At 32.6% G+C, this 69,894-nt stretch overlaps 4 protein-coding genes across 4 annotated transcripts; 3 read left to right on the forward strand and 1 right to left on the reverse strand.

Moving 5' to 3' along the window:
- The first annotated feature begins 2,722 nt into the window (after window positions 1-2,722).
- Window positions 2,723-15,137, forward strand: LOC145311909 (ileal sodium/bile acid cotransporter-like). The gene is made up of 20 exons (XM_080150948.1): window positions 2,723-2,875; window positions 3,751-3,832; window positions 4,284-4,372; window positions 5,093-5,199; window positions 5,676-5,700; window positions 6,531-6,602; window positions 6,752-6,835; window positions 7,336-7,378; window positions 8,232-8,320; window positions 8,734-8,822; window positions 9,944-10,014; window positions 10,208-10,270; window positions 10,866-10,909; window positions 11,536-11,566; window positions 12,218-12,307; window positions 12,588-12,655; window positions 13,038-13,127; window positions 13,759-13,810; window positions 14,384-14,442; window positions 14,748-15,137. Exons 1-20 carry the CDS (start codon window positions 2,827-2,829, stop codon window positions 14,807-14,809), a joined length of 1,359 nt encoding a protein of 452 aa, XP_080007074.1. The 5' UTR covers window positions 2,723-2,826; the 3' UTR covers window positions 14,810-15,137.
- A 283-nt stretch (window positions 15,138-15,420) lies between these two features.
- LOC145311910 (uncharacterized) lies at window positions 15,421-19,113 on the reverse strand. Its single transcript, XM_080150949.1, has 3 exons — window positions 19,021-19,113; window positions 18,477-18,576; window positions 15,421-16,605 (listed from the first exon to the last, which is right to left on the reverse strand). Exons 2-3 carry the CDS (start codon window positions 18,565-18,567, stop codon window positions 15,458-15,460), a joined length of 1,239 nt encoding a protein of 412 aa, XP_080007075.1. The 5' UTR covers window positions 18,568-18,576; window positions 19,021-19,113; the 3' UTR covers window positions 15,421-15,457.
- Window positions 19,114-22,453: 3,340 nt separating this feature from the next.
- On the forward strand, window positions 22,454-38,052 carry LOC145311912 (uncharacterized). Its single transcript, XM_080150951.1, has 11 exons — window positions 22,454-22,585; window positions 23,050-23,177; window positions 23,499-23,622; window positions 32,792-32,869; window positions 33,156-33,245; window positions 34,151-34,251; window positions 34,992-35,100; window positions 35,657-35,737; window positions 36,163-36,225; window positions 36,730-36,936; window positions 37,679-38,052. Exons 1-11 carry the CDS (start codon window positions 22,514-22,516, stop codon window positions 37,799-37,801), a joined length of 1,176 nt encoding a protein of 391 aa, XP_080007077.1. The 5' UTR covers window positions 22,454-22,513; the 3' UTR covers window positions 37,802-38,052.
- Window positions 38,053-39,967: 1,915 nt separating this feature from the next.
- On the forward strand, window positions 39,968-49,700 carry LOC145311911 (dipeptidase 1-like). Its single transcript, XM_080150950.1, has 14 exons — window positions 39,968-40,113; window positions 40,535-40,635; window positions 41,805-41,866; window positions 42,457-42,536; window positions 43,092-43,184; window positions 43,516-43,631; window positions 44,181-44,274; window positions 44,565-44,703; window positions 45,075-45,185; window positions 47,091-47,157; window positions 47,677-47,734; window positions 48,291-48,350; window positions 48,830-48,913; window positions 49,194-49,700. The coding sequence occupies exons 1-14, from the start codon at window positions 40,015-40,017 to the stop codon at window positions 49,395-49,397; spliced, it is 1,368 nt and encodes a 455-aa protein (XP_080007076.1). The 5' UTR covers window positions 39,968-40,014; the 3' UTR covers window positions 49,398-49,700.
- The last annotated feature ends 20,194 nt before the right edge of the window (window positions 49,701-69,894 follow it).

The following is a 69,894-nucleotide window of genomic DNA, read 5'->3' on the forward strand; positions in this document are numbered from 1 at the left end:
CGCTATTAAAACTCCAGCTGTTTTGTCGGGATACCTAAAGTTAAATATTTATCAAAAAGCCATAGAACTCTATGATATGTTTCAGTCGAAATTTATCCGCCCTACAGCAAACACATCAAAAAAGGGTCCGTGTTAGTGTAACAGCATCAGATATGTCCGACGTATGACAATCACTTTCAGTTGTAAGTTGTGTGGTTATAATACATGTCCAGTAAGATCTTGTGAACATCAGGACCGATCGTCCCACAATTGACAGATAAGTTTAGTATTTGTTCATAGCAGTTAGGCCTTTCAGATAAGGGTAGTTAATTAAAAGGATTGATTGAATAGAATACAATTCAAAGAGGTAGAGGAGATTGGGCTATAAGTTGTGACTCGTTCTCTCACTCGTGGGTTTCAAACCTTTTTCAAAATCTTGATTGGTTGGTACAAATTGTCTCTAACTTGTTGAGTTTCACTTTTATAATGTCATCCTTATGAGATTTTTTTTAAATTTAGATTTTTAAAATTTTTAAAAATATTTGGGGTGAAGGGATGCTGCCCCCTGGGCCCTCCCCCTTCCACATTTTTCATTTCATTTTTCAATTTTTTTTTGGTGGGGGGGTTTCTTGGAAGTGTGGTGGTACCCTCCCCCAAAATAGTTATAAATCTTCCTGGGACCTATGAGAAGCTACCCTGTTAAGGAGAACCCGATCGGTTCAGCAGTTATCGAGGTCCTTTGGTACAAACAAACAAATAGACAGACAGACATCATTCTACTTTGTATTATAGAAGTAGTGAAGCTTTTTTGATGAACTTTAAGATCTCGCCAACCGATTGAGCTCTAAATTTTAGAGAAGCTTTACATAAGACCAGAATGATTTAAGCCAAATTAATTAAAGTATTGGGATGGTTTTAGGCTATTTTACTGCTCCTTTAATAGACATTAGATTTTAGGTTACTTATGGAAACCACTAGATAGGCTGTTAACATAGATTGAGTGAATCAAAATTTGAACTGTAGTGTGTCAACACCATGCTTTTAGTTTCACAGGGAAGTACATCGTTTTAGAGTTATAATTCCATTCAAATGCGGATCAATAATTTTTGATGGATTTTTCCAGTACTATTTTATATTCAAATAATTACTATTCTGGAAGGTGGCACATAATTTAAAAAAAATCCTTTTTAGCTTAAATTAAAATTAATGTTACCGCCATTACACTGTTAAAAACAACGATACCGATGGAAAACATTGAGTGTAAAATAAATTTTTTTTCTTCTTTGTCCTAACTTATAAATTTTGTACTTTTTCTAAAGCATGAAGGCTTAGTTTTTCTATCTATCTTAGAAAATACGCAATAGACCTAATAGCATTTAATTTTATTTATTTATTCAAGTGTATGAAAAAAAGTTAAAAAATAAGAAATTGCATATCAGACTTTATCTTAGCTATATTAATTTATGGCATTTACTCAAACTGTGAACATGCACATTTGTTGCTGGGAAGGTTATACATTCAAGTCTTAGATCACTAATTGTTTATTTAATTCATGACTAAAATATTATGTTAATGAAAATGTAATGACCCAAAAACATTTATCCAATCATAAAAATATGTATACAACCTTTCAAAAGAATAAATTGCCACTTATAAGCATCCAAATAGCAAGGTAGTAAGGTCATTGTTAAGAGTTGATTTGATGCTAATAGTGTATTATACAAAAAATGTTAAAAACTATGCATACTTCATTGCTACTTCACTTCTAAAGATCTGTTTTGATAATACAGAAGAAAAGCATTGGCCATAAAACAGTTAAATAATCATTAAAATTAAGTTTTGTTTATAACCCAATTTTACCAAAAAATTGTGTTTATCAAAAACTAGCAATATCAAAATAATTTCTTTGATAATTCTGTGTAAACGTGCTCTGTTTTGGCAATTTTTTACTAACCTACGTACAAATGGACAGATAAACAACTTACTTATATTCTACTCAAACTATGGACTATTGTAATAGGTCAGTTGTATTTTCCCCTTCAAAGCATTCGGATTATATATGCCTGAACTGACATTGGCTTACACAACCTAAACTTTTTTATAAATAAATTACGTGGTAGTTTCTCAAGAAAGCTTGTATTTTGTATGTACTATTATAGTACAATATTAGGTTTAAATACTTAATATTTCAATTAATTTTGTAAGTTTTGGGGCTTTTTGAACCCTCAGACTAGTAAAACCACTTTTGGGATTAGATACCGCGCGTACAACCATCACATGCGCTAGCACACACACCAACACGCAACCACACACAAAATTTGTACACCTACAAAAAGATTTCTTTTGGTTTTAGTTACTTTTTAGCCCGAGAAGGTTCTACCGTGCAAAATTTTGTCTGGCAATTTCTTCCTTTATATTGTTTAGATAAATCTAAAATTTCTTCAAGTTATATATAGAAAAAGGGTAAGGGTTTCAATGGTCTACAGGCACTTTAAGTGAAAGCACCTGTGTATTAGCTTATAGTACCACTGGTATACATATAACGTTATATCCGTGAGACGTATAATTTTTCTTCTTATTTATAAACGGATTTAAAATTGATATTACATTAATTGGTTCATAGCAGAATAGATTCCAACTTTACTGGATAAAATGTTTAAACGTTTTTTAATTTATTGACAAAAACTACTTTTAAACATTGAAAATAAGAACTTGGGTAATAGATAAGAGCTATGCCTCGAACATTTTATTTTGTGATTAGTTTTTAGTATACAATTAGTTATTCAGTTATTGTTTATAGGTTTAAATATTTTTTAGATGGTTTGACAGATTAAATTTCTTAAAAAAATGTTTTCAAAAATATTTACATTTTTGTATCTTGCTCAACAATTTTCAGGTTATTTTTTTTTTAAAGATTTGTGTTGCATAGCAACTCTATAACGAAATCTTTGCAGCTTTGTTTACTGTTTATTTTTCTAGGAAAATAGGGATAGCTGTCACAGCTTTTGGCCTACCTATTCTATTGACGTCATAGTAGAGGAAAGAGAAAGGGAAGTGGGAAAGAAAACCCCTGGAAAAGAGATGGGATATAGGGTATTTCCTGACGTCAAAAGAAAAGCAAAAAGCAGTCACATCTATCCCCATCTTGCTAGGGCACCATAGACAGCTACAATTACAAATATGTCTTTCTTTACGTATATTAAATTGGAGGAAGCTCTTTATAGTGCCTATAATCAAACATCCCAAATGTCACTATGGACTATTCTAATGTGACGGCATTCCGGATACTACGTCCAAAAGGTTTTGAATTCATCCCGCTTTTTTAGGCACTATAAAGAGCTTCTTTAAATTGCGTTATGCTACTTGTAAATTATAAAATTTATTTTCTGGAAATATAATTTCACTCCATATTTTTTTTGTATTGCTGTGCAATTTTTCGTTATATTGTTCTTGTTATAAATAGGAAACCTACTCTAGAACTAGTGTATGTCAGATCTACCTCCTTACTGCAAACTTCTGTTTAACTTTAATAACTATATCTTTCTTGCTTTTTTGATGTACTTAATAGATGCATTTCTTAATATTTAAACTATTTTAAATCGATAATTTTTCTATCATGTCTGTCAAAAAGTTATACAATGGTCACAAAACAAATGTCAATTATTATGTAATTTTTCCTGATTTATGTCTATACTCTACTGTTCTTTCAACTCTATTTTTGCTGGATATTGCTGCGCTACTTATGGCCATAATTGTTCTTATCAATTTTAGTATTAAACGGCTGTGGACTGGTTAAATTTTCAAATGATTCCTACTTTTTCCATATTCAGGAAAATTTTACTATCTCATTAAGGTATGTATCCTTCTATATTACTTTTAACTGTCTGTTCCAGTAAGATCTTTCAAACAGCTAGGACGAAAGTTTAACTAGTTTTCAATAAGTTGGTTATTGGTTTAGGTTAGATTTATAAAATAACCTCCCTACCCTTAAAAAAAGATTTGTCTTCTTTAGGGGCATTCCCACGCCACCTTTTCGTTTATTTCATAATACCTGATTGTAATAGGAATCAAAAGTCTTTCATAAGTCATAAGTTATTTTTAAATAATTTTAGTAACAAATAATCTTAAAATCCACACTCGTGTAATTGTTATAAAAAATAAATAAGTAAGGGGACATTCTAATAGTCAATAATTTTAAAAAAAACTTTAGTTTTTTTCCGTTGAATGGACGGATTTGCACGCCAAAATTGTGAAAATACTTCGCTTTTTGGAGCGTAGCTAGTATTTGATTAAACTATTTTCAGTGTAACAAATATAAGTTCTCCCTTCATCCTGGAACTACGTCCGTCTTGGGATCAAGTTCAGTTTTCACAAAATAACATTCAAATCACAGGTTTGCAGATAGATAGATAGGTAGATAAACACTAGAAAGATAGATAAATATACTTATAGAATGTTTATTTTTAAAGACAGTTTTTAAAAGTATTAAAAGCTTTGGAAAAAGAGTATTTTAAGGTATTATTTGTTAAAAACCATATAATATTTTAGGCATATAGTATTATATAAACAGATCATAGAGAAAAAAATAAAAGAGAGGAATCGAAGCAACTAGAAGACGAAAATAAACAGTGTGCCTAGAGGCCTACTCAGCGCTGTTGCCGCGCTAAAATTTATTGCTATTCCACTACTTTTCAAATAGGAGGATTAAAAATAATCAAAAAAAATATTCTTATACTTTTTACTATTTCCATATTTAGGGCAAGACTATTAGATTAGATATTTTCATTTTAATGTTTTAATTAAAAATTACATAGAATTTTATTTTTATTTTAAAAAATTTGTGCATGAAAGATGAATCCTTCCATTTCTAAAAAGGGGGAAATCTTTTTCATAATGAACATTTAGCTGATTCTGACCGCCCACGGCTATTTGCTAAATATCGCTTTTCTTTTTATTCACATTATTATTTATGATTGACATACAAAAAGCCCTGGGCGGCTTTTGATTTTCGTCTGCTAAATTTTCTTTACAAATTTAGGGATGTGGAAGTAGTATTTTACCATGAAAAGGGGGTGAGTATTCATCCTCTTATCCTTTTTTCTTATGTACTTAGATGATCGAGAGATAGACATAGAGATTACAGTAGATATCCAATACATCTACCAACTTGAAGCTTTATGTTTGGATGGTTCAAAAGAGGAAACAGTATTAGCTACCACAAGGAATAATTCTAAGCTGTATTTGCTTGCAATAAAAAGTTTAAGTTTAAAAGCGAAGCTTTTCTGGGAATAGGTGTTGTCCGTCAGATGATGCTGTGAGTATTGGTGCAAAAAAATATGACGTAACAAAAAAATTAACCAATGAGAGGCCACTATAAATTTTACCATTGGTCAATAACTGCCTCTCATTGGCTAATTTTTTTTGTTACGTCATATTTTTTGCACCAATACTCACAGCATCCCGTCAGATTATTTATTATCGTTAATTTAGTTTTGATTATTTTTTAAACTAATGCCTTTGTTTCATCTTCAAATATTATTATTATATGTCGAAAATTTAATCAAAAAGAAACTTTTAGAAATAGTTTTTAAGTTGTTATTTGCCCTTTTATACTTTTAAACTTGATTAGATACTCAGACTACTTTTTGCGTTTAAAAAATCAGAGACAAAAATAACTTATGAATTATCAAATTTTTAGTTTGATAGTAGCAAGACCCGACAAGGAACAGTTTTTTAAAATAAATTATTCAAAATTACGGGTATAGTACTTTTCGTAGCAACGCTCCTTAAGGGGCGATTCTACTTTTTTTCACAGAGCTTTTCTCCTATTTTTAGCCACTGCGGGGGGCTCTAACCCTGCGGGGCTAGTTGCCTAACCCTGTGGGGGCAATCATCTAACCCAATGTAACCTAACCTAACCTAAAATAACCTCTCAAAAGTAATTTTAAAACTACGACGAATCGCCCCTTAAGGGGCGTTGCCACGAAAGGGACTATTCCCAAAATTACAGTAGTATATGGTATCCCTTTTTACCTAATAATTTTAAAAGTCCAGGTTTTTATTGACAAAGCCTATTATGTTTTTTTAGACCAAGCTGAAGTAGAAACGTCGGGCATTAAACCAAAGACGTCAAATACTTTTTATGGAGGGGGGGTGGGGTGAAGGTATAAAACCTTATTTGGAGGGAGGTGTTGCATTTATTGCTGAGAAGGTGATTTGCACAAGAATTGCGTCTAGGTTCTGGGGTTAAAAAGTGGCCTTTGTAAGCCTATCATAAATTGTGATTTAAGTTTGTAATATAATAGTTTTAGTAAAGTTAAAACAACCTAAGAAATATACATGGATTTTGGATGGCTCCTGTGGCCACTAAAATAGTGTAATCCATAAAAATAATCCATTTCATAAAGAATATAGATATTAAGAATACAAAACAATTCGTTACAGAATAGCATGCATACAGACGTGCACATGCACATGGATATAATTTAATATTACTTTGCACGTTAAATATAAAAAAGAAGGAATAAAAATTACAAAAAAACTGACTGTATAGGAACAATCACTACAAATAAAATTTGGATATTTTATGAATGTTTTCTTGGTATTTGTTATGTTCTGCTTAGGTTAGTATCATCCTTGTTTAAAATACAGCTTTAGATTTAAATAGATTTTTTTATCTTAAAAATTTAGTTTCAAATTAAGTATTATTATGACTTCGTAATTTTTCATAGATTTTTATTGACTAGATTTATGTAATTTTATATGATTTTAGGAACAAATTTGGATCACAAAATAATCTTCAGTTACATGAAAAGGCCCATAGGTCCTGTTATAGGAATATTGTCTCAGTTTATAGGTAATCATTGTATAATAGGAGGTCTATGAGTCTATCTGTCTGATAGATATAATAATAAGAAGATAGTTAGATTACAAATAGATCAATAGTTCTACTAAGAATTATTGGGTATAGTACCTTTCGTGGCAACGCACCTTGAGGGGCGATTCTTCGTATTTTTACAGTAGCTTTTTTCCTATTTCTAGCCCCTGCGGGGGACTATAACCCTGTGGGGCAATCACCTAAACCAATATAACCTAACCTAACCTAAAATAACCTATAAAAAGCCATTTTAAAAATACGACGAATCGCTCCTTAATTATTTCCTAAGTTATTGTTAAGGGTGATAAAAGGGAGCTAGGCTAGAGAGACACACAGATAGAACTATGTACATAAAGATGAATTGATAGACCAACAGTTTAATAGATTCATTCAATTTGATATTTATTAAAAATGCATTATAAATAAATCATCAATTAAATTCCTAATATTTATAATGTTAATTCTTATAATTTTTTTAGGCATGCCCTTGGCCTCTTATCTAATTGGTTATATATTTCTAAGGTTATTCATTTTATATCTTTAATATCTATGTCTGACTGTCTGTCCGTCCATCTGTATATTCTCCAGTCAAAAGCGGGAATATTGACTTCTCGGAAACATTATAATTCTATAGGGGAAATGAAATCTACTCAGTAATTGACGAGTCATTTCTTCCATAATATTTTGCTGACCATTGAGTCAGAGAGATTGTGGACAATGGGCTGTTTATTACACTAGTCATCAAAGTTTTTATAACACCATTTCTATTCGTTGGCTTAACAACTTTAGTGAATTTTAATTGGTTGATTCATAAAGTTGAGGGTTCAAACGTTTCAACAACCAATTTTGAACTAAAGAAGTAGTAATTTTGTGTATCATCATTGGAAATGTACCTCAATTTCTCGTCAATTGTCTTATCCCTTTCGACCCCTGCCATTGAGTACATAGTAAATAACAAATGTCGTTTGTTTGTCGATCTGTGATTGAATATCAACTTTGTATACATGGAATTTGTTTCTTTCTCCTCTATAATATTTATGTCGTCATCCTTGTTCAAATCAAAATACTAGTACTTAATGTCTTAATGTGTCATAATGCAGACATAAAACAACACGTGAACTAAGAAATATGTCAGAGATTCATAAGATTGTCTTTAAGTAGTAATCTTATCAACCATGAATACTTTAATCTACTGTTATATAGTCGATATAAAACAAGTATCATGCTGTAATGTTATGCTAATATTATGTCCGCTGTAAAGCCGAGATAAACATTATTAAGATAATGCTACCAGTTTTGACCAGTTTCCTAAAAAAAAATTTTTTTCTTTTTGGTGCTGTGCTAGGTACTTATTGATAAACTTGTGCTTGTGTAGGGATCAAGAGTACGCCAGGTTTGGTCTGCTGCTGGTAGGCTGCAGTCCTGGTGGCACTGCCTCCAACTTCTGGACAATTTTCTTTCAAGGTATAACAGGTTACATGAATAGGCGCTTTCCCTCAAGGTGCCTAGCGATCATAGATATTCCCTCCATTCCTAATTTCCCTACACATGCGGTGCCCTTGCCTTGTGGGGCTACACTATACCCAATATAACAAAACCTGAGGTAAAACAATCCAACATTAAAAACTACTTCAACCCCCCTTATCCACCCTATTTTCAATTTATCTTAAAATAAGGAGGGCTTCTGTTTTAACTAGGCACTTTCTTTCTTCCCCAAATAATTATGTTATAAAATAGAGACTTTTAAATTAAATCTATTTTGTGAAGATAATTGATCTTTTGCCCAATTATAACAGAGATCTTAGGAATTTCACAAAACCTGCGTGACACACATTCAACTAATTAAAAACTTAAATTTGATATGTGATGTGATTAAGGTGATCTAAATCTGTCTGTGACAATGACTTTCTGTAGCTCTGTGGCCAGTCTGGGGCTTTCTACACTATGGATCTGGGCCTTGGGATCTGTGAGTAGATAGATAGATAGATAGATAGAAAGACTGATAGTTATGTGGCAAGTCTGGGCCTTTCTACATTATGGATCTGGGTCTTGGGATCTGTGAGTAGATAGATAGATAGAGAGATAGACTGATAGTTATGTGGCAAGTATGGATCTTTCTACACTATGGATCTGGGCCTTGGGATCTGTGAGTAGATAGATAGATAGATAGATAGATAGAAAGACTGATAGCTCTATGGCCAGTCTGGGGCTTTCTACACTATGGATCTGGGCCTTGGGATCTGTGAGTAAATAGATAGATAGAAAGACTGATAGTTATGTGGCAAGTATGGGTCTTTCTAAACTATAAATCTGGTCTTTTGGATTTGTGAGTAGATAGATAGATAGATAGATAGATAGACTGATAGTTATGTGGCAAGTCTGGGGCTTTCTACACTATGGGGGCCTTGGGATCTGTGAGTAGATAGATAGATAGAGAGATAGACTGATAGTTATGTGGCAAGTATGGGTCTTTCTACACTATGGATCTTGGCCTTGGGATCTGTGAGTAGATAGATAGATAGAGAGATAGACTGATAGTTATGTGGCAAGTATGGATCTTTCTACACTATGGATCTGGGCCTTGGGATCTGTGAGGAGATAGATAGATAGATAGAAAGAAAGACTGGTAGTTATGTGGCAAGTCTGGGGCTTTCTACACTATGGATCTGGGCCTTGGGATCTGTGAATAGATAGATAGATAGTTATGTGGCAAGTCTGGGGCTTTCTACACTATAAATCTGGTCTTTTGGATTTGTGAATAGATTGATAGATAGTTATGTGGCAAGTATGGGTCGTTCTACTCTATGGATCAGGGCAATGGGATCTGTTAGTAGATAGAGAAAGCTAGGTAAATATTTATTTATGATATAAATTTATGCAGATAAATAATGATTATTAGATTCTAATGATATATTAGTGTACTTATTTAATATTTACATCGAAAGTTATTAGTTAATTATTCTATAGCCTAGCGATTACTATGGATAAATGTATATTGATTGGGTAATTATCTATCTATCAAGATATATCTATCAATCCATTGAATTATCTTTATACGTATAATTAATTATGTTCATATGTTTTCAGCAATTTTTGAACAATAATTCCAGCATCGCAAATCACATTCCATACTCAAAAATATTTATCTCAATCCTAAGGTAATTTTTTGAAAGCGAAGTTTTTCATTTATCAGTAAGAGCCTGTCCGTAGCAGATTTTGTTTGACTTTGCTTTTATGGAAGTTGACATCCTTGTTTTAGGAGATTTACATAAATATGTTTTTCAATAGCAAAGCTTAAGATAAAATATTTTTTACAATCTTAAAATTTATTGAAAATTTTATTTTATTTAGTTTGGTTTTTCCTGTAAGCCTGGGAATGTTATTCAAATACAAGAAACCTGAAATAGCAACAAAGTAAGTAATAACTAAGTTCACTAGATACAGAGTAGCTTCGCTTTTAGTTACTATGGACCTTGTCCCAACTTCTAGCGTATTAGTATCAAAAAAGGTATTTTTTAAAAAGAGGATTGTCTTATATGAATTTTTCTTAAAAGAGTTCACCTGCCCTTATTCAAAAAATGCTAAAAATCTCTTTTATACGTACTAGTTGCTCCTCCCCTTGAATCTAGGGGAGGACAGGGGAGGACAGGGGAGGTCAGGAAAATAGCCTCAAACAGTCAATAGACATTTATAAGGGTTCCCTGAAAAATAAAACCAATTCGAACCTGAATTTTGCGAAATCTTTAGCTTCAGATGAAAAAATATAGTTATTGTATATCAAAAGTTAATAGCAAATGCTCCCGAGTCTTAAGAGCATCATCTTACAGTTTAAAATAAAAATAGCTAAAACCTTCCAAGGAAAAAAAACTTCCCAGAAATGAAATACTAAATCGATTCGAACGTTAACCAGTTCTTAACGGATAATAGAAAAAAGCTTCACTACTTTTTATTACAGGATTAAAGTTTTTAGTAAAGTCAAAATGTAAGCCTTATTTTTTTCCTATTTTAGGTTGTGGAAATATGGACGACCTGTTTGCCTTGTTTTCGTTCTAGGCAAATCATCTTATTTAAGACTGTAGGAGCGAATCTACTCCTTACACTGAGTCTGTCTGTACATCCTTTAAATATGTCTTACTATCAGTAACGCTCTATTAGAAGCACCTTTAAATGAATTTGGATAAGCCTGACACACAAAAAAATTTATTTATTTCAGAGGAGATATTTCTTGGAAAATGTAAAATTTCTTGAGTGTGTGGGGACACCCTACAATCTACAAGCCCATGAATTTTAAATCTTGTTGTAAGCTTATTACATACACAATTAACCTTGTTAATCCAGAGCTGGACCTTTAAATGTGTAGCGGTTGCCGTTGCCGCTGCCAGAGGTAAAGTCACTAACCTAATAGCGATCTTCAAATCAAATTGGCTAAGCGTGGCCACGGCAATATATGCGATCTTTAAATCACAACCACGTAAACACTTCAAACATTTAAAAATCCATGTTTTATTGGCAGCACTGGCAGTGGCAACGGCTTCGGAAACGACTACGGCTACGGTAACGGCAACGGCTACACATTTAAAGATCCAGCTCTAAATTTACTGGCTTGTTGTGACTGTGCATTGCAACATTTGGGCATAATTATCTCTGTTGAAAAAAAATAAGATAATATTATTTTTCAGTTTCACTATCATTTGGAATATATATAAACAGGTAAATTAAAAAAAAAACATTTTAAATATTTGCCCTGTTAACTCTTTTTAAAAAAGAACAAATCAAAAAGACTCATATTAAACCCTGAGAAGAAGAGCCCAATCAATTTAGCAGATAACCAGATCTTAAGCTTCTGACGGACGGACAGACAGACATCGTTGTAAATTGTACTTTGAATTAAAGACTAGCGGCTACGCCCCTAGAAGCATCTAGGGGACCTTAAAGGGGGGGGGGAGGAAGAAGTCTACCCGCCCCTTTTTTCAATTTAAGTTCTAAGGGAAAAGTAAAATAAATTTTGGTCTAGGGCTGATTTCTCTTAATAAGGTTGGTGAAAACCTCCCCAAAAATAATTATAAACATTCCCTGTACCTATAAGAAGTTTCACTGTAAAGGAGAACCATATCGGTTCAGTTGTTGGGAAGATCCTTTACTACAGACAAAAAAAGCTTTCTATTTTTTATAATAGGATAATCAGCAAAGACGATATTGTCTAAAAAAGCACAGTAAAAATTACCTTGCAAAATCTTTTTTTTACAGTTTTGTTGACGATGATGGTCAGACAGCCAGTTGATATTTTAGAAAACTGACATAGAATATTCATTAGATATTGATTAGCATTCATTAAAATAACAAACTTATATATTCATTCAGATCTTTCTTTTCTTTGGTCGAGTATACTCATGTGATTTCTGCCATTATGCTTTCCCTGGCAGGGTTTGCTGTAGGAGCACTTAGTGCTTTGTAAGTATTATTATTCATGTGATATATTCCATATTATTTTCTTTAATAGGATTCACTTTAGTAATTTGTAAGTGTTTTATAAGAACCACCAGGAAATATAAATGTTATGTCTGATTTTATCTCTTCTATTTATGTAAATATAAGTCTGTTTGTTTTTTGAAGATTCTCTTTTAAGTAACTTATGATATGCGTCTGTCTATATGTTATTGTTATCATTTTAGTAATATGCTTTCTGTAAGCTTCGCTGTTTATGGATAATGTAATTCTTGTTTTATTTTAGTATAGGAAGATTGAACAAAGCTCAAATAATTGCTGTTTCAATAGAGACTGCTATTCAAAATCCTTCAGGTTAAAACTAATATTAAAAAAAAACTTACAAGACGTACTGCATCACACTAGAGACAGTAAAAATATTCATTATGCTATATTGCATCAATTTAATAGTAAAATAAGGGGTTATGCCTTTACCCATCAATAGTTTAAACCCAACTTAATTACATTAATTTGAGGAAAATATTTTTTTTACCCGAGTTTATAATGCATTGATCAGTTTGTATCATATAATTTTTGCACTGCAGAAAAATATTTTGCAAGTATCATTTTTGACATATTTGCACAACAGTTTGGTTAACATTCAAAATACTTTTTCTATTGATTGGACAATTTATTTTTCATGACTGACTGTTTTGTTGTCACTATACTCCTGAACTAAAATATTATTTTTATTTAGCTGCCTTTCTGATTATGCAGACAACCATAGGCTCTCCCTACAGCGATATTGGCAGTCTACCTGTTATTTCATATATAGCCTGCGCTAAAGGTAACATAGAGAGAGAAAGTGTGAAGATAAATATATAGACAGAGAAAGAGAGAGAGATAGAGAGAGTGGGAGAGAGTGAGTGAGAGAGATAAAGAATTAAAGAGAGATAGTGAGAGAGTGATTGTAGATAAAAAAAGAAAGATAGAATAAGAAAGACAAGAAAGCTAAATAGAAATCTAATTTGGGTTAAATTCAGACTAACAGACTGCTATATGTACTACTAGCGGATTCGCCCCTAGCCTCTAGGGGCTCTGCCCCAAGAAGTTTGATCAACCCATTTTTTTGGTATTTTAGATTTAAAAGAAAATTTAAAAAAAAATTTGGGGTGGAGGAGGATTTTTTTTTTTTTTGGGGGGGGGGTTAGTCGACCCCACTATTTTAATTTTAGTTTTAAGAAGAAAGTTTTTTTTTGGGGGGGTATTTTTAATTTTTTTTGGGGGGTTAGGGGTGTCCCACCCCCCAAGGAAATAGTTATAAACCTTCCCGGGACCTATGAGAAGCTACCCTGTAAAGGAGAACCCGATCGGTTCAGCGGTTAGCGAGATCCTTCACTACAAACAAACAGACACACAGACATCATTCTACTTTGTATAGATTCGTCAATATAACAATTTTCAAAATTATATTACAGGTCCACCTATGTTGCTTGCATTAATAATATTTAAAACAGTCCAATATATCAGGTAAAATATATTATAAATAATTTTTAAATGCAAATCTTTTAAATCATTTTTTTCCAATTTGAAACAAGAACAACCATTTCCACTTGGCTTGGATAGAAAAATATAGTAGGGGAGTAATGGTTTCACAGAATATATACTGTAGTGATTAGGCATCTTTAAAGAAGCATGCAATAAATACTCCGCTCTAGCTGCTGAAAGACTGCTGAAATAAGACCCAATACCTCAAGTTTGAAGCCTTCAACTTCAAAAACAAAAAGTTTCTATTTTGAGTGCTGAAAAATTTTCAAAACTTTTTTCACCTAAAATGTCATTTTAAAATGCCTAAACTTTTTGTTATTGAAGGCTTCAAATTTGAGATATTGGGACTACTTGTGGCAGTATTTCAGCAGTTAAAGCTATGTATTTTTGCATGTTTCCTTTAGGGGATGAGACAAATAAATGAGATGATGAGACGATAAATTGTATACTAACCAACTTATGATAACTAAAGTTATCCCTTTTGTGGATTATAATTATTGGTTGAAAAGTCTGTTACCTATAATTCGGAAAAACCTTTATTATTTTATATTCCAGGAGACGACGAAAGGAGACTAAAGGTACAAACGATACCTCCTTGGTTGAATCAAATCCAGGCAGGAATTTGAGATAGTAACCATGAACCAGACCTATTCTTGCTGTTGAGCTGCCTCACTAAAATCTCGGTGGGGTCTAACTTAAGGTCCGATTTCGTACAGTGCATATTTAGTTCATTGGTTATTTTCGAGTTTTATAAATATTATGTAGTTGTCTGAACAAACAAATATTGCCTAAATTTCTTAAACACTTGACTTAATAATAAGAGCTATTCTCTAGGACGGACGTAGGGACAGGCCGACCCTAAGTGTAGAATTGCTTCGATATAAAAAATACTTGTTCTCATATTCCTTACTGCACCTAGGTGACACTGTAACAAAACAAATTCAAAATGGAGGCAGAGAAAATATTGGTTATCAAAATTAAACAAGCTCAAAGATTAATAAATATAATGTTACATATTGCCAAATATCCCATGTACTAAAGTAACATGATTTAAGTCTAATCTGTATGTTTATGATTTTTAAATCTTTTTTTTGTGCTAAAATACATCCCTATACGGGGATGGGGCATTACCATCTCCCTTTAAGGCTCAAAGAGGCTTGGGACGGAGCCACTATTTTGTTTTAAGAATTATTTAAATTTTGAATCATTCTTTCTTTTGTTTAATTGTAAATTTATTTTTGGATTACAAAAAAAAATAGATTTAATCATGAAAAAAAGTCAAAACTGAAATAAAGAACATTTTAGACTACTCTTAAAACATGTAAGAAAAAAATATGTAAATCATATAAATGTGTTAAACATTAAATATATATAACTGTGATGTTTCAAAGTAAAAATAAATAAATAATGAAAATGTCTTATAGACATTCAGAATTTATAAAAGTAGCGTAGCGCAACAAGTTTTCATTGTAAAAATATTACAGAAAGAATGACAGACAGACAAGAACACTTATTTAGTAGATTTGTTATAATAAAAATAATTGTCGTATAATAATTTTAAATACATCAAGATAATGAGATTACACAATATATAGTTTGTTACATAAGTAATGCCATAAAAATATTTATTTACTTATGATTCAAATATTGATATTCATTGACAATACGTTTGTTGATATAACTATTGCACGCAGCTCTGAGATTTATGATCATATTCATAATGCTGGCTTTTCCCAATTGACCCAGCTTCAGTTGATTCCCAGCTGATGATTGGTTCAAAGAGTTGATAAGTTTTGTCAGCTTAACCTTGTGATCCCCCAGTGGTACAAGCTTTGTCCTAAGTTGAAGAGAAGTACCGGAGAAGTCACGGATGAGAAACTTAAAGGAGTGCATTGCTGTTTGAATGGAAACTTGTTGGCGCTCAAACATTGTCATCTGGATTTTGTGCTGCTGAACCGCAAACTCATTTTTTATTTTGAACAATTCATTCATCTTCTGTTTGTGCTGCTCATCTAATTCTTCTGCTTTTAATTTGAACTGTTTAAATTCATTGTCAATTTCTTCCATCTTGGCTTTTGCTTTTTCCATTGTTTTTGCAATATCATCCAGATTTGAATAGCCTGATGCAAGAAAGTTTGCACCAAAGGCAATACCAGTGGTAGCTCCTATGATTGCCAGAATACCTCCAATCATTGAGATGGGATCTAGTCGCTTTCTTCGTATGTGTCCATATTCAGCTTTCTTCAACTCCCACTCTTTCTGAACTTTTGAACTTTGATTCTCCAGCACAGTTTCAAGGCTTTGCAGGTGATTGCTAACTGCTTTAAGAAGATCATTTATCTGCGCCATGTTTTTCTCTGCTTTGGGAAGAACATCATTGGTATCCTTTACAATGGTAAGCATTAATTTGGCTGCTACTTGAAAACCATAAGTTCCTTTGTCAGGTAGTTCACCTATGACGTTTACGGTTTTTTCAAGACTACCAATACGGTTGATTGTACCAAAGACATAAGACCTGAGTAACAATTGTGTTGCAATTAGCTGTTTTCTTATTGTTGACAACTTTTCTACCATCAGAGGATAAGAAGGAGCATCCTTGGTGTCAAGTCCTGCAGCTTCAATATTTAGTGCCCGTATTCTCTGGTTTAGATCATTTACTTTGGGGAGGACATCAATATTCTTAAGGCTTTGGAAAATTTTGTGCACATCTTTGCCAGCATTTACCAGAGCATCAATGACATCTTGAGCTTTGCCTGTATAGCCGCTACTGGTACCATCTAGAATATTGCCCATAATATAAATACTGTAAAATGAAGCAGCTCATAGTGTCTAATAAAAATGATGTTATACAATACTATTGACCTATATTTATATACATTTATATTGAAGAATGGTAAAATGTATTCTGGCCTATCATTGGTCATTTGTATTGTAGACGTCATTTTTAAATAGGAACTATAAGCTGTTTCTTGTAAAATGAGGGAAAAAAATTGTGTCAATAACCAGCACCAACTAGTGGAGAGAAACAGTGACATCCAAGGGGGGGATAAAGTTGTGATACCCAACCCCCATCCTTCCAAAACGAGCGTTCTCCAAAGTTTTTAGTAGCGAAGCTACTCTATAATTTGAAATGTCCGTCTGTCCGTCTGTCCGTATGTCCGTCTGTCCGTCTGTCCGTATGTCCGTCTGTCCGTCTGTCCGTATGTCCGTCTTAGTTTGGGGGAAACGTGATTTTCTCGGCTCCTATGAAAGATAAAAGGCTGAAATTTTTTGACAACATTCCCATTATCAAGGAGCACAATTAACTATAAAACATCAATGTCGATAGGACCGCTTTTTAGCAGGTTTTAGGCTATTTTTGTATTTTTCACATTTTTCTCCATATCTTTGGTGTTTATGGTCCGATTTCCAAAATTTTTTCAGTTATAGAATCAAAATTAAATTTCCTGTCGTTTCAAGAAAACAACTATGACGGTCAGACTGCCTTTAAGCAGGTTTTAGGCTATTTTTATTTTTAACATTTTTCTCCATATGGCCCAATTTCCAAAGTTTTTCAGTTATAGATATCAAGATTAAATTTCCTTTCGTTTCAAGAACACATCAATGGCGGTCAGACTGCCTTTTTGCAGGTTTTTGGCTATTTTTATATTTTTCACATTTTTCTTCATATCTTTGGTGTTTATGGTCCTTTTTTTTAAATTTTTGTAGTTATAAATATCAAAATTAAATTTCCCGTTGTTTTGAGCATCCAGTATGTAATTTACTTTGACCGTCAGTCTGTTAGTCATAGTACTGAAATATAAATAAATATTAAGAAAATAACAAATGTTGAAAAGGTTTCGTGATTTTTTCCTAATATGCATGCTTTTGTCAACTAATATCTAAATTCTTATTTAATTGTTTATGCTTCGCTACTTATGGATGTTGTCATCCTTGTTTTTTAATATTTAAGATATTTTACTTCCCCTCCCCACACACAAACTTGGATGACCCCTTTCATTCAAATTTTAAAACACCTTCAAATTAAAATTGGACGTGCTTTATTTTTAGAAGCAAAGCTTTTCTATAATTAGTGTCCATACGTCCGTCCGTCTTTAACGGGTAACTTTTTTCCGTTAATTTAGGCATGCCCTATCAATTTCAAACTTTGCATGGTGATTCCTGTAGTAGTTAGGTACAATTTAGAAAGTGTAGCAACTCTTTAATAGTTAACAGCGAGAAAATTTTAAACTTTATTTAACAACAGATTTTAATGTGATATAATTATCCGATTGATCTAAATTTTTGGAATACTGACTCTTAGGACAATAAAGTACAATGTTTTGAGCGAAACATCTCTATAATCATGTCCTAAAAATGTAAGTATGTCATTAAACCTGTATTTAGCAGTTTTGCAACAAATTTATTTAAAATTATGTTCATATTCTGATTATTCAGTTTTGACACTCTATAAGTGTTAATGTTAGTTTGTCCTTACGTTTCAGAGCTTCGCTTTTATGGGTGTTGTCATCCTTGTTCAATAGCAAATACACAGACATATTAACCTTATTCTTACAACGGTATTAGCATGCTTAAGTTGACAAAATTAGCTATCCGTTAAAAGACATACTGACGAACTGTTAAAAAAATCTTACTAAAACACACCAACCTTGAGAGTTTTGTCCTAATGTAAGATTGGAGGGCAGTACAAAGAGTAACAGAAAAATCATCAGAGGTCCACACCCTATTCTTGAATCCATATTCAATACCTAAAAATCAATAATTGTTATTTCTACGGAGGGAAAAAACAATGCATTTTGAATTACACTTCTCGCCATAGTTGGAGACTGTTGATTGCTAAATCTTGATTTGATTGTAAAATCTTTTCTACCGATAGTTTTAATATAGCAAGGGGTAATTTCTTAACTATAATTGAAGGTAATGCAATTTATATTGTCCCTTAAGTGTTTAAAGGACTTAAAGGAAAGCTAATGCTTTGAATAATAATAAGGACGAACTGGACGCATAGGTCCAACATTATCTAAACTCTCTAAAAAAATATGAAGTAAACTTTTACATACACCAAGAAATTTTTTTTGCAAAGACAGACAACCCGTAGTACAAAAATTAACAGACATCAACCAACCTTTGGGCACCATTTTTTTAGAAATAACTTCATATATAAATCAACAAAATCGAAATTTTCGAATTACCTATGATACAAATATTGTGTATCTGTTTGAATCTTGTATCTAGTTTAACTGTTTACAGTGAACTAGTATTATATATTTATTTTTTATTTTTTTAAAAACATTTATCCTATCAATTACGTTTAAAATAACACTATTAATAATAAAAAAAAATCGCGGCTGTTGCACATGATCCATATTTTTTTGGTGGGTGGTGCTATCCTCTCCAAAGAAAGTTATATCCGCAAAGGTCCTAAAAGCTTCACTGTATTGAAAGTTTTATATTGATCCAGCGGGTGGCGAGATCTTTAGGTACATGCAGATACTTACAAGCACACACATTCTACATCGTTTATATAAGGATTTTTTAAAATTGCGAATATAGCAACAGTGAAAGTGATAACTCGCTTTAATATAAATGCATATGTTTAATATTAGTACAGAATGCCTTAGCAAAATCAAGACAATTTGGAATTGGCGGTTTCCCTTAAAGTGTCTAGTCGAGCATAATACTCCACTAACCCTTAATTTAGCCAAAAAAAGAGGAAATAATTTGGGATGATGGGCGTTTATCATCAGAGGCGTACACAAGTGGGGTAATCCAACCCCCTTGCATTATTAAGGGGGGTTGAATACATCCTACACTTTTATACACCCCCTTAAAACAGAAAAAAAGTTGGGGGGAGGTTGGGAGGGGGGGGGGGGGATAAAAAAGACACAACCCCTATTAATTTAAGGTGGTGTTAAAATCCCAGGAACATTTTTTTTACTTTTAAGTGTGTTGGTGGAATTCTAGGGTCTCCCTAGCACTAAAAATACACCCTACTTGTTGTACGTAATACACCCTTTAAAGCTCACATCCCCTTGAATTTGGTTTTCCCGAGGGTGTCAAAATTTTCGGGTGGGCACCTTTGGCAAATCCCTCGTCATGTCACAGCTTTAGGTCATGGTTAGGACACCGTAGATGTAGAACCTGCATGAGTAGAACCTCTAACAGGGATAAGATATAGGGAAAAACTAAACCCCATCATCTTCAATTTATTTAAAAATGGGGTAGGGGTTCTCTATACTATGTGTTAATATATCATAAAATTTATCATCAAACTAGAAAATTCTAAGAAGCGCTTAAAAAATAATTGTGAAATAAAGCATTTTTATCATATTGTCAACATTAAGCTAAATAATAATAATGGCAAGAAAATCAATTTCCCATGTAATTCATAAAAAAACGTTGATCTTTTCTATGATACAAAGTAGAACCATGTTGGTCTGTTTGTTTGAATTGTAATATCTCGCTAACAGTTCAACCGATTGGGTTGTACTTTTCATTTGAAAATTGGATTCTAGATTAAGCGCGTGCACTCGAGTTTTGTTTAAGAAGGTTTAAGGATTTAGTTATTAGTTTTCAAACACTCCCCTCTTTTTTTCAGAGACATTTTTCCAACGAGGGGGATAACCATTTAATGATAATATGCTCCTTTACTAACATTTCTTGGCTTAAATGCAGGATACAGTAAAGGAAATAGTTTTATTACTAGGCTTTGATTATAGAGATGCCTCGCTTATATTATACAAAATTTGGTGTAAAAAGTAAAAAAATAGCATGTTTTAAATGGACAAATGGACCCTCTGGTAACGATTAAAAAGTTGCTAAAGAGTCGTACCTAATTGTTACAGGATCATCATGCAAAATTTGAAATCGATAGGATAATTCTAACATATCTAAATTACGAAAAGAGCTAACAGTTACGGATGTATGGACCAATCCTAATAATAGAAAAGCTTTGCTTTTATAATTATAGAAGATTTACTTTAAACAGTAAAAAACAGCTTCAAATGAACGTGAGGACTTTCTGGAAAAGAGTTCTCTACGTTAAACACATTTGTATCAGGAACCCCGAATAAAATTTAAACCAATAGGACAGTTCTAACATGCAACAATGAACAATTGGAGCTAACCGTTAGAGAAGTACCCTGAATTTGAAGAAAACTTCGCTTTTTATAAAAATGCTTTCTCAATAGGGGTATGTTTTGGAAAAATGTTGAATGTTATGAAATTGATTTTAAGTTCATTGTAAATGTATACTATAGCATAATTTTCAATACTAGTTATGAGAAGCATAGCTTTTCTGCATATACTTTGCGTCTTTGTGTATGTAAGTATTTAAAAATAACATTAAAAGTAAGCAAGTCACTTTTCATCCTATTATAATTTTTTCACGTTTGATTTAAGTACAATCTATAAAGCGCAGCAACTATATAATAAATACTACAAAGTCTGTACGTCATTTGTAATAAAATTGAAATTATTGGCAAAAAAATTAATGCAATTATGCAATATAGCCGGAATAAATTGTTGAAATTACGCGGCAACATAATTCAATCAGTTTTGTCAGGATGATTTGTTTAGCTTTTCAATTATGGGTGTTGACATTCTTGTTTTAACATATGTCTTAATATTTTTATCAAAACTATATATCTAAATCAGTTTATATCTTTTACTTAAACAAAAAGGTAAATTGTTTCTACCAGATATCATTAAAAGCTAAGCTATTCTATATGTAGAGTTGTTACATCTGTTCGTCTATTTTAAACATTCAGATTCTTTTTAAAATTATATAACTATCTTATCATAATTCAATTTTAATGATAATTCCTAGTACAATGTAGAAAATTTATAAACTCAAGTCTTGGAAATGTAAGGAGCTTCCTGTGTTCAAAGAATTTTCTGTATTCAGATCTACCTAAAGTTTAGTTTAGTAAAGTGGTGACATTTTGTTTGTGTAATCTGTTTGTCGTGTTAGTGGAGCTTCGCTTTTATTTGTCCGTCCATTATATTATAATGACTTTTCATAGGGGGGGGGGGGGGGCTGGGGGTGACCCCTCCCTAATGTCCCATGATCCTCTGTCCGTTAACGGTAAATAAAAAAAAGAAAATAAAGAGAAAATTAATTATCAAGATTCGACAGCCAAGAGTCAGCCTCAGGGAAATCAACTTTTTATAGTGTTAAAAATTAATTTGTAGTCTAAACCAAATAATACAATCCATCTTTTCGAAATATGATGCTTAGCCTTATTACAATAAAATGTACCTTCACACTTCCTTCGTTCAAAATCATAATTTATCATTTACTAATATTTATTGCTATTGTGTCTTTTGTTCGAATGTGATTCGAACTTAATCAAACTTTTGGTAGCGAACCTAGTCTATAATCAATTTCTGTGTACTACAGTGCGTCCATCAGTGAGTCTGAAATTTGACTTTCATGAATGGTGAAATTTAAGGTGAAGGTATCCTGTACTAATGAGTATTAAGTTTATAATGTTCTTAATACGTCGGCCATGGTAAAATACGTGCATTTATGTAGGGTTTCGTGATTTTCTATATATTTATCTTTCTCTCATCCTTTTACTTCCTTTTTATAGATCACTGAACATCTGCTATCTAATTTACTTTGTCCGCTTGTCATTTCATGAATTATTTGTTGTCATACTTATTTTGTTTTTAAGGAAGGAAATGAATAAAATGTATGGATTGTTACTTTCTTGTTGGTTGTTGTTTTTACATATACCCTCGTATCACTGTCAGGTAAGTTTCAGGGTGAAAAGGGACATTAGACTATAAATTAAACTGATTTAAAAGGTTTTACAATCACATTATTTTATTCGTTGGCTCAATAAATGTATTTTGATTAGTTTGTTCCATACTAATTTTGTTCAATCAATAATTTTAATCTACAGAAGGGATAATTGGGAAACAATTTTAGAAATCCAATAAAATATGAGCTTTTATCTTCAATAAGCTGAGATAAACAAACACCTTTTCCTTTTTTGATATCCTTCTGAGTTTTATAGATAAACAAATTCAGCTTTTTATTTGTAATAGTTTCTGAGATAAACTCACTTCTTCTTAAAATTAAACATCAAATTGCATTACATTGTTTCTGACAAATCAAATGAATATTATATTAGTTGCTAATTGTTTAGAAGAATCTACAAAAAGAAACCTGCCGTTTATCTCTAATCGTTGCTAATTATATTTCTAATTACTAGCCGACTGCTTCTCTGGACGCTAATACCGTTGTAGCGGCCATAGTAGAATCTGGACTGGCACTCAACAAAGCTGTCAATAATTTCACAAATGCTGAAATAACTCCGGCCATCAATGATCTAAATCAAAGGTAAAATATTAAATATTTATAATATCAATATCAGTAAGCCTCATAATCTCATTATAGTACCGTTTGAAGGGTGGGGGGGGGGGGAAGCACACCCAAAAGTTTTTTTTTAATAAAGGGGGGAGGATAAACCCCCTAAACTTTTTAAAACTCTTCCATAAACGTAAGGTATGTCCTTATGTCTGGAAATCACAATATAAAAAAACCTTTTATCTAAAAAGGTTTCGTGTTTTTATCTATTTTTAAGTATATTTTAATTTTTTCTTCCTTTTTTAAAAATAATAGTATACTGTTCTTTTTTCTTTTAAGTTATTTCTATTTCAGAATAAGAGCTATGAACCTGGAAAAGGCTGGCATTGCCCAGGAGAAAATTCCAGAATATCAAAAAAGTCTTGAGGACTTTTCAAACATCAGAAAGGAACTTTTATCAATGAGAATTATTCTCAAGGTACTGTTTGATATACCAAGTTTTATACATTTATTGAAGGTCTGTCCGTTCATAATGGATAGTTCTGAGCGTTATTTGAAAATATTAGAATAATCCTATCGATTTCAATCTTTACCTAATGATTTTATTAACAATTAGGTACAATTCAAAAGCGTAACAACTCTTTTATTAAAACCAGGATGTGCGTTGGTACTCATAAAACATGTCTTTATTTATAAAACTTTCTGATCTTAAACACTATAATTCTGTCCTTATGGAAAACAGTAATAGTGTCTGACTATGACGTCAGAAAAAATTAACAATTAACCAATGAGAGGCCGCTATATGTTTTACCATTGTGAATACTGGTTCTCATTGGTTAATTGTTAATTTTTTCTGACGTTATAGTCAGACACTTTTACTGTTTTCGTCCTAATGGTATCATAATATCGTTTTGTAAGCAATGACCACATTGTTGACATGTATAATTATCAGGGTTCGGAAGCCGCGCTATCAGCCGCGCGGCTGCGGCTGCGGCTGAATCCTAATTTGCGGCTGCGGCTGATGTGGCTGAGGCTTATAGTTATGGAAGTGGCTGAGGCTGAGAGTGGCTGAGGCTGAGAGTGGCTGAGGCTTAGTGCGGCTGAGAGTGGCTGCGGCTGAATGCGGCTGAGGCTTAATAAGAATTGGGGTGGCTGAGGCTTACAGTGGCTGAATTGGAATTTTGTGGCTGAGGCTTCGAGCGGCTGAGGCTTACAGTGGCTGAGGGTGGCTGAGGCTTACAGTGGCTGAAGGATTTGTGGCTGAGGCTGCGGCTTACTGAAAGCCGCGCGGCTCATAGCGGCTGCGGCTTACAGTGGCTGATTGGAAAATTAAGCCGCGCGGCTGAGTGAGGCTGAGGCTGAGAGTGGCTGATAACATAATTAAGCCTCGCGGCTGATTCTGAGGCTGCGGCTTACTGAAAGCCGTGCGGCTGAGGCTGTGGCTGAATAAAATTCAGCCGCGCAGCTGAATGCGGCTGCGGCTGAATACAATATTAAGCCTTGCGGCTGATCTTATGGCTGATTACAAAATAAGCTTTGCAGCTGAGGCTTCGGCTAAATTGGATTTTTTAAATGAATTCTAGGACATTTTTTGGAGAGTTGAGGGTGGTTAGGGGTTGTGAGAATAGGAGTGGAGGGAAGAGGGGGGAGGACAGCAGGATTTTTTCAAATGTTTGATTCAGAATTAGTACCCAAATTTTATACTGGTACCCAAAGTTTTATACTGGTACACAAAGTTTATTCTGGTACCCAAAGTTTTATTCTAGTTCCCAAAGTTTTATACTGGTACCCAAAATTATATACTAGTACTCAAATTTTATTCTGGTACCCAAAGTTTTATTCTAGTACCCAAAGTTTTATACTGGTACTCAAAGTTTTATACTGGTACCCAAAGTTTTAGTCTGGTACCCAAAGTTTTATAATGGTACCCAAAGTTTTGTAATGGTACCCAATGTTTTAGACTAGTACTCAAATTTTATTCTGGTACCCAAAGTTTTATACTGGTACCAAAAGTTTTATACTAGAACCCAAAGTTTTATACTGGTACCCAAAGTTTTATACTAGTACTCAAATTTTATTCTGGTATCCAAAGTTTTATTCTAGTACCCAAAGTTTTATACTAGTACTCAAAGTTTTATACTGGTACCCAAAGTTTTAGTCTGGTACCCAAAGTTTTTATACAGGTACCCAAAGTTTTAGACTAGTACTCAAATTTTATTCTGGTACCCAAAGTTTTATACTGGTACCAAAAGTTTTATACTAGAACCCAAAGTTTTATACTGGTACCCAAATTTTACTGGTAACCAAAGTTTTATACTGGTACACAAAGTTTTATACTGGTACCCAAAGTTTTATACTGGTACCCAAAATTTTATACTGGTACCCAAAGTTTTATTCTGGTACCCAAAGTTTTATACTGGTACCCAAAGTTTTATACTGGTACCCAAAATTTTATACTGGTACCCAAACTTTTATACTGGTACCCAAAATTATATACTAGTACTCAAATTTTATTCTGGTATCCAAAGTTTTATTCTAGTACCCAAAGTTTTATACTAGTACTCAAAGTTTTTATACAGGTACCCAAAGTTTTAGACTAGTACTCAAATTTTATTCTGGCACCCCAAAGTTTTATACTGGTACCAAAAGTTTTATACTAGAACCCAAAGTTTTATACTGGTACCCAAAGTTTTATACTGGTACCCAAAGTTTTAAACTGGTACCCAAAGTTTTATACTGGTACTAAAAATTTATACTGGTACCCAAAGTTTTTTACTGGTACCCAAAGTTTTATACTAGAACCCAAAGTTTTATACTGGTACCCAAAGTTTTATACTGGTACCCAAAGTTTTAAACTGGTTTCCAAAGTTTTATACTGGTACTAAAAATTTACACTGGTACCCAAAGTTTTATACTGGTACCCAAAGTTTTATACAGTTACCCAAATTTTATACTGGTACCCAAATTTTATACTGGTACCCAAAGTTTTATACTGGTACCCAAAGTTTTATACTGGTACCCAAAATTTTATACTAATACCTAAAATTTTGTTTTAATATTGGTACCCAAAGTTTTATACTGGTACCCAAATTTTATATTGGTACCCAAAGTTTTATACTGGTACCCAAAGTTTTATACTGGTACCCAAAATTTTATACTAATAGCCAAAAATTTATTCTGGTACCCAAAGTTTTATAATGGTACCCAAAGTTTCATACTGGTACCCAAAGTTTTATACTAATAGACAAAAAGTTATTCTGATACCCAAAGTTTTATACTGGTACCCAAAGTTTTATACAAGTTTTTTAGCAGTAGGAATTTATTTCAACATCTTTAGTTATGATGCAGTACAAAGCCTATCAACTCCCAGACGACGAGCCAATGCGCTACATGTTGAGCCATGGACGAGGGTTTCTATGACATTAACTCAAGGTCCAACAACCCTGGATAACTAAGGGGAATTATATCTTTCCTTTGCTCCTGTTTATGAGCCGAGGAACTTTTCATGTTGCACACCTAGCATCTAGGAACCATTTAATGTCTTCAGTTATAACGCAGTGTCTGGGCGAGATTCGAACCTATTACATGATGCGCTACTTGTTGAACCTTGGGGAACCAATTCTTTCCTTTTCTGTATTAGTTTAAGTAACATCTATCCAGCAACCAACTTTTTTTTATTGAACTACCTGCCTGAAAGTTTTATGGTAATGAGTTATGCCTGTTTATGAGCCAAGGAAATCCTCCTACTCAAACTTTACATGTTGCACACCTGCCATAGCAGCAGTAGGAACCATTTAATGTCTTCAGTTATAACGCAGTGTCTGGCCGAGATTCGAACCTATTACCTCCCTGATGACAAGCAGATGCGCTTCTTGTTGAACCTTGGATAATTAAGGGGAACCAATACTTTCCAATTTAAGTGACATCTATCCAGCAACCAACTACCTGCCAGAAAGTCCTATGGTAATGAGTTACGCCTGTTTACGAGCCAAGGAAATCCTCATACTCTAACTTTACATGTTGCATACCTGGCATAGCTGCAGTAGGAACCATTTAACGTCTTCAGTTTTCACGCAGTGTCTGGCCAAGATTCGAACCTATTACCTCCATGATGACAAGCAGATGTGCTACATGTTGAGCCATGGTACGCAGGTTACATTTGTCTTAATAATAATCGTCTTTAAAATGCTTATTATATGTACACTTGCAATAAATGTATTACTAACTTACCTCTTATGAAAAATGTTATTTTTTTACAAAAGTGCTTTTTATTACAATTAATCATGGGTATAATTTTTATGACAAACTTTTTATGTCACATAATCTTAATGACAAATGTAATTATGAAGTTATTACAAAAAATACTAAACAATAGGTACTGGAAAAAGAAGAACTGAATTAAAATAATATTTTGGGGAGTAGGGTGATTTTTATTGGGTGGGGAGGGCCGGGGCGAGTAAATCCCATTTTTAATTTTGGAGTGATGTTTAATTTTTTTTCTAAGGCAATTTTTTTCTGGTAGTGTGATGGTACCCTCCCCCACAATAGTTGTAAACCTTCCCAGTACCTATAAGAAACTACCCTGAATAGGAGCACCATATCGGTTTAGTAGTTAGCGAGATCCTGTAGTACAAACAGATAGACAGACAAACAAACAGACAGACAGACAAACAAACAGACATCATAATACTTAATGATCTAAAAATAAGACAAATTTTCACTTTGAAATATTGGAGCTCTGATAGCTTTTTGGTACAGTAACAGCTTTGAACCATCTATCATCCGGGTTCGAATCCCAGAAGAAAAAAAAATTGGGGGGGATGAAGGGTGACTTTTATTAATTTTTTATGGGAAAATAGGGGGGAGTTTGGTTGAGTTTTTTTTTAAAAATTCAAAAACTTGGAAAAGGAAATTTAAAAAGTTTTCATTAGTTCAGTAGTTATCGAATTCTTAATCTACAGACAAAAATAACTTAAAAGATTATTGGACCCGGCCAGCTGCTAGCAAGAATATGACTGTCCCTTTTTATTCTGTTTATTTCCCTTGCCCCCACCTCCCTTCTCCCCGTCTGCTACATTCCAAACTAACACAACGAGTGTTTATTTCCCTTGCCCCCACTTCCCTTATCCCTTCTCCCCGTCTGCAATATTCAAAACATACATAACGAGTAGCGGCATTTCATGCGCAAGTCCCCAAACTCAGTCAGAAACTGCTAAATTCTTGCACATTCCCTTTAAGCCAGTCCCCAAAGTCTGAGACTCCTAAAAATTGAATATTTGATCCATTGTCCCCTCCCTTACTCCCTGTGCACTAACCCTTAGAACATAGGTGTAAAGCAATTTTATATTAAAATTTAGTTAATAATATTACAAATAAAGTAAGTTTACCTAGAACAAATCTCCTCTAATCTTTTTTTACACATTATATCCACCCTCCTTTTATAATTTTTTTTCAACTTGAGAGGAAAATAACTAAATATAAATGAGAGGAAACAAAAATTATTGTCCATTGTCCATAGCAGAATAAAAACTTTAATCACATTCAATTCTTGGTGGAATTGAACCAAGAACCTTTCCAACACACGACTGCCACACTAACCCCTAGACCAAAGGTGACAGAAATTTTGAAGAAAAATTTAGGTCTAAATATCACAATTATAATAAATTATTGGGTGCTAAATTTCATAGGTATAACTCTTATGTACATACTTTTAAAACCTGTTTTAATATGTAATGAGTTAATGGTTAAAGGATACTAGTGGCTGCGCCCCTAAAACCTCTAGGAATACTTAAGGGAAGCAAAAATAATTTATTTTGAGGGTCATCTTTTTTTGGGAGGGAAAAGATACATTTCCCCAAAAAAATTATAAACCTTCCCTGGATCGATAAGAAGCTTCATATTACCACTTTATATAATAGAATATGTGGATATATTAAAAAAAAGAAAATTATGGACCTCATTTATTGGCCAGTTCATTTACACATCCCATAAGAGGGGAGAGATGGATTAAAGGGGGTGTATGGGGGTTATTGTTATTTTAGCCAGCTGAGATTATTTTTTTATCAGAGTACATGAAAATATGGACAACATCAAAGTAATAATATATCGATTCATGTATTGCTTATAAATTCAGAAATTGTATAACATAATGATAAAGATAAAGAAACATTTTTTTTTATAATAATTGCAGTTTCGAAAATAAAATCAATTTTAGTAAGCATCTTTGTAAAATAAACAAAATCGGATGATATATGATAATCATTTAACTATTTCAATCTATCAAGTACATAAAGATTATGTAGATTTTTTTGCATATTATACAGGACAATTTATTGCATTTTACAGACCTTTTTTAACCAACTTTAAAAAGTAAAATACATCGCTGTTAATTTTTTTTTGTTAGAAAACATATTAGGATAATTTGTGTTCAAATAAACACACACACACACCCTCCCCCCTCCCCAAATCTTAATTTAATTATTTTCATTAATTTAAAAATACTATGAAAAATGAAATATATATAAATCTTTTTTTTGCATAACTTTTTCAGTGTCTCTCATCAACCACAAAGTATTAAATACATTTAAAATTGAAGAAATATCTAAGTAGGAGAAGCTTAATTATATAGAACAAGTATTGCGTACCTAAACGGAAAAATAATAGAGAAGCTACTATATAACTTGAGTATCACAAAAATTGATTGCCCCCTGTGAGGTTTGAACTCTTGGTCCCTAGTTTACAAGACGAGTGCTCTACCATTGAGCTAAATAGGCCACTTGTACAGTATAAGACAAAAAATTTAAGATAATACAAATTCATAGTGAATATTAAGTAAATTCTGAAAAATTTGTATCTTTTAAAAACAATAAAATTAGGCAAACGTCAGTAGGGCAGTTACCCTATAAATAGTATTCAAAAATATTCATAAGTATCAACATTCAAAAACGTATTGCTCCTGGTGAAATTCGAACTTATAACCCCGGCATAACAGTGTAGAAGAACCGTGCGCTAACTGATTGCGCCACTGGAGCTATTACATTACAGGTTCAAACTTTTTGTAGTTGTTCGAGATGGTAGTTTCTATGTTGTATTTTAAAAAAAATTAAGATAAAATTTTTATAAAAGAATATAAAAAAATTTAAAAGTATAACATCTAAAAAAAAAATACATTTAAAAAAATTATTTTTGGGCGATGGAAATGTCTGACCCCCACCCCAAAATTAGCTCAAAACCATCCAATGTCAATATATATATAACTAGCGGCTACGCCCCTAGAGGCCTCTAGGGGGCACTTGAGGAAGAGAGAGAGTCAAATTTAATAACCCAATTTCTTATTTTAAATTTTTAAAGAAAAGTAAAAAAAAAAATTTTTTTTTGGGGGGGGGAATTTTTTTTTTTTTTGGGGGGGGGGTGCCTCCCCCCTCATTTTTAATTTTAGTTTAAAAAATTTAAATTTTTTTTTCTTTTTTGGGGGGGGGGATTTTTAATTTTTTGGGGGGGTTAGGGGTGTCCCACCCCCAAAAAAATAGTTATAAACCTTCCCAGGACCTATGAGAAGCTACCCTGTTAAGGAGACCCGATCGGTTCAGCGGTTAGCGAGATCCTTCGGTACAGACACACAGATACATAGACACACAGACATCCTGTTACTTTAGTAAAAGGATTCCTGAGAAGGACAACATTGTCAGTTCAGTGGTTGCTGAGATCTTAAGCTTCAGACAGACAAAATTAAATGAAAATTAAGCCCCGCGGCTGAATTGACGGCTGAGGCTTGTACTAATTTAGCACCTGCGGCTGCGGCTGGGGCTTACAATATCTCAGCCGCGCGGCTGTGTCAAAGCTGCGGCTGAATTTTAAAAATTAAGCTGCGGCTGAGGCTGCGGCTTACAAATATCAAGCCGCGCGGCTGCGGCTGCGGCATAATCATAACTTTGCAGCTGCGGCTGAGGCTTTATTGAAGCCGCGCGGCTGAGTGCGGCTGCGGCTTCAAATTATTAACAGCCGCGCGGCTGAGTGTGGCTGAGGCTTCCCCAACTATAAGCCGCGCGGCTGATTGCGGCTGAGGCTTAGAGGGGCGTTGGCTGAATGAGGCTTAGTGCGGCTGAGGCTTAATGTGGCTGAATTGGAGTTTTGTGGCTGAGGCTTACAGTGGCTGAGGCTTACAGTGGCTGAGGCTTACAGTGGCTGAATGCGGCTGAGGCTTACAGTGGCTTATGTTTTCTTTAAGCCGCGCGGCTGCGACTAAGGCTGAGGCTTATTGGGTGGCTGAGGAAGCCGCGCGGCTGATTTTGAGGCTTCTCGTAAGCCGCGCGGCTGATGGTGGCTGAGGCTGAGGCTGCGGCTGCGGCTTCCGAACCCTGATAATTATCAATTAAAAATTTATTTCAACTACGTGCCGTTATTTATTTATTTAAGTATATTTGCGATTACTTTTATTTAATGAAATCTTCCAATTTTTAACATTTACAAAACGGCCTGCTTTATTGTATCAAGATCCATGACAGAGCTATATAGGAAATAAACGTCTATAAATGAGCTCGAGTCTTCCAATGGTAAAGTGTTTAAAACTCATAGTGCTCCAATAATCCTCATTAAACTCTCATTGACCAAAGCGATAAGACCTTTATTCTATTTGTTTATGGAATGAATTAAGTTTTTCACTTCATGTTGATATTTGAATTACATTGAAGTATTTAATCCTTTTTTCATAAATAAAAAAATTACGTTCATAATAGAGTAAATCTAAGAAAACTGTATTTTAAAAGAATTCGATTGTGGCGACACTTCCTTTGTGTTAAAATATTAAAACTAAAATTTAAATCATATTAACCCTTTGGTGATGGTAATGTGAAAAAAATATAATTAAAAAAATCTTTTTAAAATCATTTAAATTAAAAAATATTTACTTCTTTCTTTTAGATAGTAATGGCGGGGGAGGAAAATTTATTTATTGAGAAATAGATAAATAGATATGTACTTATAGAAAACTAGCCAATAGCGATATAGTTATATTGAGCCAACTCTAGTATATGTATTAGGGTGGGTCGATTTTGGACATTTTTTTTCTGAGGCCAAAGCGGGGATCTGCACTCAATTTATATAGATATAATACACCTCTGGATGATTTAAAATTTATCCTAAGTCTTAAAACCGCTGACGACCAGACATTCAATTGTATAGCTATTTGTAAATGGGAGTCAAAAATTTATTGAATCAGAACTATGGCTTCATGGTGCTCCCTGGAAATGCCTTGAGGAGCTGAGTCAGGAACTTTTGTCCGTTTCAAAAAATCTCGTTCCTAGCCTGAGAAAATCTAAAAAACCTCTACAAATTGGACAATTCTCAATAAACCTTAAAAATTTTTGGTTTTTTAGTGATTTCTAAGGCTAGGAACGAGATATTTTGAAACGGATAAAAGTTCCTGATTCAGCTCTTCAAGGCCTTTCCAGGGAGCACCATGAAGCCATATTTTTAAGTGGTCGTGTTCTAAAACTCAATTTTTTAAAATTCTTTTTCGGTCAGAAATGTTTTTAAGGTTAATTTTATCTGTTGCATATCCCCGCTTTGTCTAATTCCGATATGAACCCACCCTAATATGTATATAAGTAGCCTTTCGTGACATATAGTCAATTAAAATTTTCTTCTAGTCGTTGGCCAGGGAAACAATAAGTCGAGGAGAATCTCTGCTGGGAACGATGGACATTGCTGAAACTGAACCTGATAAGGTATCCTGTTAGACTTTGATGATTGTATTATCATTATGTAAAAGTGTCAGGATGTTTTGCTGCCTGTGTGTTTGTACTAATCGATGAAACTAAATAGGCATTTTTTACAATGAAAGTTCTCATAGGCCCAATTAATGTTCTTAACTTTTTTAAGGGAAGGGCCGAGTATTGTTTTTTTTGTTTAGAACTCAAACTATCCTCCAGTTTTATACCTGCGTCCCTAAGCTAGCTCAACAAGGCACTTTGAGGGAAAACACCCATGATTTTGTATATTATTTGTTATTAGGCACAGAAAGGACTCAAATTTGCGGCCGTATTGATGATGAATCTTGTTAAAAGAAGTGAAACAATTTTAGCTGAAGCTGAACAATATCTTCAGGAAATGACATGGAAAATAAACGAGGATAATTATGTCCATATGTAGTGCAGCATCAATAAGTTTAAAAATAACTAAACGTTTTTTTGACTATAATAATATATTATATAGGGATAGTAAACAACTGTTGAGGGTTCCAGGACAAATGCAAGAGTCCCAAAAGTTGGATTGTTAAAATATTAATTTATTTAAGTATTTCTATACAGGTTAGGTTAGGATATGAATATACAGGGTGGATTTTTTTAATAGGACAAAAGTATTACGTAATATAACCCACTTGCCATTGACAGAAATAAGTTATATTAAGCAATACTTATGGCCTATTAAAAAAACACCCTGTACAAATAAGCACCCTGCAGGGATTAGGCATTTAAAACCTGTCAGAAAGTTTAAAATATGTTTCCGCTCCGACGTTTTTCCACTCTGATGTTTGGGACTCAAGCATTTGTCTAAGGACCTTATTGGGAATACATACAATGCAGTGAATACATAGGATATGAGCCAAACATCCTGATATTAATTCAACATCAAACATGGAACTAAATTGGAGCTAAATTATTTTTTTGAATAAAATGAAAGCAAGAGGGAAGGGTATTTTTTTTATGCCTAACATTTGTGGTGCTATTAATTCATATCATTTAATATCAATTGGCCAAATCCTATAAAAATAAAGATATGGTTTCCTTAGCAGTACATAGATTTATATAAAACCTAGGAACTTCATATAATATATTAGACACAAAAGAACTTTAAAACTGTAATACAGTGATGATTTTAAAACAGCTGACTTAAGTTATTGGTTGTAAGATATACAATTGTATGGTAAAACACCAACCCATATAATGGCCGGATATGGCTCAATTATAAAGTAGCTGTGCTAATAAATTTACCATGGTCATCGCAACCAGGATGTTAAGAAAAAGCTGAGTACTATAGATGCCAACCTGATGACACTGAAAAACAAACTTGAAAAAAACTCCTCTGAAGTCATTGCTAAAATGAACATGGGATGGATACTTAAAAATATTTTTTGGTGGTATAAAACTGAAGGGATAATATTATATTGGCTTGCTCTTGGGTTGGTGTCAGGAAGAGTCTAAGACACACCACATCATTCTAGAGACATACTATGTACCTACTAGTCTTTAAGTGCAAGACGTAAATAATAAGAATAGAGGGAATGTTAGGTCAATAAATTTGTACAATATAATACAGTTAGGACTTTCAATCGCATGTTTATTTTCATTTCAAAATCTAGAAAGCATACATTGTTTGTAGTTATTAGGCCTATTTAGCATTCTGATGATTTAGAAATACCATTCAGTTAGGAGGGTATAATTGTCTTGTTCTTTGGGGTTTGAATTCTACATACTATTTCATTTACTATCCTCCTTTAATATAAAGTAGTAAGTTCTTTTTTGTTTGTAGCAAAGGAGCCTGCTAACTGTTAAACCTATATGGTTCTCCTTTACAGTGAAGCTTCTTATAGTTCCAGAGGTAGTTTAAGGCAATTTTATTTTATGAAAATGTCTATGTATGGTTTCATCTTATTTTTCTGCCCTTCTATATCCCTTCCAATATAGAGACCCTAGATGATAGGGGTGTAGCAGCTAGTAAAATATTAAGAAGATGCTAATTTAAAGCTGTTGTAGTAGTTCCTATAGATCCAGCTTTTAAGGTCTTTAGATATGACAAGTTTAAGGATATGAACCACAATACAAAAATATTACAAGTATCTGATGCCAAGGTGAGTAAGCGCAGAAGGAAAAGGTTTGCTATATCAACAGGATTGTTGATTGCAGCTGCTGTTGCAGGAGTATCAGCTGCTGTAGGAACTGGAATATCTTTACACAAGGCAATTCATTTTTATCATATTAAATTATTAACTTTTCTACTTTTAAGTGAAAAACTTCTGGGGTTTAGATTAAATTTTACTTTTTATTGGATCTTAACATTCCCCCTTCTCTAATACTCATGTGCCAGAGTCCCCCTAGCATAATTATATATTCTTTTTAAAATAAAATAGATTTAGAGTATATGTGGATATTGCGATAGGGGAAAATTGTTGGCAATTAAGATTGCTAACATAAACATCATTTCTTGGTCAGTTCCTTCATCCAGTAGGAGGAGAGGGGATGGATGGGAGAGATTCTTATTTTAACCCAGCTTATACCAAAAACGAAATTAATTCGAAAAAAATCACAAAACCTATACGTGGTTTTTAGCTGTCGTTGGGGGGCAACACATCGTAAAATTGACGACCTCTCCGTTTGCCCTCCAAAAATTATTTTAGATTTATTTCCCTTGTTGGTTATACCTTATACCTGATTTAAACCAGCTATAATTTTTATAGATTTTTGTAAGATCCAAGTAATAATAAATCCATTTATGATAACGACATAATTTTCAAGGCAAACCAACAAAGAGCATTAATGGATAAACTTATCCAAGACCAACAAGACCAAATTAAACAACTGAATGAACAATATGCAAGGAAATGTCTAACCTTATGTAAAACAATGTAACTTGTTGTTATGATATTTTAGCGTAAAGTTATAGATGTCCTAGGATTTTAAAAGCTTTTTCAACATGGTTTTAACCATTTTTCATCTCGAGGATCACATTTTATTTTGAGACTTAATGGAATGTACAATATTAATTCCAGTATCGCTTTAAAACCGATTATTATCCAGTGGATAAGAACCGGTTCTCAGTTATACTGAAAAATTATGTATAGCATCGTTTTATATCCAGCTTTTTTATGAATATAAAAATGAACAAATATATGATTAAAACCCTTTCAGGCTCAAAAAGACTGGTTTTCATCTTATAATTGTACATTTTATACCTGCGGAAAACTGTTTGTAATACAATGCAATAAATGACTATTTTCCTTTTGTTAGAATATTTTCACAACAGGGCACAAAGAGAATCCCAGCAAAGACATGATGAAATGATGAAAATGTTGAGAGATGCGGAGGTATGACTAACATAAAGTACATTTATCAATCTAATTATAGGTTGCTACCTCAATTATCTCATACAAGGTTGCTATCCATGACACTCTAACGTCAATTCCAACAACATCCCCGGATTACTAAGGGGAGCCAAATCTCTCCTTGTCTGTCCAAACACCCAGATTATTAGGTGAAAAAACAACCATCAGACAACCAACTCTTTGATTACCCAACCTTTGCCTTGTCCTGACTGTGCATGGTAATAAATTGTGCCTATTTTGGGCAAAGGCATCCACACTACTCTAACTATTAATATGGCGTACCTGACATAGTAGCAGTAGGAACCATTTTTATCGTCTTTAGTTATGACATGGAGTTAAGGCGATATTTGAACCTATCACCTCACCGACGACTAGTAGATGTAATACATGTTGAGCCATGGTCGAGGGTTTTTAAGGTTGCTAACTTTAGCAGCTAAAATCTTTTTAAAAATGTATGAATTTTTCTATTAATGATAATAATTTAAGGCTAAAGAAGCCAAGATGGCAGAAGAACGTAAGAAGATGGAGTATGATATGCTGAAAGCTCAGAAAGTAGTCATCAACACAGCTGTTTCCTCTGTACAGTTCTTTATTACCTCTCTTCAAGACACAAACAAATACATTGCTAATGAGCAGGTTCTGATAAAGCAGTGGAAATCTAAACTTGTTCAGATGATAGATGTTATGAAAGACTCAGGAACAAATACTTATCTGATTTGAAATTTTATTAGAAGATCATATATATAATTACTAATCAAAAGTATTACTTACATAAAAATAAAAGAATGTCTGTCAGTCTTTCTGTCTAGATATAGCACAGGACATTAGAACTAATATGGTTCTCTTTTAAAATGAAGCTTCTTATAGATCAAAAAAGGTTTAAAACTAATTTTGAGAAGGGTACCTTCAATATCACAGAAGAATTCATCTCAATAAACAAATCTCAACCCCTAAAAAAATTCCTTTTCCTGAAGATTAGAGTAAAACACTAGAGGGAGAAAGGGTTAAATAACTGTATCTCCCCATCGCAACCGTCTTGTGCAACATTCCTATTGGGTCATTGAAAATCAGCCAATGGTATCGCTTATATTACACAGCCAAGTAGCAGAATATAATTTAGAAGCAGACGAAAGAGGTCTTTGAAAAAGGAAGGGAGGTAGTTGTCTGTATATACATCGGTACTATAGATCTGTTCCCTGAAGTATGGAACTATCACCTAGGATATTTAACTCAAATACCTCTACTTAACAATACTTAACCTAACCTAATTGTTTTTAGAAATTATTAATATCTTAAGCTTCAGACAAAAAAAATTCATTAATTTATATAATAGGATGAGCAATTACAGTAAGTCAAAATCGTAAATATACCAGTTTTATTTGCAATAAAACAAATTTTGTCAACATCTATTTAATCAAACTTTAAGTATTGTTCTTCAGATGGCTTGGTCAATATGATTGGATTCGACTCTGCAGAGGTGCGAACAATGATAAAAAATCTGCAGAAAGCCTGTCAAAATTACATTGACGGAAGAATTCCCAGCGAAGGAAACGTCTGATTGTTTCAAAACTTTGCTTTTGAGCTGTCATTTTGAATTGTATTTTTTATGACAATAAAATAAAAAAATACTTTAATTTTTTTCCCTAAAAAACTATGCCTAATATGTTAATAATTAGTTTAGTAATGATAAACTTTAATTGTTTTGCTGGTTTAACGAAAATAAATCACTAGATCTTAGATCGATTTAATTTTAAGCTATTTTTGTAAATCATTATTCAACAAACAAAAATATATATTACACCATATTAACTGTTTAACGTCTTTTGTTATTACGCAATTTGAATCGGGATTAGAACCCATCACTGACAACATTTTTAAAAGAAACTTTCAAAAAGAGTTTTATCTAATTGTTAATCTTTGAAAAGGGTATTACCCTTTCCAACAAATACCATAATTGCAGGTTTTGCAGTATATACATAGTTGTTGCCAAAAAAGAAACTACGGAAAATTCCACTTTTGAACAAGGACTATTTCTTGCAGTAGGAGTTCAATAAAACATAATAAAGTTAATTGGTAGAAATATTTATCAACTAAAACTGGGCTAGTTGCAACCAACAAAATTGTTAAATAAGGACTTTGCTTGCTGATAATAGTTTTCTATCTATCTTTTTATCAAATATGTTCTTTGGTTCAATTGCTGCACCAATGTTGGTATAAATTTGTTCATTATGATTTCTAACAACTGAGCATTTGAGTCTCAATTTTAGGAAGCTTCACGCTGGGTTTAGGCTATTTCAATGCCTCCATTTCCGAGGTGCAAGCGTCGCAGCTGCTAGTATTTCTATATGAAAAACCAAAACTTTAGGGTATCTTCGTATTTTATTAGACAAGTTAATTTTTCGTCTACCTTTTATATGTTTAGAAAGCTTAAATACAGGGATAAATACATAGTTAAATGAAAGATAAAAATATTGTTATTTAAATATCTCATCTAAATCACTCTCCGTGTCTTGAATTTACAGTTTTTTGGCAGTTCAAACTGTACAATTTCTACTGTATAATCTGTAGTACCTACACAGTTTAAACTAAATAATATTGAATCTACAGTATCTATGCAGACAGGCACAATTGTACTTACACAGTAATACTCTACTGTATCGATACTGTTGCTACCCGCATTTTTATCTTTATCTATGTTCTCTACAGTGATTTACTTTATATCTAATGTTACTCAATTTGATAATTTAAAAAACCTTAATGATTGTCAGCCTTGAAAAAGCTGTTCTTAAGAGTAAAAATAAAATTCGTAGCTTTTATACTTATCCTTTTAATGGGGAAGAAGAAGAATAGAGATAGGCGGTGTTCATTCTTTCCTGCAAATTTAACAATAACAACGATATGCTTTTGACAAAAAATCTTGGTCATATATTATACATCTGCACAAACATGTTAAATGTTTTTTCGGGAATGAAATACCTCAACGCCAATCACCTTGAAACCTGCTCTGGACCAATGCTAAACTTCAGACGTAAGAAAATTACATACAGTTAGAATTTATAAGTAAAAAAGAACCTAAAAACAAAGATTATTAAAAAAATAGGTGTCGAAAATTCTTTACCAATAAAATAAGGGGATATGAATAAAATTGTTAAGCCTTCTAGCTCTAAAAAGAGCTGAGATAATCGGCCCCACTGATTAAGGTCCGATAAGAGTCCCGACTGTTTAGGATAAATTTTTCGTATTAATGCATGCACGTTTTATGAAAAATGGTTTAAATCATTGGAAGATGGGCGAGTAATACTAGTTTCTTTGCGACTTGCTTACGGATATATTGTCCAGTGAAATTTGCCGTAGGCATATTTTGTTTTGGGTAACAACATGGCCAAACTAAAATATATTTATTTATAGTATTGTAATTAGGGAGGGAAGAGATAGTAAACTGTATATCTCGCTAGTTTCCAAAGTTTTATTAAAATTTAATTGGTTATAAACTAGTAGATAAAGATTTCAATTATAATTGCTGCGCTACTTAAGGACATATAATTGGCTGAGAATTGTAAGCATTGATATATATTTTTTTTTTTGCAGTCTTAAATATGTTTTATTAGGTTTAGTTAATAAAAACTACAAAAAAAAAGAAATTTAAAAAGCTAGAAGCAGTATTTCAATGTGCCTATGAGCTATTAAACTTTTGTTTATTTTTGGTCTACTAGTTGTTTGACACCGTATATTGTTAAGTATTATTTTCAGATAGAAACAAATTTTATAGAAATGTTGCGTAATCGATTATTGTTACTACAAGTATTTTTTGTAAATGTTTTATTGGTAAAAAGCCATTTTATATCCAAAAGAGCTATAGACGAGAGTATTAGGAAAGGAATATTAACTTAATAAATTTAAATAATTCGTTTATAAAAGTAACAGGAAGTCTGTGAACCGATATGCTTCTCCTTTAAGTGTAGGTTCTTATCAGTCCTAAGAAGGTTTATAACTGTTTTGGAGGATCTTTACATTTCCAATATAAATCAACCATAAAGAAGAAAAACAAAGATGTTTTAAAGTGCCGCTATTTGGCGTGTTAGAATCGTTATATGGGTTTAAAACTTTGAATGATGTTTCCTGTAATAATTCGGTACAATTATTAAAGTAACTATGTAATATTACCAGTCTCATAATATTTCTACATTATTTAATCTCTATAACTAATTAATGGTAATTCGTAGTAGATTTTTTATTGCTTCGATAATTTTATTTTATTATTTATAATTTTTTTAAATGTTCCTTGTTACCCAGTGCAAGAATAGAGCGGGTGCTAAGTGCCTACCCCATCATAGACGGACATAATGATGTCCCCTTCACACTCAAGAAGCTGTTTGAAAACGATGTTTCAAGGTATATATATTAGGGTTGGGCCGGATATCCGGCCATTTTCAATATCCGGCCGGATACCGGATATTGAAACTATCCGGCCGGATATCCGGCCCTATAATTTTTTATACTTTACACCAAAAATCTCTGCTTTTTAAAATCTTAAATGGCTATAATTTTCTTATAATTGAAGCTAGAAGAACATTTTTTCTGAATAAGTTTAACTTTATGTAAATTTATATAAGATTTCTGAAGAAATTTTGTTTAACTACTTTAATATCTGGTAATTTGGCCGGTTATCCGGCCGGATAACCGGATATTTGCCGGATATCCGGCGTTGGCCGGATATCCGGCCGGTTACCGGATATCCGGCGTTTGAAATCAGCCGGATATCCGGTATCCTGTATCCGGCCAAAAAAGTATCCGGCCCAACCCTAATATATATATTGATAGATTGTCTGCTAGAAATATAGATATATTGATAGATTGTCTGCTAGAAATATAGATAGATATTATATAGATGGACACGGAGAAAGATATAGATTAAATGTATGATATAAGAGGTTAACTCACAAACAAAATACGAATTTAATATATTTATACAGACATTACAAATTGTTTGAGCATGTTTGCTCTCTTTAGATGTAAATGTGAACCTGATAGATTTAAGGACAAATAAATAATATAATTTACCTATAATTAAACGTAATGGTCTTGTTTTAATATACAAAAATCCTTATATATTAACATAAATAATTTCATTTTAAGCATTTAACATCAGGATATATAAGTTGGAAGGAATTTTAATGTTAGGGGGATATTTGAAAACTGCATCAAACTTTAAGGATTTTTTATAAAATTCGTTTTTTCTATACTTCTTTATCTAAAAGCGGAAATACAATTTAAGTTAATTAATTTTGATATATGTGATTGGTGGATTGAAAACTATCTGCGCTCTTATTGGAGAAGCTTGAGTGTCGTCCCAATTAGAGCGCAGTTGGTTTCTAATCCACCTATCCTATTGGTCAAAATTAATTAACTTAAATTGTATTTCCACTTTTAAATAAAGAATTATACAATTAACGAATTTTATTAAAAATCCTTAAAATTTGATGCAGATTTCAAATCTCCCCCTTACATTAAAATTCCATCCAACTTATATATCCTATTTAACATATCAATGTTTTTTTCAGGTTTGATTTTGAGTCCAACCTTCGTGATGCCCCTGTGTACAAAGAAATTGCCAGCAGCCATACAGGATTATATTTCATCTTTAGTCTAAGTTTGTCCAACACATTTGTGACAAATTTTTTGCCATCTCTCATTACACAAAGACGACTTTTATACACACTCATCTTAACAAGATAAATTTTTGGTTCTGAACAATACAAAGCTAGCAATATACTATCTTAATCTAGACCATTCCTTGCATGTAACAGAAAGCTCTCTAATGATTGTTAGAACCATCCCATTGATTAAAACTTTTCATCATGATTCATGTAAAAGTTAAATATAATTTACAAAACTTACTCTATAATAATTGCCGTTTGCAAAAATGTGTTATATAGGAAATAATTGCCGTTTGCAAAAATGTGTGCAAAAACGTGTTTAGTTTAAGGCTTAAAATATGTCTTTAAATCATCTTGGAGGTAAGCAATTTTGATAAACATTTTTATGGAAATTCTATTGGAACTTCTTATAAATTAAAATTGTTATGATTCCAAATTTTTAAATGTCTAAAAGTAAGATTCGTTTAGATTTTAAGTAGAAATCCTTCTTTAGCTTTAAATGCTCTATCATCACAAATAAAAGAAAATTAATGCCAAGATGAAACATAATCTTACGCAGATATACCCCGTCTACGACAAGGAAAGGTGGGAGGTCAGTTTTGGTCTGCCTATGTTCGCTGTGACACTCAATACAAGGTAAATTTAGATTATTGCCTAGATTATTACCTATAGCGACCAATTTCTTATTTAGAATTAATTGAAAATAAGTGAGGGGTAGTATTTCGTGTGTTATTGTATACCTAAGGTAAGGTTATATTGGGTACATGGTAAGGTATTACAAGTATAGGCCCCACAGGGTTAGCTCAATAAATAAGATTTTGAGCGTAAAAGGATATTCTGTTATTTTAAAGTAAAGAGGTGTTTATGTGTTTGTTAGGCATTTTGAGTCAGAGCATCGATAAACTTACGAATTAAAATAAAACATATTGTACATATAGAACTTTCAGTCAAATTTAACATCCTCAAAAGTCAAACTAGCGCCCTGTCCACCTATGAACATATGTAAAGATCCTAGGTGGAGCACTAAAATTTAAATTCTATTTAAGTAAAATAAATTGTATGTATAACCAAAACATGAAGCATTTAAATTTTTTATAAATTAACTGCAAAAAGATATCATCTGTCAACCATTATGTTCTTCTGTCTATCTAATCATATTATATTCATTTATATTCATCCGCCCCAATTTAGGATGCTGTAGAAAGAGTGCTAGAGCAAATAGATGTAGTTTACAAACTTGTAGAAAAGTATCCAAATGATTTGCAGCTTGCTACTTCTAGCCAGGTTGGTTGATTCTTCATCTATGTGTCCATCCATTCTCATGTCATTGGCGTTCAAAGGGTTGGTTAAAGAGGGGTAAAAAACTTTGGCATTCCCTAATCTAATTCTAAAGTCAAATGGTGTGTGCCTTTTTAACTTGGCACCCCTCTTGACTGATTAGAGGGATGCACCCTTCCTAAGTATGCCAGGAGGGTAGATATTTCTCCCTTCTCCCTCTTCTGAACGATTCAGGTTTTAACATTGGCCTATATATTCTTGCCTGTTTATAAATTTGACCTTTGTTTCATATTGTCCATCATCAAGGCAGAAATTATAAATTTCTTGTTTCTTAAAGGATATTGAAGATGCACTGAAGAATGGAAAGATTGCTAGTTTGATTGGAGTGGAAGGAGGACATACTATCAACAGCAACTTGGCCATCCTCAGATCTTTCTACAAACTTGGAGTCAGGTAGTTTTGATTCCATCTTCATATAGCAGAGCAGAGTTAGAATGTTCGTATGTCTGTCATTCGCCAACTATTTAACAATTGTATTATCTGTTTATGGGTATAACTTTATATATTACTAGCGGCTACGCCCCTAGTGGCCTCTAGTGGCACTTTAGATGTTTTTGTTTGTTAAAGTCTCTAGTTACTTCTTTATGTTACGATACCTTTTTATGTTACGTTGAAGTCTCCCATATATTTTTAAAATTTTTGATTTTTTGGTCATTTCTTTTGAGAGGGTGATTGTTCCCTCCCCCAAAATAGTTATAAACCTTCCTAGAACCCATAATAATCTATCTTGTTAAGGAATACCCAATCGGTTTAGCAGTTAGTGAGATCCTTCGGTACAGACACATAGACAAACAAACAGACAAACATCCTGTTACTTTAGTGTAGGGATTTTTGAATAATTGGGTTTAAGTGCTTTTAAACTTAATATTTAGCTCTTGTTTTATGTTTAAGAGTTATAGATTAGCGTAAGTAGAAATTTAGATAAAAATTGACCCATTTCAGATACATGACATTGTCCCATAGCTGTAACACTCCTTGGATTGACACAGCCAATGTTGAACTCAATGCCACAGATGATCTGGAGCCTCAAGTTAAGGTAAATATTTGTTTATGCCTATTGTATTCCCTGACCAACTCATGGTACAGTTTTTCTGGAATAAAAAAAACTATTAATATAATAGAACTTCATAGTCTGCAGGCAATCTAACAGCTAAATGAACAAATGTTTGTTCACTTAATTGAATTATCTTGAAAATTATTCTTTTACATTCTTTGATTGCAACAATCTGATCACTTGGAATAGGGCACTGATTTATTTAATGACAATTATCATTTAATTGTCATAACCTATGTTTGGAAGTATTACATACTTATGTATATACTTAGGGTGTCTCAGAGTTTGGAGTGCATGTGATCAAAGAGATGAACAGACTGGGTATGATGGTTGATCTCTCCCATGTTAGCACAGATGCTATGCGCCAGGCCTTGAGAATTGCTGAGGCACCTGTCATTTTTTCACATTCGGGTAAGCTTTACTTTCATTTGTTTTTGTTGGTTTTCTTATGTATAGGGATGACATCTAATCCTAATGTGTGAAGAAATATTTGTAGTAGGGGCTTCATATTATGATACAGCTCCTATAGGGATGGTTGAATACAAAAGATTCAAGCTTTGGTAGTAGCTCTCATAATAATTATAACTACTGCAATTAAGTATTCATATAATCATGAACATTGTAATCAATTGCAACTGTCTTTTATTGTTTATATCACATACCAAACACAGTTTTTACTTTTAGCATCTCTAGCATGATGCAATGAGTCTCAGAATCAAGCCTTACATCTTTCCAGAGCAGGCACATTACAGAGATTGTTACAACCAATCCTTAAATTTTAGGCCCCCGAGCTGTTATGGATCATCCCAGAAATGTACCTGATGATGTGCTGGAGATATTGCCACTCAGAGATGGAGTTATCATGATCAACTTCTACTCTTGCTATGTTGTTCAGGAATAATTATAAAAAGTTTGTTTCGAGTTATTTTAAAACAGTTTTTCTTTGAAAGTTTTTACCTCCTGTTATCTTTGGGGTATTTCTTTAGGTTTTCTCGGTAGGAAGTTGTACCAGAATAGGTCCTACCCCAAACGTAAGAGTCCCAAACGTCAGAGTGGACAAACGCAAGAGTCCCAAACGCAAGAGTCCCAAACGCAAGAGTCCCAAACGCAAGAGTCCCAAACGTCAGAGTGGGACAAACGTCAGAGTGGGACAAACGTCAGAGTGGACATTGCTTAAGTAAAACATCAGAGTCTATGCTATTTTAATTATATGACAAAAAATAGACAGTTAGGCCCCCTAGCCTGCCTAGCCGCGGGCGCTCGGCCCCTTAGCCTATAACCTAACCTAACCTAATCATAAAGAAAATGACTCTGGCTGCAGCACTCAGCACCCTGGCCTACCTAGCCGCAGCGCTCGGCCCCCTAGCCTGCCTAGCCGCGGGCGCTCGGCCCCCTAGCCTATAACCTAACCTAACCTAATCATAAAGAAAATGACTCTGGCTGCAGCACTCAGCACCCTGGCCTACCTAGCCGCAGCGCTTTAATGATTATAAAATCGAGACTCATACGTTTTACTTATAAAATGTCCACTCTGACGTTTGTCCCAAAAATCCTGCGTTTGTCAACTCTGAAGTTTGTCCCACTCTGACGTTTGTCCCACTCTGACGTTTGGGACTCTTGCGTTTGTCCACTCTGATGTTTTTCCACTCTGACGTTTGGGACTCTTACGTTTGTCGTGGAACCCCAGAATAGCTTAAAACCATAGCAAAATCCAATTCTTCCAGCATTTAGCAAGTTTTAAGCCTGACCCTGTAAGGCAAATTTTGAGATTAAGATGGTTTTTATATTATTATATTATATTGAAAACAAACAAACATTAATTAAAGGTTGGAATAGCCCCACATGGTTAGTTACCCCCCCCCCCCATGCTCACAGTTTTATTTTTTTTTACAATTGGAAATGAGGAATTTTTGGTTCCAAAATATGTTTGAGTGAAATCAATGAGGTAGAAATTGTATAGTTTTACTTTGTAATATGTACAAGCTATTTTGCCACTAGCCTCTTAAAGAGGTCAAGAAATAAATTCTTATTTCACAATTCATTTTTTTATACTTCTGTTAGCTCTATTCCGTAAAGCCTCTAAATAACCACTATCAGATTAAGATATTAAGCCACATCAAAAAGCAAAGTTGTTATTATAGGATTGTTTATAGATGTTAAAAATTTCAATGCATTTAAAATTATCTGACAACTCAGATTTTTTCTTCCAGTTGAATTGGTTCTATTGAAATGAGACTTGTTAAACTTATACTTGCAATTCATCTGCTACATCTTATCAAAGTAAAAAATGACAACACCATTAATTTTTCAAGAACAAGTTTGAATTGCATAATTTGATCAAATATTTTTTGGTTTAATAGTTGAGAGTGTACAAAACAAATTTAAAAAAAAGATATTTTTTTTTGTATAAAAAGTTTAAAGATGTTAGATTACTAACTATTTTTGGGGAGGATACTACCACCCTCCAAATAGAAATCGTCTCTAGAAATAACAACCTCTTCCCCAAAATTTAGTTTTGATACCTTAAAAAAAACTAAAATTTAAAGTGAGAGATCGACATCCATCCTCCCCCATTTAAGGCATGCGGGTGCGGCGTAGCCGCTAGTTTATAATAAAACATGAATATATAAGACTTGTTATTTTACAAGATTGTAGGCTTTAAATTTCAAGTTTCAAAACTTATATTTTAGATATATACATATTACATATATCATGCACTAGCCATAAACATACAGAGTGAGAATAATACACAATTACTTAAACATTTATAACACTTTTCATCATTATTGATTGCATGTAGAACTGTAGTGACACAAACCTTGGAACCATCAAGGATGTTGTCAAACAAATTGATCATGTCAGAAGGTTCATGTCGAAATAAAAATAAAATAATTTGGATCTCGGGGAATCTTTAATTTAAAAGCACATTTTGTGCTTTTATATAACGTGTCTAATGAGCACTTATACCTCCCACTTAAAAAAAAGGTTAATTAAAATTAGTTATGGTGGGGGGGGGGGGGGGCCGGGGGGGGGTCGGGTTGGTTGGGAAGGAAAACCTTGCATAATAGAAAACACAATCAAAAGAAAAACTACTTTCCCGTTATATCAAATTAAGGAGGGTGGGGGATTAATATTTACTCCAGTGCCCTCTCCCTCTCTGATACAGCTATATATTTGTATGCAGGGGTAGCTATTATAACAATCAATTCTACAAAAAAAATCACGAAACCTTTAAAGTATGGTGGAAGTATATTTTTTATGTTTTTGAAGAGGGGTGGGGGAAAAGGGGAAGGGGGTTGTGGAGAAATTTTCCTTTCGTCAGAATATCATTCCCTTTTCCCTTATTTGTATAAGATTGCAAAAATTTTGACATGAAATTTGTAGAATAACTGGAAGTGCAGACCATATTGGGATAGGAGCTGATTACAATGGGGTTCCTAGGGTAAGCAAATTAAACAAAGCTAGGACAATAATTACCATGAGAAGCGCAGCATTGTAAGTTATTTGGATGAAGATTAATCTGGTATTCAAAAATTGGTTTTCGACTACATAAACTGTAAATAAAAATACCAAAAAAATTTAAAAGTTCAAAAATATCTTTATTTAATGACATATGGACATAATAATGGGCGTATGAACAAATATAGACAAATTATAGAGTGGCTAGGCTACTAACAAGGATGAAATATTCAAAAGAAAATTATAAAAAGAGATACAGACAAATAAAGCTTCATATAATTGACTCATTTATCAAACAAAATAGTGTAGCAACTCTATATTTAGGTTAAATTCCTAATATATACTAAAAACTTCCATCTATCTAAGACATTCTTATGATTTACACGCATCCTTTGTACTGAAAATACTTACATGTACTGAAAATTATGCAAGCTATGCTATTGTTTTATTATTCAAAAAAATTAACATACATATTTCAAACATGTCTGAATTACATTTTACTGTTATTTGGTCAAATCGAAACTGATTGATTATTTTAGGTTCCTGTAGGCCTGGAAGATGTGTCAAAGTATCCAGCACTATTTGAAGCACTCTTGACGGTAATGCTCATAGCCAAACTTTTCTACATTTAGGGTAGTTCTGTACATTCTTGACTTGACGTACTGCTTTATTTGTTAATTTGCGCATGCTATCCTATCGTTTTTAAACTTGACATGGTCATTTCAGGGTGTAATTTAAAAAGTAATGAAACTCTTTAATCATTACCAGAAAGATATTTACTTAAATTTTTTTTTGTTGATTGTTGTGATATTTAAAAATGTCTCTATAATAATAACTATAGTTTCTATTAAATATAATGTTTTAATCATGTTATAGCAGTACAGACAAACTGAAAGACCAAGTATTTTATGGAGAATATGCGCAATATTCTGCAAAATCTTACTAGGAATAAGCAATTCTATCATTAATAGCCAAACATTTTTCTTACTATATAAGTTTTATATTTCATAGAACAGACCAAATGGGTACACAATGCATCAATTGTTTTTTTTATATTTTTTTCTTTATTTATTTCAAGGAGTCAGAGTTTACATGGACCGACGAGGATTTGGCCAAAGTAGCCAATCTCAACATTTTGAGGGTTTTCAGAAAAGTTGAAGAGGTAATTAGATTATAGAAAAAAAATTCCTAAGATTCATATAACCTGTATATTTCTTAAAAGTCTGAACTCAAGTAAAAATATAGAGTAGGTACCTATGTTTTGACAAAACAGTGTCCCAAAAGCAGGTTAGTGTTGAAGAGTTTGTACACCATTTAAATTGGAAGTTTGTTCACCCTCTAAAGTAAAACCCTGCGCACATCACAGGCCAAAATATGTTTTATTTAGTAAAATACTGCTTATTATTGCTGCGTTACTTATGGACATAATTATCTTTATTAAGGTACGAGACAGATTAAAGAATGAGGGAAAACCCGCCGACAACACAGTATTCAAGTATTATGAGGAACCTGCCAACGCTGAGAAAAAGTTTTCGCTGGAGCCCAACCCTGTGGAGGTCTGCACCTCTGGAGTTGAAAGAAATCCCGAAGAGGAAAAGGCTCTTTTCAAAGGAAAAACTTTTGTTTATCAACAAAAGTATTACTGAAGTTGGGAGGAGTGGACAATTGAATGCAAATTAATCTACAATTTTCTTATTTCATAAAAATATAACATAGGCAGCTCTATAATTTATGGAATAATAAAATATTTTCTATTGTCCTAGTAATAATAAGTATTGTAAAAAGTGTCAAATCAAAATCAATAATCTAAACCGTTTTTTCCAATTACGTGGTATTCAAAATTTAATTACTGATAAAATTTCTTTGTTATTAGTTTATATAATCAATGAAATAATGTAATATAAGTATAAAATTTTCAACAAAATAAATTTGATATTGTTGTATAAAAATGATCTTGAATTAATTTATGTTTTAGCAGCATCGCCTTCAGCCCCAGTCTTGTTGGCAAAAAATAGCTAAAAACCATTTAAAGACGTATTAAAGACTTCAATTACAATTGAATCAGTTTAGCAGTCTCTGAATATCTTCAGGTTTTAAACAAAAATAGTTTGCAATATATTGCAATAAAAGTCGTCTTTTTCGAATTAAAATTAAAATATTAAGAAATTTAAATAAGACTTATCAATACGAGAGCAGCAGTAGAGCTCTTTATGGATAAGATAATGGATAATAAGTTGATGTTCCCATATGTAGATTCAAAGCATTGCATTGGTTGAAAATTTGAACACTATTAAATTAGAACCTACCAATTAAATGCAAATACATCATCTACATGTTCTTTTAAAAACCCAAATATATTTAGCGACATAATTCTAAAAACAAACTTTCATTTAGAAGTTTTTTTTGTATTTCTAAGAGTGCATTGTTAATATTCCATTGTCCGGCTTTCCTGGATGTTGTCATCCTTGTTGAAGCTAAAGTGGTGGAGAAAAACACGAAAAGTTTCACTTTCTGGAAAAGAAAATTTTGGAAAATCCTTTAAATCAAACAATGGACCATTAATAAACCCCCCGAACTTTAAACTTTTGTTGTATGCACTATTCCTTTCAACAATTGCAGACAGTCAACCCTTTGATTAAATGACACTTGTGTTGATGTCTTGCATGCAATTTCAATGGTTTTTTTTGTACACCATCTTGCCTTTATGTCGACCCTACCGCATTAAACAAAAGTAGTCATGACTGAAATGGACCAAATGGTCTTCTTACATTTACAAGCTTGTAATGACACATTAAAATATAAGAATAGAGGTGGCATGAGCTATATGTAACTATGCCCACAAGGTAGGGTCCCTGTCTAGATTTTGTATTGGGTCTTTGAAATCTGCTAATTGCTTCGGAAATTTAAACACAGCCGAGTTCTTACAAAAGAACAGAAAGCAATTTGCTACTAGACGATAATGGTCTCCACCACTAAGGTCAGATAGTTGTCTGAATTATACATATATACTTATTCATTTATTAATGAGATAATAAATATGTATGTACTTATTTTTTATTCATTCTATTGTAATGATTTGCACCAAATTTGGACCTAAATTTTGAATCTTCATTAAATCTTCTTAAATCTAATAGAATAGCGTAAGTAGGTATTTTTTTTGTGGGCTAAAAAAGTGAATTAGAAATTGGAGAAAAAAAGTTTGTCAGAAAGTTAGAGTATTTAAACCAAATTAAAGTTTGCCTAGGTCGGCAGGGATTAATTGCACATCACATGCTGGTATTATTATATATCTATCTATATATCTAATTCACATCTATCTATTTATATTTATAAATATCTATAAAAAGTTATCCAAGGTCGGCAGCGATTAATTGCACATGGCATGCTGATAAATATCTATCTATGTATATTATTCAGGGATAAGGGATGGGAAACCTGACCGAAAATTAGGTCTCAGCCTCCTTTTTAAAGTGATGGGGCAACTTTTCTTTTTTGCCTATAAAATCAACTCATTTTCGCCAGTTCATTATTGACTGTAGGCTAATATCCAATAGCCTGAAACTTGCTTTTAGCATTAACCAATAAATTAATAACCAACGCTTCCTCCAGTTCCTAATTGGCTAAATTAATTCAAGCAAACATAAATTTCTGCTATTAGAATGACAACAATGGAAATTTTCTGCTATCAGAATGACAACAATATATATGATGTTCAATCACATCAACTTATTATTAAATCTACACATTAATAAATGTCCATATAGCAAAACATAAACAGAGAGATCGTTTTTTGAAGACTGCGTAGGATTCAACATTTTATACTTCAGAACAATGTGAAAAACTAATGTCTTTAGACAATTTAAAAGTTATATTTCATGTGGAATTGATAACCCACCTAAATGATTACAAATACAAAACTAGTTCAATATGTAAATAAAAAGTGTACTGTGTTTTGTTAAAAAAAATTTTCATTAATTTTGGTAAAAATTATTGCACACTTAATTAAACTTTTCTGTTAATTTTTAACGTAAAATTATTTTTTTTTAATTCTTAATTTATATGTATGCTATGGAACAATTAGTTGATAGAATGTTACCCATGTACTTATTCAATTCTACTTAATTTATTTATTAAAGCTGGGGAGCTAAAGCGGTGTTTATTTCTATATACAAATTTTGGGGTGAAGTAGATCCCCCCTTAAAATGTTTGAAAATAAATCAGGTTTAACCATCTCAAAAAAAACTTTTTTTTTAAATGGGGGGGGAGGGGGTGGCGAAGTAATGACAATCTTAACGGGATTCTACTTAAACCCACTAACATATTGGTTCTTTGAAAAGTTTTTATTATATTTTATGCTAGGTGGAATCAACTACCTGAATTCTATTCTATACTTTTTTTCTTTGCATTCATATAATAGCTATTTCATCATTGTTCATAGTTTTCAAATCTAACTACTGCGTCATCCCAAAACTAGTTTTTTAGGCCTAGTTGGAAAATAGGCCTGGAATAATTTTTTCTTACGTTTCCTGGGTAGCCATGGATAAATTACTTATCACATGCTGGTATATATCTATCTATGTATAAAATTATTATTTATCTATATATAATCTATATATCTATCTAAAGTATGCCTTGTTATGCAGAGATTAATTGCACATGCCATGCTGGTATCTATCTATTTATGTATCTAATTATTAAATATCTATCTATACATCCATCTAAAGTTTGCCTATGTCGCCAGGGATTAATTGCACATGACATGCTAGTATCTATCTTTTAATTTATCCAGTTATATGTCTACATATTTATATATTTTTAACTTTCTATTTTTATAACTTTACTTTAACCTAGTAATAGTGTCTAACTTTTTATCTTTGTGACGTAACAAAATCCATCTCTTTTTTAGGGGTTTCCTTTCCTACCTCCCCTCTCATCCTTCGATTTTTGTTACGTCACAAAGATAAAAAGTTAGACACTATTACTAGGTTCCTTTACTTTTTTTCTTTTTGAAAATATGTTTATCTGTCTATTTCTAACTTTTTATATTACCATATTCATACATTACATATGTCTGTATTCAAGTATATATTTGTTGAAAAAGTTTAATATAAAGGTTCAACTGGTGCATTGGGGTTAATGCTTTTTGTACAAGGTTATATTTTAACTTATATTTGTGACTTGCCTTTTTTGTTCTTACACACAATTTTAGATTGGATAATATTGCTTTACTTGCAAGTTAGAAATTTAAGTATTTTTAAAAGCGAAGCTTTTTCTATGATTAGGGTCAGTCTGCAATGGCCAATGGTTAGCCTTTTTCGTTAATTTGAACATGTTAGAATTGTACTATTGATAATAAAACTTTGCCTAATGTTCAAATAACAGTTTTAGAAATTGTAGCATCTCTATAATCGTTACCATACGTTCATTTAGATCATATTTATTTTTAATGTTTGACAACATTTTTTTTATGTAATATAATTATCCTAAATATTTGATTTTGGAATACGGATTCTTAGGACAGCCTTGGGGCTAAAAAAATAGTTTTGATCTAATAATTGTACATTTTCATATCCACGGAAAGCTGTTTATAATACGATGCGATATATATTTTGTCAATTATGTGATATGTTAGGTTCAGTAAGGATTTCTTCATCTCTATTCTTTAAAGTATGTCGTAATGTTTTTTTTACATTTTTAGGAGCATCGTTGTTGCTATTGGCCATAATTTGCTTTAAGATAACAAGAAATGTAACATTAAATCCTAAATAAAATGGATAAAGGTGTGTTTTACTATACCACAAATTAGTCAAGCTAAAATCCCACATGGGGTTTTAAGAGTTCAACTTTTAGACATAGAAAACTTAAAGTTAATATTAGTTGGTCAGAGAATGTCGCATGAAATAAACAAAAATAATGGAAAAAAGAAAATTGGCTTTGACCCAAATATACACTTTAATATATACAACACAACCTAATACAAAAAAATTAACAACAGAGCTTCTCTAAAACCAATTTATTAGATTTGTTTAACAGCATGTTGCAAAATAATAACAGTGATAATAAGTACATGTAATGATTAGCTACTTTGCTTTTTGCCTCTGTATTTTTTTTGAGGGGGGGGGATGAAGGTTTAAAGAAAATTAATCTAAAACCAACTCAAGATACTTACAATTTTCTTAGAAAAGCACAACACAATCGTACTTGTATCAGTCTTCTTTAGTCAGCTACAAAATTCCTTACTGCTTTAATTTGCAGAAATGATTTATGTGTAATACATATTGGGTTGTTAATTTGCTCTAAATATACTTCCTTTGACCCATAAAAGCTTCTTCAAAAACCCCTGGCCATTAAGGTTTCTTAATATCTAAACATGTGTTTATTAAGATCTCTAGAAGCTTCTGTCAACAAGTAGACCTTTCTCATTGGAAACAGTTTTTAAAAATGTATGTTAAACCTATTTAAAAAAAAAATAAGTATGTCAACATTCTTAGTCTTATTGATCTTTTTATTTAAAGTGATTTTGCTATGTATTCTCCTATCAGAAGCATATCTCGTATTTGAGTAAATGTAATTATTAACTACACGGACCAAGGACGTCCAAGGGGAGGGGGGGGGGGGTAAAGACATGATTACCCCCCCCCCCTCTCAACGAATTTGGGGGTACCGTAGGCAACCCCAAAATATTTCTCATTTTACCCCCCCCCCCCCCCCAAACTGACACGGACGTACGGATGGATAAGTGTAATTATGCGATAGCTTCACTACTAAAATAGAAAATGTTTTTTTAAAGCTGGAGCCTGAGTGTTCATTTAATCAGAGATTAAAACTTGAAAGGGAAAGATTAATTTAAATTTGAGAAATAATACTTTTTTTTACAATTGGAGCTACGATGAAAGTACCTCCAAAAAAATTCTGACGTCATAAAAATGAAGGATTAGGAGAGGAGGAGTAGGAAAGAAAATCCCTAAAAATGAGCTGGATAATTCCTCATTTTATGACGTCACACGCTGATTTTTAGAGATTTTTTTCGTCTTCTTTTTCTTAAGCCATCATGAAGACAGGTTCACAAATTCATCCCGTTAGTATAAATTTACAGAATATTATTTGTTTTAAAGTCATTTGCATGGTAAAGCAGAGGACTGCTCTTGGACTGCTCTTGAAAATATAGTATGTATAATTTAGCTAGGGTAATTTTGTATGGTGGTTCCTGTGACAATTGGTCACAATTTAGAAAGCTTATATTGAACATCCTTAATATAATCAGCTTTGCAGTTCAAAGAAATTTAAAGGACTCTTAAATGAATTTAGAACTGTCTTATTTGTTCATTTCCATTACTCTCTGATTTTGGAAATGGAGCTTTGCTTCATTGATTTTGTAATCAATTATTTCACGCGCCTTACAAATCAGCATTAGAAACCATATTTAAAGAGGTCAAGATGGTGGTTCACTGGTAAAATAAAGGACTATTTACAAAATTTTCTTTTGTCTTTTGTAGTTTCTTCCCATTTAGTCAATTCTATGTAGTTTAAACCATGGAGGGAGATATCATTGATGTTTTATTTTCAATTCCCAACCCTTTTTTCTCTTTAATTATAATCAGCATCAAAATCATGATATATTGAATTTGTTTGTCCTATATAAAATCCCCGTATCCCTGAATTTCAACAATTTGAGATTTGTTCAACTTCTTATCTGTCTTCCTTCCTTTTTAGATGCGTAGCATCTCTATTAATAATAAAATAATCGTACCCAAAGTATTTAAGTATAAAATTCTGACCTTGGACAATAAGGAGAAGGGAGAGGTAATAGTATAACTTAACTTCCATTGTCTCCTCCCTCCCTTTATATACTACATTTATAGTTATTTGGATTACATCAACAAAGTGTTTAAATCTGCATATTAGATTCTTTTTTAAAAACAAAGCTACTCTATAATTAATATTTCTAACCGTATTTTAGTAAATCTGTAACGATATGGGACAAATGTGTTTTTTTGCAGCTATTTTAGACAGAAAATTTTTGTCGATTATTCCTTGCACCAATTAACATACGTACAAGTTCACAAATTACTAGATCCATCAGTTTTGGTAATGCTATAAAAGATATAGATACTTATTTTCGTTTTTTTTATGATTAATTATCTTTAGAAGCTTTGATATCCCATGATTAACTCTATCCGTCCATGCTCTATGGGTGAAATATGATTTTCTCAGCTGCTATTTAGGATGGATTTATGTTAATAGAATTATGAGATAAAGAAGACTAATGTATAGTAAAGAAATTGATCATAATGAAAAAGGAACTATTAGATGGTCTCTTTATTAAGAACCTTATTAGAATCAGCTAAAATCTTTCTGTTAAAAGAGAATAAAAAAACAGGTAAGGTAGAATCTTGAACGGTTTTAAAAATATTTTTAAAAGCGAAGCTTTTCTATATTTAGGGTCGGTCCGTCCGTACGTCCGTCCATAACGTATAGCTTTTTTTTTGTTAATTTAGGCATGTTAGAATTGTCCCATCGATTTGAAATTTTGCATGGTGATTCCTTTAGTAGTTAGGTACGATTTAGAAACTCTATAATCATTACCAAAATGTCTGTACGTCCATTTTTAACGTGTTGATTTTTTTTAACTTTTTTAACAACAAATTTTTATGTGATCTAATCATCGGATTGATCTGATTTTGGTTTATTAATTCCAGGGACAACAAAGTATAATGTAATAAGCGAAGCAACTCTATAATCAAGTCCTAAAAATGTAAGTATCATGCAGTTTTTCAACAAATTTACTTACAATTTTGCTTTGAATCTTATACATTTATATTATGATTATTCAGTTCTGACACTATACAAGTGTTAATGTCCGTTTGTCCAACCATTTTAGTGCTTCGCTTTTATGGATGTTGTCATCCTTGTTTTTTATATAGATTCCTAATTTCTATCTATCATCATATCCTTCTTACTTCTTCTTCCTCTCTCTTGTTTATTTCTACTGAAAATCTGTTCAAGAATTTACTTTGTCCGTTTGTTCATAAATGATATTTTTGTGCTTTGCTAAAATTCAAATCGAAGTTTTTCAAAGACAGTCATCCTTGTCATTACATCATACATTATGTAAACCATTTATAAAACCTAAAGTTTTAAGTAACTTAAAAATAGAAAAAAAATTTTAAAAAAAACAAAAAAAAATTTTCTTTTTTTTTGAAAATACAGGGTGTCCAAAAAATATGAAAATATTGATCTGGTCAGAAAACACTATGGCCAAACATACTAAGACACATATTAGAGTAATTTGAAAAAAACAGCCAAGTTTTAGCTCTACAGACGCAAAAATCCCATTTACAGGGTGTCCCAAAGTGAAATTTGACAACTTTATAGTCCGGGGTGGTCCGAACCATTATATACCACATATGCACACAGATAAAACACAGGATTTAAGCCAAAAAAATGATTTTTTTCGGACAGGTATTTTGGGTATTACGCTAGATATCCAAAATACACTTTTTGTTGGACACCCTGTAAAATTAGAGTTTTGGCCAAAATAGCATTATGTGCGCTTTTTACATGAATAATCGATCATTTTGGTGTATAAAATGTATAGATTAGATGTAAGATTGATGAAAAAATTAACTTTATAAATTGTTAAAAAATGGGTGTTTTTTACATTTTTGTTACCTACCTTCATAGATAGCTAGATATCTAGACATCCAGGGACTCTGAAACTTTTTTTGGCCATCCAGCATCCTTGAATGACCCAACGGACCAAAATATAGAGTATTAACAAAATCGGAGAGGTAGTGCAGAAAAGTGGTACATTTGGCAAATAATGCAAAATCTACATTACAGACCATGCAATATAAAAGGGTAACTGCCTGTCTACAAGTTTATTAAAATCTCGTAAACAACTTTCTCGTATTTATTCGAATCCGGTGGATAGGAACCGGTTCTCATCCATACGAAAAAACTATGTATAGCATCGTATTATATCCAGCTTTCTACGAATATAAAAATGTACAATCATTAGATTAAAACCATTTTTTTAGCCGGTGCCTTCGGCACCACGGGGCTAAAAAACTAGTTTTAATCTCATAATTGTACATTCTATATCCGCGGAAAGCCGTTTATAATACGATGCGAGAAATAACTATTCCTAAGTTTAAAATTTGACTCTTATTTTTTAAAGAATGTGTGGGTTTGGATTCCTCGAAAGGACTATTCTAATATTTTAAATTAATTTGACTATAAGAGCTCACCGTTACGGACTGATCGACTGACTCTTAATGCAGGAAAGCTTAGCTTTTAAAAAGCATGTTGTCAAACCATTTTGATTCTAAATTTGGTGTAAGATAAGTGTTGTTTTTACTATGTAAGGTTAATTTCACTCGCAAGTATATACTATATGTAGCGTAGCTCCTCTATAATAAGGTAGGTTCGTAAGTCAATCTGCCATCTGTCCATCTCATGTACGTTCTCTACAGGATGTAAGTTAAAGTCACATAAGTAATTTAAGTGTATTTTGGTTAATTGTAATTGCACCAACAACTGCATGAAAGACTCCTTGGTATCATATACCACACAGTTAGGCTATCCCAACGCAACAAAATTTTTACCTAACCTATCATAACCAACACAATGGCCTGTTAATCGCAATTTCGTTTGGTTGAAATGTTAAACATATATATAATGAAAACACTAGACAATCAAAAGAAGACCTCACCCCTAGGATAATGGTATAAGTCAAAGATATAGTGTTGCGCCACTTATTGACATGATTTTCTTGTTATTATACAAGTTTCTTTTATTTAATTACCCAAGTGGTAAGTAAAACATTGTCAAACGTTTTTACTTTTAATATTTGTAAATAAAAGTAGCGAAAATATTAATCATTTTTAAAATAAAGCTTTTTTTGGTGTATAAGCTTAAGATTTGTGACAAGTAATGAACAGATTCGGTTCCAGGTTTCGGACGGTTTAACTTTAACAAGTATGGCTTTGAATTGATTTAGGCCTTCGGACCCCTTTAAATACAGAGCTCCTTTGTGCTAGGGACACAGCTGCCAGTGTTATATAAAGTATAGGGAAGGTTGTAGGTAGTTCTCACCTCCTTAAATACAAGGATGTAAAAAAGCCATTTTTTTTATGCATAATATCAAGTAGATAATGTTGTCCGACCGAATCTCAAGATACATTTAAACACTAGACCGGTTTAGCTCTACTTTTTTTTCTTTTGTGTGGGATTGGACGTTGAAAAAACGTCCAACCCACAAAAAAAACATAAAAAATGCTTTATTTTCATATCATTATTTAGTACTTGGTAGAATGAAGAAACATCAAAACAATTTTTTAGTCTGGAAATTGCGTGTAATTTGGAATAAAACTTTATTTTGGTCAGGTATACAGGAATAGGATATTCAATGATGTATGTTCTTCCCTGAAGGGCCTTATTTCCATGGGGTACTAGTTCTTGCCCAACCCAACTTAACCTCAAAGGATCGTCAACTTGTTTTTTAACGTATAAACATTTTTAGGATCTATACACAGCTTCACTGAAAAGGATAGACACAAAGGTCCTTTTTTATAACTTTGTCAATGTTTAATTATTCAATATTGAGAGGTGAATTTATAATGAAATTTAGTATCGGGCTCAGAAGCCATATTTTTTTGTGGTATTTTTGTTCGGAAAATCACGAAACCTTACTGTTGAAAAGATTTTTTACCTATTTAAGTTTTCAATACAAAGATTTGCCTTTTCGGCGGAGAACGCAAGTTCAAAGGTAAATAAAAAGTATATTAATGCTTTGCATTCTAAAAATTTTGTTGTAAAAATCTTTGTTTTGTACATTTTTAGAACATTTGAAAACTGAAGAAAAAAATCTATTTGTACAAAGTAATCTTATGCCCTATTTTCAATACCGAAGCTTTATATAAATAGTATAAAACCTGTATGTCTACCTCATCCTACAGTAAGTATTTTATCTATGATTGGTTTGAATTAGTTAGAATATTTGAAGTTCCATTGATAAAGGAAGCCTGCAGGAAATACACTGCTGAAAGACTGCCACAAGTAGACTCAATTCCCAAAATTATAAGCCTCCAGCTACAATAACAAAAAGGTATAGGAATCTTAAAATGACATTTAAGGGAGTTGAAATCGTTTACATCCCTCATATCAGACATTTCAATGTTTGAATGCCTGTAACTGATTACATTTTTACAATAAAAACAAATATTTATCACTATAATATCTTTTTAAAAATCCCTTTTATCTTCCGTAGATAAACGTTAAATTCAGGCGGCCTTATTTTTCCTTATATTGTCGAGGATAAATGTAAAAAAAAAGATATATATGTTAAGTTTTAAAAATGAGATATGCATTATATAACTCTTTATTTATCTAGCTATCCATCTATATTTCTTTTTCTATCTATCTACTTTATCTATATACCTATCAATTATCTATCTAATAATCTGTTTATCTTTGTATCTATCTATTTCTGTAAAATTATAGACAACCTCTCTCCGAGGTATCATCTTGGCTAATGTAAATTTATGGCTTACTCTCCACACACACACATACACACAAACATAAACAAAAACAAACATCCACACACATTTACACAAATCCATAAAGTAAGCCATAAGCTGACGTTGCTATAATTTCTAAGTAGAAATAAGACAAAATAAAATATAACTTATTTTCAGGGCTCGGCAGTCACAAATGCGAAACTGTCTCATTGGTGACTTGCCTAAAAGCTTGGTAAGCTTTAGACCGGTTTTCTCTTAACCCCTTACAGTTGGGCCCCTTGCCGCACCTTAATCAGTCGGGGGGGGGGGGGGGGGCGTTCAACGCCCCCCCCCCCCTATTATCTCAGTTCATATTAGAGCTAGAGGGCTAAAAATTTTTGTGCAAGTCCCCTGTGTTATGATGAATTTCCGACCTTAAGTAAGTCAAGGTCAATTTTCGGTTCCTTCACCCTTTTATTTAACAACCTTTGTTTTTAGGTCCTTTTTTACTTAAAATTTTCAAACGGTTGTAATTTTTTTATTTTTGAAGCTAGAATAAAAATTTTTTAGCAGAAAATGTTTATTTTTATGTAAATTTTATATTTGAAATATCAAAATATAATTTCAGCGGCCGCAGCTGTACTTGGCAGCTGCCAGCCGCCGCAGTTGGCGGTAGGCGGGAAAACGGTGGTGGATCTTTATGAAATTTTAATATATTATGTAGACATGTAAGATAAGCATAAGTTTGAAATTTGAAGTCTCTAAGTCAAAAATTGCGGCCACAGGAGCCTTTTAAAGATTTCTGGAGACCTGGAGGATCAGGACCTGCAGGATCATACCTGGAACCTAAAATTGACTTGAACACCTGTATTTAATATGAGGATGTACTACTAGAGAATATTTTAGTATATTGGTAAGATAAAATGCTTTGCTTAAGTCAAAAAAAAATATTTTTGCTCTTTACCTGGATGACCCTGCCAGGTTTGCTGGCATCCTGTGCCCGCCAGGATGGAGATATTCAAAAAATTTCAACTCTCAGTTATGTCTCATACCCACACTTAAAAAGTCAAGCAGTTTGGGCTCTTTATCTTTTACACACAGAAAATGAGATAGAAAAAACCGGATGGGGGGGGCGTTCAACGCCCCCCCCTTCCCCGACCGTTAAGAGTTAAGTACCATGTCGAGTCCCCTTATTAAAAGCGAAGCTTTTCTATAATTAGGGTCGGTCCGTCCGTCCGTCCGAGACAGATTTATTAATTAAGGCATGTTAGAATTGTCCTATCGATTTTAAACTTTGCATTGTGATTCCTGTAGTAGTTAGGTACGATTTAGAAAGCGTGGCAACTCTATAATCATTACCAGAATTTTTTTTTGTCATCGGTCAGGATCTGTGTCTCCTGCTAGAAAGGCAGATATATTTTGTTTATTTTTCATATAGATTCCTAATTTCTATCTATCATCATATCCTTCTTACTTTTTCTTCTTCTCGCGTTTATTTCCAATGAAAACCTGTTCAAGAATTTACTTTGTCAGTTTATTCATAAATGATATTTTTGTGCTAAAATGAATATTCAAATCGAAGTTTTTCAAATACAGTCATCCTTGTCATTACATCATACATTAAATAAACCATTTATAAAACCTAGTTTCACAAAGAAAGAGTTTTGATAATGTAATATTCAGAAAAGGTTGAATTTAATATGTCATTAATCCTTATATAAAAGTAACAGGATGTCCGTCTATTTGCCTGTACCAGAGAATCTTGCCAACCTCTTAACAAATATGGTTCTCCTTTTCAGTGTAGATTATCATAGATCAAGGGGAGGATTATAACTATTTTGGCGTAGAGTACAATATTCCCTCCCGAGAGAATTCGATGAAAAAATGATCCTACCCATTTTTTATTTATTTTTTCTTTTAAAGCCGCTAGTCTATGGTATTTTATTTCCTTTTTTAGGTTTAAAATAGAATCTACGCAATTACTAGGCGAGTTAAGTTGTGATTTTTAGTTACGCTTAGTATACGCCTAGGGTTGGTTTTATATCATACATTTCTTTTTCTAATTATCATAGAATCTAGGCGTCCATATTTTATTTTATCATATTTGAATAATTTTTCTATCTATAATACAAAGTAGAATGGTGTCTGTCCATCTGTCTGTCCGTCCCTTAAGATCTCGGTAACCACTGAACCGATCGGATTATACTCTTCAGGGAATATACGTACTGGTCCTGTGGTGGTTTTAGGCTATTTTCTTGGGGGGGGGGGGGGGGGAAACACCCCCAACCCCCCCAAAAAAACAAAACAATCCCCCAATTTTTTTTTGCTGAAGATTTCCTTGGTCCTTTTTAATGCTGAAGATTTCCTTGGTCTTTTTTTTTTTGCTGAAGATTTCCTTAGTTCTTTTACGAATTTTGCCAAAATATTTTTTTTGATCACCTCTTTGGACAAAGCTGCTAGTATATGTATAATAAGAGATATAAGTTTTCCGGAATTGTAATGTAGGGAGTAGATTTGAAATCTGCATCAAATTTTAAGGATTTTTTATAAAATTCGTTTTTTGTATAATTCTTTATCTAAAAGCGGAAATACAAATTAAGTTAATTAATTTTGGCATCTACGAATATAGAAATGTACAATCATAAGATTAAAACTAGTTTTTTTAGCCCCGCGGAAAGCCGTTTATAATACGATGCGAGAAATAACTATTCTCGGTTCTCATCCATACGAAAAAACTATGTATAGCATCGTATTATATCCAGCTTTTTACGTATATAAAAATGTACAATCATAAGATTACAACCAGTTTTTTAGCTTGTGCCTTCGGCACCTCGGGGCTAAGAAAACTGGTTTTAATCTTATAATATTCTATATCCGCAGAAAACTGTTTATTATACGGTGAAAAAAATAACTATTCTAAAATAATAGTATTTCCTAAGTTTAAAATTTGACTCTTATTTTTTTAAGAATGTGTTGGTTTAGATTCCTCGAAAGGACTGTTCTAATATTTTAAATTAATTTGACTATAAGAGCTCACCGTTACGGACTGACCGACTGACTCTTGATGCAGAAAAGCTTAGCTTTTAAAAAGCATGTTTTCAAACCATTTTTTTCTAAATTTGGATGTAAAGATAAGTGTTGTTTTTACTATGTAAGGTTAATTTTACTCGCAAGTACATACTATATGTAGCGTAGCTACTCTATAATAAGGTGGGTTCGTATGTCAATATGCCATCTGTCCATCTGCATGTACGTTCTATACAGGATGTAAGTTAAAGTCACATAAGTAACTTAAGTGTATTTTGGTTAATTGTAATTGCATTAACAAACTGCATGAAAGACTCCTTGGTATCTATACCACACAGTGGGGCTATCCCAACGCAACGAAATTTTTACCTAACCTATCATAACTAACACAATGGCCTGTAAGGTGCAATTTCGTTTGGTTGAAATGTTTAACATATTTATAATGAAAACACTAGACAATCAAAAGAAGACCTCACCCCTTGGATAAATTTAAGTTTTCAATACAAAGATTTGCCTTTTCGGCGGAGAACGCAAGTTCAAAGGTAAATAAAAAGTATATTAATGCTTTGCATTCTAAAAATTTTGTTGTAAAAATCTTTGTTTTGTACATTTTTAGAACATTTAAAAACTGAAGAAAAAAATCTATTTGTACAAAGTAATCTTATGCCCTATTTTCAATACCGAAGCTTTATATAAATAGTATAAAACCTGTATGTCTACCTCATCCTACAGTAAGTATTTTATCTATGATTGGTTTGAATTAGTTAGAATATTTGAAGTTCCATTGATAAAGGAAGCCTGCAGGAAATACACTGCTGAAAGACTGCCACAAGTAGACTCAATTCCCAAAATTATAAGCCTCCAGCTACAATAACAAAAAGGTATAGGAATCTTAAAATGACATTTAAGGGAGTTGAAATCGTTTACATCCCTCATATCAGACATTTCAATGTTTGAATGCCTGTAACTGATTACATTTTTACAATAAAAACAAATATTTATCACTAAAATATCTTTTTAAAAATCCCTTTTATCTTCCGTAGATAAACGTTAAATTCAGGCGGCCTTATTTTTCCTTATATTGTCGAGGATAAATGTAAAAAAAAAGATATATATGTTAAGTTTTAAAAATGAGATATGCATTATATAACTCTTTATTTATCTAGCTATCCATCTATATTTCTTTTTCTATCTATCTACTTTATCTATATACCTATCAATTATCTATCTAATAATCTGTTTATCTTTGTATCTATCTATTTCTGTAAAATTATAGACAACCTCTCTCCGAGGTATCATCTTGGCTAATGTAAATTTATGGCTTACTCTCCACACACACACATACACACAAACATAAACAAAAACAAACATCCACACACATTTACACAAATCCATAAAGTAAGCCATAAGCTGACGTTGCTATAATTTCTAAGTAGAAATAAGACAAAATAAAATATAACTTATTTTCAGGGCTCGGCAGTCACAAATGCGAAACTGTCTCATTGGTGACTTGCCTAAAAGCTTGGTAAGCTTTAGACCGGTTTTCTCTTAACCCCTTACAGTTGGGCCCCTTGCCGCACCTTAATCAGTCGGGGGGGGGGGGGGGGGGGCGTTCAACGCCCCCCCCCCCTATTATCTCAGTTCATATTAGAGCTAGAGGGCTAAAAATTTTTGTGCAAGTCCCCTGTGTTATGATGAATTTCCGACCTTAAGTAAGTCAAGGTCAATTTTCGGTTCCTTCACCCTTTTATTTAACAACCTTTGTTTTTAGGTCCTTTTTTACTTAAAATTTTCAAACGGTTGTAATTTTTTTATTTTTGAAGCTAGAATAAAAATTTTTTAGCAGAAAATGTTTATTTTTATGTAAATTTTATATTTGAAATATCAAAATATAATTTCAGCGGCCGCAGCTGTACTTGGCAGCTGCCAGCCGCCGCAGTTGGCGGTAGGCGGGAAAACGGCGGCGGATCTTTATGAAATTTTAATATATTATGTAGACATGTAAGATAAGCATAAGTTTGAAATTTGAAGTCTCTAAGTCAAAAATTGCGGCCACAGGAGCCTTTTAAAGATTTCTGGAGACCTGGAGGATCAGGACCTGCAGGATCATACCTGGAACCTAAAATTGACTTGAACACCTGTATTTAATATGAGGATGTACTACTAGAGAATATTTTAGTATATTGGTAAGATAAAATGCTTTGCTTAAGTCAAAAAAAAATATTTTTGCTCTTTACCTGGATGACCCTGCCAGGTTTGCTGACATCCTGTGCCCGCCAGGATGGAGATATTCAAAAAATTTCAACTCTCAGTTATGTCTCATACCCACACTTAAAAAGTCAAGCAGTTTGGGCTCTTTATCTTTTACACACAGAAAATGAGATAGAAAAAACCGGATGGGGGGGGCGTTCAACGCCCCCCCCCCCCGACCGTTAAGAGTTAAGTACCATGTCGAGTCCCCTTATTAAAAGCGAAGCTTTTCTATAATTAGGGTCGGTCCGTCCGTCCGTCCGAGACAGATAGCTTTTATTTATTAATTTAGGCATGTTAGAATTGTCCTATCGATTTTAAACTTTGCATTGTGATTCCTGTAGTAGTTAGGTACGATTTAGAAAGCGTGGCAACTCTATAATCATTACCAGAATCACGTACGTCCATTTTAAACATGTTGATTTTTCTACTATTTAAAAGCGAAGCTTTTCTATAATTAGGTATGGTCCGTCCGTCCGTCTGTAACGGATAGCTTTTTTCGTTAATTTAGGCATGTTAGAATTGTTCTATCGATTTAGGTTAAGGAATAAAAAGAAGAAGTATCTTATTTTCAATTATTAAAATTTTAAATTAGTAGGGGGTTTTATGCTCACTTGACACTTTGAGGGAAATCGCGCCAGTTGTAATTTTAGCCGAACATAGAAAAATATACTTTTGTCAAAGCTTGATCGACATATTTTGACAAAGAAGGCGTCTTAACTTTTTTGCTTTTTATTTAGAATAGCTAGCTGGTGCTTTTAGTACGTATTAGATGTAAAATTTTCCATAGAATTCAGATATGCAATCGTTTTTTTTTGTAGACCTCTTATTTTTGAAGTAATTTAAGTTTTTAAAAAATAATTAAGTTGGTTTTAAGGTACTAAAACGGAACAAAAAAAAGAGAAAAAAATAGCCATAATGAACAAAAATAGTAAGATCTTTAATTTGACACCTTACTGTTTTAATTTTGTTAAGTAATTGTTAAAAAAATTAATTTTTTTAACCTCGGTGAACGAAAACTTTAAACCTAAATATTTTCTCTGACAGGCATAAAAAATATGTGTTTATATATGACTTTAGAATGAGAAAAATATTACAAATCCATTCTAAGCAAAATTGAAAAAGTTTTATAAAAATATAATAAAAAATATAAGTTTATTTTAAGAGTTATAATTTTTGGCTTTAAAGGGTTGACTTGAACAAAACCTGAACGAAACCTAAACAAATGTACATACACTGTAACAGATATTTTTTAAACACAAGAAACAATAATGCATTTTTAACTGCATTGTTTTGAAGTTTATAAACAGATTGAAGCATATTTGTTTATAATTTTTCATTCTTTACATGTTATGTAAGTTTTGAGTTGAAGCTTCTTGATTTGTCAATTTTTGAGATTTTTGATTGGCTAGTTTAATAGTTACAACTAAGTGTTGCCTGTAAAAATATAATATTTTAGGCCATTTTTATTTTTTTAAGTTTTTACTTTTTTTCAATTTCGCTTAGAATGGGTTCGTATTATTTTTCTGATTCTAAAGGTATATATGAACCCATATTTTTTATGTCTGTGTGAGAAAATATTTAAGTTTAAAGTTTTTATTAAACCAAGGTTAAAAAAATAGATTATTTCAATAATTACTCAACAGAACTTAAAAAGTAAGGTGTCAAATTAAAGATCTTACTATTTTTGTTCATACTGGCAATTTTCTTCTTTTATTTTGTTGTGTTTTAGTACCTTTAAACCGACTTAATTATTTAAAAAAAAAAATTAAATTACTTCAAAAATAAGAGGTCTACAAAAAAAACGATTGCATATCTGAATTCTATGGAAAATTTTACATCTACTACGTACTAAAAGCACCAGCTAGCTATTCTAAATAAAAAGCAAAAAAGTTAAGACGCCTTCTTTGAATTATTCAAGGTTCATAGGCTTAATTAATATATAGAATCCATATTTTGGAAACAACTTTCTTGGTTATCATGAATTTTGAAATGCCTAATAATAATTCAAAGTCAAGTCGCACACATATATACATAAACAACTGCCAAACCATGATTATTATTACAGTGCAGTGCTTAATATATATCATTTTACTAGATACATAAATCCTTTTTTAATGTATGATATTGTGTAAATAGACTGATCATATTTTCAAATAAATGTTTACATTATTGAACAAAAACACATATGTAATGTATTATTTCACTAAGTAAAAGAGACTACAAGAAGGAAAATGAAGTAAATAATAATTTTATAGAACACTTTACGTGTTACAAAATGTTGCCAGACGACTGAACGTTTAACCCTTACAGATCGGGCCCCAATTCCCACCTTAATAGATCGGGGGGGGGGGGGGGGGGGCTCTATCTCGGCTCCTGTTACAGATAGAGATGTAAAATTTTTCTGGTGGTTCATGTGTATTTTTAGAGAAAATTACTTTTCTAGTCATAGCGGCCGGACCGCTCCTTAGCCGTTTTTAAGCGGCCAGCCGCTAAATATTAAAACAGCTGTAGAGCGGCCAATTCTAAAGCTAGGGTAACCAATATTTAGGATGAACTTTTATTTTTCATAACCAAAAAAATACTGTTCTGACCAACGCCGAAAAAATGAAAATAATGAAAACCGCCATTTTCGCTGGTTACGGCGGTAGAACGGCGGTTGGCGGTGCCAATTAATATTTCTACCTGTTAATTATTACTCAAGGATCTACCAAAAAAAATTATAGGTCACTAGCTGTAATAGAAGCCACGATATTCATGATATATGTCTATAGTAAAAGCAGGACAAAAATCGGTCATAAAATCGGTCAGGAAACGGTCAAACGGTCATAACACCACTTTTCTCATATGTTCATTGATATCTAAGCATTCACCAAAAAAAAATTTAGGTCTCTACCTTATACACAAAAGTCATAATGTAGAAATTAAGATTTATTTAGATTTTTAAAAAATTTTGGTGCTACCTAATCGACTTTGACCGACACAGACCAGATATCCTAATAAAATCAACTCTTGCCGACGTATAATTACTAAAATTAAAAAGTCATGAAGTCACAGCTCTCTATCTTGTCTACAAAAAAAATGACGTTGAAAAAACTAGAGAGTGGGGGGGCTAATTTAGCCTCCCCCCCCCCCCCCGATATGTAAGGTTTAAGCGGCATGAGAAGGACTATAAATAATTTGGAACAGCCAAGATCCCATGATGCACAGGGAGAGCTTCACTGAAGATAACACACATACTATAAATCTTCTTCGCAGAGAGATAATTACGTATGATTAAGTATTACGTATTTCCGAACATAATATTTACGTTCAGCCGTTTTGCCGCTAGCAGCCTTTATAGTTTATAGATTTTTGAGATAATCTATCCCAGGAAAATTTTACCGTGAACTCCACCATCCCAAAGTTTTCAGTCAATAAATAATATAACATTGTTTAAAAGTTTGGGTACTGGTGTATTTTACAGATCAATATCTCCTCCCTCCCTGAGTACGTTTTATGCATAATTATTGCAGAAAACAGAAACATTAAAGCTGAACATATTGTTTTGCTCAGGAAGAAAAGGAAAGGAAGCACCAAATACTGCCTAATAAAAACTGACGTCATACAATTCAAATGACCAATGATAAGCCAGTATAAATTGTAATTTACCCTTGATAAAATATATACTGGCCTGGTCATTGGTCATTTGTATTGTATGGCATAATTTTTTAGCCAGAGTTTATAGTTCATGTAAGAGGATTTTACCTAAAATTAATTTACACCCATTTCCAAATTCTCCTTGTTTATAAGCAACCACAAAGACAGTTTTTACATAAAAAAAATTTAGGGCAGAATAATTCAACGTCTACTGCCCTAACTCTGTAACCCTGGTTTTGGCGCATCCATAAATAATATACTTAGACTGTATTATGCATTACTGTATATATCTATTGTGTTGGAATGATTTTTCTTGTATTCCCTGGCAAGTTCGAACCCATTAATTCCCTTTTCCTTACACCAGAGAATGAGTGTGTTACGCGGCATTCCTAACTATCTCCGCGCTTCGCTTGTAAACAAACAAAGGCGCGCACATTTTTTCCTTGTTGATTCCCATGTGAAGAGCTACGTGAATAAAAATAATGTATTGGATGGATATACATGCGCTCTAATCCGTGGAAGATCTCAAATAAGCCTTCCTGCTTAGTTTGACGTATAATGTGGTAAGAATTTATCTTTAATTCTTAATAATAAGTGTAGTATGGTATATTTTTACAAAGAAATTTAAAACATTAATTTTTCAACAAATAGACCATTTAACTGCTAACTTTTGACATACGAATATTTTCCTTAATTTTATTGATCATTTGAATCTAAAATTATCAAT

Source organism: Acartia tonsa, chromosome 2 (genome assembly GCF_053477335.1).
Source record: "Acartia tonsa isolate MP-2025a chromosome 2, ASM5347733v1, whole genome shotgun sequence".
NCBI lineage: Eukaryota > Metazoa > Arthropoda > Copepoda > Calanoida > Acartiidae > Acartia > Acartia tonsa.

Excerpts from the sequence above, each read along its gene's own strand:
- LOC145311909 (XM_080150948.1), top strand. The coding sequence starts at position 2,827 with ATGTTTTCAAAAATATTTACATTTTTGTATCTTGCTCAACAATTTTCA. Across the intron at positions 6,603-6,751 it reads ATTTGTTATGTTCTGCTTAG|GAACAAATTTGGATCACAAA; the intron begins GTTAGTATCATC and ends ATATGATTTTAG. Across the intron at positions 12,656-13,037 it reads TGCTATTCAAAATCCTTCAG|CTGCCTTTCTGATTATGCAG; the intron begins GTTAAAACTAAT and ends ATTTTTATTTAG.
- LOC145311910 (XM_080150949.1), bottom strand. The coding sequence starts at position 18,567 with ATGGATTCAAGAATAGGGTGTGGACCTCTGATGATTTTTCTGTTACTC. Across the intron at positions 16,606-18,476 it reads ATTAGGACAAAACTCTCAAG|ATGGTACCAGTAGCGGCTAT; the intron begins GTTGGTGTGTTT and ends GCAATATTCTAG.
- LOC145311912 (XM_080150951.1), top strand. The coding sequence starts at position 22,514 with ATGAATAAAATGTATGGATTGTTACTTTCTTGTTGGTTGTTGTTTTTA. Across the intron at positions 23,178-23,498 it reads ATCAATGATCTAAATCAAAG|AATAAGAGCTATGAACCTGG; the intron begins GTAAAATATTAA and ends TTTCTATTTCAG. Across the intron at positions 32,870-33,155 it reads CTGAAACTGAACCTGATAAG|GCACAGAAAGGACTCAAATT; the intron begins GTATCCTGTTAG and ends ATTTGTTATTAG.
- LOC145311911 (XM_080150950.1), top strand. The coding sequence starts at position 40,015 with ATGTTGCGTAATCGATTATTGTTACTACAAGTATTTTTTGTAAATGTT. Across the intron at positions 43,632-44,180 it reads TTCTACAAACTTGGAGTCAG|ATACATGACATTGTCCCATA; the intron begins GTAGTTTTGATT and ends GACCCATTTCAG. Across the intron at positions 44,704-45,074 it reads TGTCATTTTTTCACATTCGG|GCCCCCGAGCTGTTATGGAT; the intron begins GTAAGCTTTACT and ends CTTAAATTTTAG.